A 72,089-nucleotide genomic window follows, 5' to 3' on the forward strand; every position below is an offset into this window, starting at 1 on the left:
TGTTGTGACAAGGTAGGTGTGGTATACAGAAGATAGAGCTATTTGATAAAGTACCAAGCTCATATTATGGCAAGAACAAATAAGGAAAGATAAACAACAGTCCATCATTACTTTAAGACGTGAAGGTCAGTCAATCCGGAAAAATTCAAGAACTTTGAAAGACTCTTCGTGTGCAGTCGCAAAAACCATCAAGCGCTATGATGAAACTGGCTCTCATGAGAACCGCCACAGGAAAGGAAGACCCAGAGTTACCTCTGCTACAGAGGATAAGTTCATTAGAGTTACCAGTCTAATGAACAAATAAATAATTCACAGTGTTCAAATTACAGGTGGAACAGTATAACTTTAAACCGTCCCTTCGCCCATACCCGGGCGCAAACCAGGGACCCTCTGCACACATCAACAACAGTCACCCACGAAGCATCATTACCCATCGCTCCACAAAAGCCGCAGCCCTTGCCTTGCAGAGCAAGGGGAACCACTCCTTCAAGGTCTCAGAGCAAGTGACGTCACCGATTGAAACGCTATTTAGCACGCACCGCTAACTAAGCTAGCCGTTTCACATCAGTTACACAGGCACATCTCAACATTGACTGTTCAAAGGTGACTGCGTGAATCAGGCCTTCGTGGTCGAATTGCTACAAAGAAACCACTACTAAAGGACACCAATGAGAATAAGAGACTTGCTTGGGCCAAGAAACACAAGCAAAGGAACATTACACCATTGGAAATCTGTCCAAATTTGAGATTTTTGGTTCCATCTGTCGTATGTTTGTGGATGGATGATGGATGAATGGGTGATTTTAAATCTCAATGAGCCCTTCCTGGTTAATTAAAGGTTAAATAAATAAAAAAATATAAAAAATATCTCTGCATGTGTGGTTCCCACCGTGAAGCATGGAGGAGGAGGTGTGATGGTGTGGGGATGTTTTGCTGGTGACACTGTCAGTGATTTATTTAGAATTCAAGGCACACTTACTGTAACCAGCATGGCTACCACTGCATTCTGCAGTGATACGCCATCTCATCTGGTTTGCGCTTTGTGGGACTATCATTTGTTTTTCAACTGGACAATGACCCAACACACCTCCAGGCTGTGAAAATGATGTGTTGCATCAGATGACCTTGCCTCCAGAAATCACCCGACCTCAAACCAATTGAGATGGTTGGGATGAGTTGGACCGTAGAGTGAAGGAAAAGCAGCCAACAAGTGCTCAGTATATGTGGGAACTCCTTCAAGACTGTTGGCAAAGCATTCCAGGTGAAGCTGGTTAAGAGAATGACAAGCGTGTGCAAGCTACTTTAAAGAATCTAAAATATATTTTGATTTGTTTAACACTTTTTTTGGTTACTACATTATTCCATATGGGTTATTTCATAGGTTTGATGTCTTCACTATTATTGTACAATGTAGAAAATCGTAAAAATAAAGAAAACCCCTTGAATGAGTAGGTGTGTCCAAAATTTTGACTGATACTATATATATAAAAAATGAAATACCCTAAAATATTCTGTATTGTCACCACGTATGAAACATTTAATCTCAAATCCAAAATGCTGAAGTATAAAACCATTTTTTTTTTAAATTGTAGCATCACTGTCCAAATACAGGGTCCAAATATAGGGTGCAAATATAGGGTGTACCTAGGGTGTTTCACCCAGACAGTTTGAAGTTTGTTAGCTGGTTATTTAGCAACGTTCAACATCTGCTGGCATTTTTGTAGGAGCATGAAGCTAATGGAAATGGACTACATCAGCCAGCGGTGGATTCAGCATTCAGCTCTACATTATAATAAAGTGAACCATCTTTTCCAAACACTACACTATCTGTAGAGTGTGTGGGTATGCCCACTTAGGAAATAAGACACCTTGAACGCACACACAAACACTATGAGCCAGAATCCAATTACATTTGGATGGAACAAGTCTCTACTGCCAACACAAACAGGAGAATAGAGTCAGTCTGAAAGGAGAAGCCAACCATATAAATATCTCTGCCTGAACCTGCCTGTCACGTACCATTCAACTGCCTGCCTCTAAAACATCCTGAAGTGTGATTGGCTAAAAGTGGCTAATTTACATCAGTAGTATGTACCCTACATTACACCATGGGCACCTACATGAGCACACACCCATTTGTGCACAGGTGCGTGTGCACCACCACCATTGGTGCGGTTGAGACGTACTCGCAGCCTACTCGTACATGCTTGTGTGTGTCTGCAGGCACAGCTGGACCCCCCCTGTCCCCGTCCCCCATCGTGTCTTTCTCTCTCTCCCCTGGCATCAGGATGGGTGAGGCGTTTTTTTTTTTAGGAGGGCGCTTCCTGCTGTTTGCCACGCAGCAGCGCCCGCCACCAACCCCAATTAGCCCCTGGGGTGGTGGGGAGCTGAGGCTTATGGGATTATGGGAAGGGAAAAGTGCAGACACTTTACCTCGCCTGTCACTCACGCAGACAGTGTGCGTCCTAAATAGCACCCAATGGTAGTGCACTATATAGGGGTTAGGGTACTATACGGGACACGCAGCCACACAATAAAGTCTGGCTGGCATCTATGGCAACAGGGGCCTTTGATGGGCCGTTAGTGGGTCATAAATAGCTCCCCGGCTCATCTTCCTTCCTGCACCTGGGGATCAAGAGAAAGATGACGATAGCGTGAATAAGACACATGGGTGTTGAAATATTCATGGTGTCGAGGGGACGAGACGGAGCTCCGGTTTTGTATTATTAAGGGATGAGCTATCTGGACAGCGTGTGGCGAATGGTCGAAAAGACTGAAGACGAGAGAGTGAGAAGGTTACGTTCAAGTTTCATGCCAATATGGGGTCCTGTTGTGACGTTAATCAGACATTTTAACTGTGACATCAGGAAAGGCGTTCACACTTTTATTTGGACACATGGGCATACTATGTGTTGATGAGCAACTGCCTACTAAGGTTAGGGTTAAATTTGAAGTTTTAATGTCACATGCACAAGTAAAGTGAAATGTCTTTTTTTGCAAGCTCGAAACCCAACAATACAGTAATCAATAATATTGTAAAACAACAACAAAAAATAACATAAGGTAGAAGAAAAACACACGAGATATAAAAATAAGAAATCAGAAGAACATGAGAAAGTAAGTAAACATACTACATTGTGGCAAAAAAAGTATTTAGTCAGCCACCAATTGTGCAAGTTCTCCCACTTAAAAAGATGAGAGAGGCCTGTAAGTTTCATCATAGGTACACCTCAACTATGACAGATAAAATGAGAAGAAAAAATCCTTAAAATCACATTGTAGGATTTTTAATGAAGTTATTTGCAAATTATGGTGGAAAATAAGTATTTGGTCACCTACAAACAAGCAAGATTTCTGGCTCTCACAGACCTGTAACTTCTTCTTTAAGAGGCTCCTCTGTCCTCCACTCGTCTTCTTTAAGAGGCTCCTCTGTCCTCCACTCGTTACCTGTATTAATGGCACCTGTTTGAACTTGTTATCAGTATAAAAGACACCTGTCCACAACCTCAAACAGTCACACTCCAAACTCCACTATGGCCAAGACCAAAGAGCTGTCAAACGACACCAGAAACAAAATTGTAGACCTGCACCAGGCTGAGAAGACTGAATCTGCAATTGGTAAGCAGCTTGGTTTGAAGAAATGAACTGTGGGAGCAATTATTAGGAAATGGAAGACATACAAGACCACTGATAATCTCCCTCGATCTGGGGCTCCAAGCAAGATCTCAGCCCATGGGGTCAAAATGATCACAAGAACGGTGCAAAAATCCCAGAACCACACGGGAGGACCTAGGGAATGACCTACAGAGAGCTGGGACCAAAGTAACAAAGCCTACCATCAGTACCACACTACACCGCCAGGGACTCAAATCCTGCAGTGCCAGACGTGTCCCCCTGCTTAAGCCAGTACATGTCCAGGCCCGTCTGAAGTTTGCTAAAGAGCATTTGGATGATCCAGAAGAAGATTGGGAGATTGGGAGAATGTCATATGGTCAGATGAAACCAAAATATAACTTTTTGGTAAAAACTCAAATCATCGTGTTTGGAGGACAAAGAATGCTGAGTTGCATCCAAAGAACACCATACCTACTGTGAAGCATGGGGGTGGAAACATCATGCTTTGGGGCTGTTTTTCTGGAAAGGGACCAGGACGACTGATCCGTGTAAAGGAAAGAATGAATAGGGCCATGTATCGTGAAATTTTGAGATTTTGAGTGAAAACCTCCTTCCATCAGCAATGACATTGAAGATGAAACGTGGCTGGGTCTTTCAGCATGACAATGATCCCAAACACACCGCCCGGGCAACGAAGGTGTGGCTTCGTAAGAAGCAACAGCCCCAAAACATCACTGCTCTAGAGGAGATCTGCATGAAGGAATGGGCCAATATACCAGCAACAGTGTGTGAAAACCTTGTGAAGACTTAAAGAAAACATTTGACCTCTATCATTGCCAACAAAGGGTATATAACAAAGTATTGAGATAAACTTTGTTTTTGACCTAATACTTATTTTCCACCATAATTTGCAAATAAATTAGTTAAAAATCCTACAATGTGATATTCTGGATTTTTTTCCCTCATTTTGTCTGTCATAGTTGAAGTGTACCTATGATGAAAATTACAGGCCTCTCTCATCTTTTTAAGTGGGAGAACTTGCACAATTGGTGCCCCACTGTATATGTGTGGTCAGTCAGTTCATGCACCATATTTACAATGGGCAGGGATACTGGAGCTACAGAGGTAGAGACAGTAGGGGTAAGGTGACTGGGCATCAGGATATACGATCAACAGAGTATAACATATGATAGTATGTGAGTGGGTGTGTGTGTAGAGTCAGTATAGTTTGTGTTTTTTCTATTTTTTTTAGTTGATCCTAACTTTTTTATACATAATGTTTCGGCCATCGTTTCTATGACCGAATTCAGCTTCTGGGCATCAAAACAGCGATTACTAACCTCAATTTGGGTGAGGACTTCTATTTCAACTAATCTGATATGAAGGACATAATCTTTATCCCAGACCAGGCCAATCCCCGTCACTCGGAGGAAGCGGAGGCGGCGCTATAGGGATCGACGTGTTGAATATCTAACTTGACTGCGACGGCGAATGGATAAGTTGCCATTACCCTCCAGTCTATTGGCAAATGTGCAATCACTGGAAAATAAAATGAATGAGCTCTGTTCTAGACTATCCTATCAAAGTGATCTGAAGAACTGTAACATCTTATGTTTCACCGAGTCGTGGCTGAACAAGGACATGGAAAATAAAAATCTAGCTGTTTTTTTTCTGTACATCTGCAGGGAAGTGGATCTGAGTCTGGCAAGCTGAAGAGTCCGGAGAGTGTCTCTTTGTCAACAAGTCTTGATATTACGCTCGTCTGAGTTAGAATACCTTGTGATAAACTGCAGACCATACTGTTTATCAAGAGAGTTTTAATTTATATTTTTCATAGACGTCTACTTACCACCACAAACCGATGCTGGCACTAAGACCGCACTCAACGAGCTGTATAAGGCCGGATAAGAGCGTCTGCTAAATGACTTAAATGTAATGTAAATGTAACAAAATGCTCATCCAGAAGCGGTACTCCTAGTGGCCAGAGACTTTAATGCAGGCAAACTGAAATCTATTTTATATCATTTCTACCAGCATGTCACCTGTGCATTTACAGGCAAAGAAACTCTAGGTCACCTTTACGCCACACGCAGAGACACATACAATGCTCTCCCTCGCCCTTAATTTGGCAAATCTGACCATAACTCCATCCTCTTAATTCCTGATTACAAGTGAAAACTCAAACAGGAAGTACCAGTGATGCACTCAATACAGTTGTGGTCCGATGAAGCAAACTCTAAGCTACAGGACTGTTTCGCTAGCACAGATTGTCAGTGTGCATTAGTGTGTAAGGCCCTGTGTGTGCATAAAGTAATACACGAGGGTCAACTCAGATAGTCAGTGTAGCCTATCTGTTAGCTATTTAGTTAGCTATTTAGCAGTCATATGGTTTGGGGATAGAAGCTGTTCAGGAGCCTGTTGGTGTCAGACTTGATGCACTGGTACCGCTTGGTCTTACTGACGTTGATGGAGAGGTTGTAGTTCCGGCACCACTGACCTCCTCCAGGTCACTGACCTCCTCCCTGTCGGGTGTCATCATCGCCGGTGAGCAGGCCTACCACTGTTGTGTCATCAGCAGTGTTGGAGTCATGCGTGGCCACGCAGTCGTGGGTGAACAGGGAGTACCAGAGAGGACTAAGCACACACCCCTGTGTTGAGGGTCAGCGTCGTGGAGGTGATGTTGCCTGCCCTCACCACCTGTCGTCAGCCCGTCAGAAAGTCCAGTATCCAGTTGCAAAGGGAGGTGTTTAGTGCCAGGGTCCTAAGCTTAGTGACGAGCTTGGATGGGACAATGGTGTTGAACACTGAGCTGTAGTCAATGAACAACATTCTCACATAGGTATTCCTCTTGTACCGTGGGTGAGGGTTGTGTGAAGTGGATTTGAGATTGTGTCATCTATTGATCTGTTGGGGCGGTATGCAAATTGGAGTGGGTCTAGGGTGTCTGGGATGATGGAGTTGATGTGTGCCGTAACCAGCCTCTCAAAGCACTTTGTGATTATAGATGTGAGTGCTACAGGGTGGTAGTCATTGCGTCATGAAGCCTTAGAGTTATTGGGAACAAGAATGTTGATGGTCATCTTAAAACATGTGGGGATTACAGACTGGGACAAGGAGAGGTTGAAAATTACTGCTAGGTGTTATGCTCATGCTTTGTGAACGGGCCCTGAAATACTGTCAAGCCACGCGGCCTTGCGGGTGTTGACCTGATTAAAGACCTAACTCAAATTGGCTTTGGAGAGAGATATAACCCAGGTCATCTGCGTCAATGAAGGCCGCCACGCCCCGGCCGCCACGCCCCGGCCGCCACACCCCGGCCGCCACACCCCGGCCGATGTTGTTATTGTATAAAATGTTTCCTGTTCATCTGGTAGAGAGACATCGTTGGGCAGATCACTGCTCTGTTTTTCATCTGTAATCCGTAATGGACTGTAGTCCCCTGCCACATGCGACGTTGGAGCCTGTCTAATATTTTTTATTTTATTTAATCTCTATTTAACTAGGCAAGTCAGTTAAGAACAAATTCTTATTTACAATGACGACCAAAAGGCCTCCTGAGTGGACGGGGGCTGGGATGTATTTTTTTATCTTTTATAAAAAATTATTGGACAAAACACACATCACAACAAGAGAAACAACACAACATTACATAAATAGAGACCTAAGACAACAACATAGCAAGGCAGCAGCACATGACAACACAGCATGGTAACAACGCAACATGACAACAACATGCTAGCAACACAACATGGCAGCAGTCCAACATGGTGGCAGCAACACAACATGGTAGCAGCACAAAACATGGTACAAACATTATTGGACACCAGCACAACGGGCAAGAAAGTAGAGACAACAATACATCATGCAAAGCAGCCACACCTGTCAGTAAGAGTGTCCATGATTGAGTCTTTGAATGAATTAATTTGTTGCAGCTCGTTCCAGTCGCTAGCTGCAGCGAACTGAAAAGACGAGCGACCCAGGGATGTGTGTGCTTTGGGGACCTTGAACAGTATGTGACTGGCAGAATCTCAGTCAGGCGGGAGTTAGGCCTAAGAGGTTTTTATAAATAAACATCAACCAATGGATCTTGCGACGGGTATTCAGAGATGACCAGTTTACAGAGGAGTATAGAGTGCATTGGCATCTGGGGTGAAAGAAGAGCGATTACGATAGAGGAAACCAAGTCTAGATTTAACTTTAGCCTGCAGCTTTGATATGTGCTGAGAGAAAGACACTGTACTGTCTAGCCATCCTCCCAAGTACTTGTATAAGGTGACTACCTCAAGCTCGAAACCCTCAGAGGTCGTAATAACATCTGTGGGTAGAGGGGCATTCTTCTTACCAAACCACATGACCTTTGTTTTGGAGGTGTTCAGATCAAGGATAAGGGTAGAGAAAGCTTGTTAGACACTAAGAAAGATTTGTTGTAGAGCTTTTTAACACAAAATTCAGGGAGGGGCCAGCTGAGTGTAAGACTGTATCATCTACATATAAATGGATGAGAGTGCTTCCTACTGCCTGAGCTATGTTGTTGATGTAAATTGAGAAGAGTGTGGGGCCTAGGACTGAGCCTTGGTATATTCCCTTGGTGACAGGCAGTGGCTGAGACAGCAGATTTTCTGACTTTATACACTGCACTCTTTGAGAGAGAGGTAGTTTGCGAACCAGGCCAAAGACCCCTCAGAGACACCAATATTCCTTAGCCAGCCCACAAGAATGGAATGGTCTACTGTATCAAAAGCTTTGGCCAAGTCAATAAAAATAGCAACACAATATTGCTTAGAATCAAGGGAAATATTGACATCATTGAGGACCTGCTTGTTTATAGCCTCGTATAGTTAATTAAGTGACAGTTTTCCTTGTCCTGAGGTGGAATGTTTACAACAGTGACAAAAACAGGTGAGAACTCCCTCGGGAGGAAGAAGGGTCCGCATTTGACCATCAGGTATTCCATAACAGGTTAGCAATGGGTCGACACATCCACCGCTAGAATCAGCACACCAGTTGTTGTTGATGAAGCGGCAAACCCCTCCCCCTCTCAATATCCCACTGTCCTGTTTGTACGGTGAATGGAGAATTCATCAAGTTGGAAAGCCATGGGGGGGTATCTTGTCTGAGAGCAATGTTTCAGAAAGCAGAGAATATTGCAATTTCGAGTGTCCCGTTGGTTGCAAATCCACGATAAGAGGTCATCCATCTTATTTTTCAGTGATTAGTGAGTAAAATGGAGGGAAGAGGTGGCCAGTTTTCCCTTCACCTTCATCTCGCCAGGATCCCCCTTCTCTTGCCTCTGTAACGCTGTCGTTTCCTCTTGGATGGCCCAAAAATTGGTTGGAATCACAGAAAGAGCCGGGGAGTAGCGAAGCCAGAATTGAGATACTGTAAGTAACTGATGTTCAGAAGTCCTTGTTGGTTGTAAGAAATTATAATGGATACATTTTGTGAAAATGAAGTAAACATAAAGGACAAAAGAATCACAAAATGGCTAAATTGGGTCAGAGCTTGTAAAACAGTGGCCATCCAGTACGGTGCCATCTTTAGGTTTGGTTTAGAATAAAGGTTAGGGTCAAGTTTAGACTAAGTTTAGGTTAAGTCTATGGTTAGGATTAAGGTTAAGGTTAGGGTTAGAGCTAGGGTTAGTTAAAATGTTACTGTAGAATGTGTGTACTGTAGAGAATCCAAATAAAGTGTTACCAGAAAGATTCCAATTAAATCAAATCAAATCAAATCCAATTTCATTTGTCACGTACACATGGTTAGCAGATGTTAATGCGAGTGAAGCGAAATGCTTGTGCTTCTAGTTCCGACAATGCAGTAATAACCAACAAGTAATCTAACTAACAATTCCAAAACTACTGTCTTCTACACAAGTGTAAGGGGATAAAGAATATGTACATAAAGATATATGAATGAGTGATGGTACAGAGCAGCATAGGCAAGATACAGTAGATGGTATTGAGTACAGTATATACATATGAGATGAGTATGTAAACAAAGTGGCATAGTTAAAGTGGCTAGTGCTACATGTATTACATAAAGATGCAGTGGATGATGTAGAGTACAGTATATACATATACATATGAGATGAATAATGTAGGATATGTAAACATTATATTAGGTAGCATTGTTTAAAGTGGCTAGTGATATATTTTACATCATTTCCCATCAATTCCCATTATTAAAGTGGCTGGAGTTGAGTCAGTGTGTTGGCAGCAGCCACTCAATGTTAGTGGTTGCTGTTTAACAGTCTGATGGCCTTGAGATAGAAGCTGTTTTTCAGTCTCTCGGTCCCAGCTTTGATGCACCTGTACTGACCTCGCCTTCTGGATGATAGCGGGGTGAACAGGCAGTGGCTCGGGTGGTTGTTGTCCTTGATGATCTTTATGGCCTTCCTGTGACATCGGGTGGTGTAGGTGTCCTGGAGGGCAGGTAGTTTGCCCCCGGTGATGCGTTGTGCAGACCTCACTACCCTCTGGAGAGCCTTACGGTTGTGGGCGGAGCAGTTGCCGTACCAGGCGGTGATACAGCCCGCCAGGATGCTCTCGATTGTGCATCTGTAGAAGTTTGTGAGTGCTTTTGGTGACAAGCCGAATTTCTTCAGCCTCCTGAGGTTGAAGAGACGTGTCGTTCTCTTCTGGAATGATTGATTGATTCCAATAAATCCTTTGAAATGGATCTAAATGGAATTACTGCAACATTGAGAAGGAGATGTAGGCAGCAGGGTAGCCTAGTGGTTAGAGCGTTAGACTAGTAACCGGAAGGTTGCAAGTTCAAACCCCCGAGCTGACAAGGTACAAATCTGTCGTTCTACCCCTGAACAGGCAGTTAACCCACTGTTCCTAGGCGGTCATTGAAAATAAGAATTTGTTCTTAACTGACTAACTAAAGGTAAAAAAATAAATAAAAAAACACCACACACACAGGGGCACCTTACTAGTCAGGGTTGAGGAAACTCATTTCTGATTTTGTGTGGTGGCTCAGGTTAAATATTGTCTTATGACTGGGAAGGGATATACTTTCAGTGTTTCCCCTGTTTTCATTCAGCTGTGGCGCACCACCATTTCTAAATTGTTTCTGCCACACGCCAAAAAATATGCAACAAGAAAAAAATATTTCTACTGAGGCGCACTTTTAAGATGCTAGAACTGTCCACGTTTACTTTTCCTCGGCCAACAAGAAGAGTGATGAAGAGCAAAATCCGACAACCCCATGGTTTACCCTTTTAGCTTGCCGTTGTGCGACCTATGTGAGAAATAAATATTCCTGTCGAGACTCATTCATGTTGTGAGTGGCACAGGGAGACATGTCGACTGGATGATCGGGGGGACGGAACTAATTATAACCATTTGTACACTGCAACTAAGCCCATAAAGAGATTGTGATTTAAAATAACATGTAATACCTTGATCACATACAGTATATCTTTTCTTTAGTCGTGGAAATACTTGGGAACAGATTTTCAAAAGAAACATTTGGGGGGGGTCTGAATTCCTGGTGATTTTACAGTCAAAAACTACAATCCAAGAAATAGAAAAAACGTTTAGGGGCCCCCAAAAAATCACTTGCGGGCCAGTTTTGGACCGTGGGCTGCCTGCTGCTTTAAAAGGTCACCAGTACTGACCTATATTTGGCCCAATCTCCTGCTATACATGATGGAGAAGTCACACACACAAAACACAAATACTCACATATACCACAGCTCACACACACACACAGTTCTAATTGAAGAACACCTGAACACGCTTGCTGCAGAAGCTATACATAGGCCCCAGCTCCCTCCATAAGCTACAGACAGTGACCCATCTTGGTCTGTGCTCAGCTGGCAGAAACCACTGAGTCTGACATTTCCACTGCAAATATCAGCCGCTACCCCCGTGTGACAGCTGCCAGCCTGGCAGGGGAGCCTGGTGAACTTTGACTCAGTGTGTGTGTTCTCATCCCATGGGTCAGACACACACACATCACGCCAGAGGGGCTTCCGGCACTGGTGCAAAAAATGTACGCCCAGATAGGAGTGAAGAGGTATGAAATGGAGCACCTGTGGGGGTAAGGTTTGTTTCTGTATGTGTGTCTGTATAATTATTTCTGCACTACACTTTGAATGTATTTTAGGAAGGAATGTAAGAATAAAAAGATTACCTTGGTTCATCTATGACACATTATGAATGAATGACTGCAACATGGAAGTCATTTAGCAGTTGCTCTTACCCAGAGCAACTTGGGTTAAGTGCCTTGCTCAACGGCAAATCAATAGATTTTTCACCGAGTCGGCTGGGGCATTTAAACTAGCAACCTTCCATTGCTAGCACAATGCTCTAAACCGCTAGACTACCTGCCATGCTCAGTGCCAACAACATGGCATCCAACTCTGTTGTCCAAGCTCTATGACTCTGCTACAACGCTCTCGCCCCCCACATTCTCACCAAAATGATCCCTCGGCCCTGGCCTTCGCACAGCCTTTGATTTTCTATCTAGACGTTCTATGACAAACCCACACATTGGTCTTTGCTGGAAGGTCTCTTTGATTGTGAAAGGCACCGGCACACTGTTCCCTTGGACTGATGTGGAGCCCGGAGACCCATGTTGTGCTGGAAATAGATCTAGCCTGCTGGCCTTATTGTTTGGTTTGTTTGATCTTTGGTGTTGAATCAACCAGGCAGAATTAAGAAGTTATAATGCAAATGAGAGTGGTAGTAGTGTCATATTCTCTATCCCACATGGGAAAAATAGTCCAGTTTACGATAGAATACTACAATACTTACCATAGAATTCTATTGTAAAATGTAGTACACTGTAGAATACTACACTACACACTGTAGTATCCCTGTAGTATCCCTGGATCATGTGTAGTACTTACTATAGAATGTCATAGTATACCGTAGAATACTACAGTATTATTCTGGAAAAAAATCACTGTCCTAAATTCTACAGCAATGTCCGCAAAAACACAACACTTTTTTAGCTATAGTAAATACTACAGTATTTCATTTGCATATACCCTGCCCATTCCACTCCCCCATAATGACATTTTTGCCACCCATATGAGAAACCTACATGCCAAGTATAGAGCATATATTGTGTTCTCTACAGGTTATAGAAAATAGCAAATGACCTACTGACTGAGCAACCCTCCTACCCACCCAATTATGGAAAAGTAGACAGGCCTCCACTACTATGTCAAAGATAATAAAACAAAACATCAAAGTAAATACTACAGTAATGTCTGCAAAAACACTACAGTATATATAACAGTATACTACAATAAACAAAAACACTACAGTATATATAACAGTATACTACAATACACAAAAACACTACATTAATGAATATAGTATATACTTTAGTTTTTTTCCTACAGTATTTATACTATAGTTAACTGTAAATACTACAGAAAACTACAGTACATACTAAAGTGTTACAACAGTAAATTCTGCAAAAACACTACAGTGAATACTATAGCATTTACAGTGCCTTCATGGCTGTAAGAGGGTTGTAGAACTACCTTGGACAGCTCCTCATCCCGAGCCATAGTCTAAAGCCATGTTAGCACCAACATCCCACATGAAAAAATACTATAGTATACTGTGGTATACAGTGCCTTCAGAAAGTATTCACACCCCTTGACTTTTTCTACATGCTGTTGTGTTACAGCTTCAATTTAAAATGGATTAAATTGAGATGTTTTGGTCTCTGGACAACACACAATACCCCCTAATGTCAAAGTGGAATTATGTTTCTCAAATTTTTTACAAATTAATTCAAGTGAAAAGCTGAAATGACTTGAGTCAATAACTATTCAGCCGCTTTGCTATGGCAAGCCTATAAGTTCAGGAGTAAGAATTTTGACAAGAATGGACAAATGTTGCACAATCCAGGTAAATAAAGCTCTTAGAGACTTATCCAGAAAGCTGTAATCACTGTCAAAGGTGCTTCTACAAAGTATTGACCCAGGGGTGTGAATACATATGTAAATGAGGTATTTCTGTATTTCATTTTCAATAAATGTGCAAACATTTCTAAAAACATATTTTCCACTTTGTCATTATGAGTACTGTGTGTATATGGATGATTTAAAAAAGCAAACTATTTAATACATTTTGATTTCAGATTGTAATGCAACAACATGTGAAGTTAGTCAAGGGGTGTGAATACTTTCTGAAGGCACTGTATACCACATTATACTATAGTATTTTTTCTATGTGGGATGTTGGTCCTAACATGCTTGTAGTCTATGACTTTGGATGAGGAGCTGTCCAAGGGTGTTGCCTTCTTGGGACTTTTTTCTGACATAGACTGACCAGGTGAATCCAGGTGAAGTCTAGGATCCCGTATTGATGTCACCTGTTGAATTCAATCCGTGTAGATGAAGGGTAGGAAATAGGTTAAAGGAGGATTTTAAAGCCTTGAGACATGGATTGTGTATGTGTGCCATTCAGAAGGGTGAATGGGCAAGACAAAAGATTTAAGTGCCTTTGAACGGGTATGATAGTAGGTGTCAAGCACTCTGGTTTAGTGTGTGAAGCACTGCAATGCTGCTGGGTTTTTCCACACTCAACAGTTTCCCGTGTGTATCAAGAATTGTCCGCCACCCAAAGGACATCCAGCCAACAGTGGGAAGCATTGGACCGGTGTTACGGATACAAGTATCCTGCGTGTGTATTTGTTTTCTTTCCTTCTGCCCTAGTCACAGGTGTCACTCATCAGTCGCCAAACAGAAGACACACCTGCTCCTTTTCCCTTACCCAATCACAGCCCCTTTCCCTTGGTTAAAAAGAATCCCCATCAGTTGTCTCTACAGATCTCTCTTTTGTTTTTGCAGCTACATGTCACATTTTTTCGTTAGTGTGTGAGTATGTATTGTTGTGGTGTATTAATGTTTGTTTGTTGGTGGGAAAAGGGGGTACAAAGCCAAGTCGCCCCTGGGAATACACGACCTGTAGGAAAACATTGTCTAAGAACCCTAGTTAGAACTGGGCGGACCACCCACTACATTTTATTGGTTAGTTAGCTAGCGGTTATTGAAGCAAGTAAGGCTAGCTTAGGGTTTTTCGGATATTTATTACTTCTTTCCTTGGGTCCAGCTCAGCCCACCCCCCTCCCCTTTACCGTGTGTTTAACAAATAAACCATTAGTGTTTGACGGTAGATTTAAGTTGTCTGTTATTAGTTCTCTGTCACGACTTCTGCCGAAGTCGTTGCCTCTCATTGTTCGGGCGGTGCTCGGCGTTCGACGTCACCGGTCTTCTAGCCATCATTGATCCATTTTTCATTTTCCATTGGTTTTGTCTTGTCTTCCCACACACCTGTTTTCAATCCCATTCATTACCTGTTGTGTATTTAACCCTCTGTTTCCCCTCATGTCTTTGTCAGAGATTGTTTTATTGTCAGTATAGTGTGATTGTTGCATAGGTGCGCGTCGGGTCCTCGTACCCATGTTTGGTTTGTTTGTTCATTTATTGTTATGGAGCATACTCGTGGAACTTTATTAAAAGACTCCATTTTACACTCAGTTTGACTCTCCTGCGCCTGACTTACCTGCCACCTATTACACCTATGCATGACATTCTCACTGCTTCTTTTCACTGTTATGATTTGCATGAGATATGTTACGGTTCTCGTTTCCATCCCCCCAAGACTGCAGGGATTCGTAACGTCCGGCATCTCTGTGGAACGCTTTTGACAGCTCGTGGAGTCCATGCCCTGACAAATTGAGGCTATTCTGAGGTCGAACAGGGGTGCAACTCAATATTAGGTAAAGGTGTTCCTAATGTTTTGTACACTCACTCCATCTATGGTAATAATATTGTAAATCTCAAACTGAGATGTGAATATTTGGGCTCTACGCATGTCCAACTTGGCAAAGAAGTTGGACAGAAATGTACTGCTATACATAAAAAGCTGATTTCCGTGTGAACATGACCTATTTTCTATCTGTGGCTCTTCTTTTTTGTCTATTTTACTTCCTTAAATCCTCCAACGTTAATTCTGCTTAGCTCCCGGCACTCCCCAACTCATGTTTCACATTGGAAAGGAAATGGGGTAGTTGGTTTGTGGCTGTCCCTGCAGTCTTAACAATTCACAAATATTTTTGCCTTGCTGTTTATTAGAACCAATGTCCTCACAAATACTCATCATTAAACATTTATTAATAATACATGTATTTTATATCGCGCTTTTTAATTACAAACTATCTCAATAGCTTTTATTTTAAGTATCAGGCAGATTGTTGGTCGTTTTGTTTCTGCAGCTTCAGATGAAAGGACGTATAGACCGTTTGGATCTGAGCGGGGGGGGGGGCATAGATAGTACAGCCGGGGATAAATGGCAATAGGGCCACGAGCTCTTCATCAGGCACTTTGACGTCTGTACTATTCAGCTCCTCTCTGTAGGTAGGCTGGATCGTCAACTCCCGAACGTGTAGCACCCACCTGGGTGATGCTCTGGCGTCTGTAAAAGCTCCAGAAAAGGCTACCACACCTTGGTAGCATCCGGAACAGTCCCCTACGAGGCGAACGTGTAGTCTCCCACTGTTTTCAATCTCCCGGGCAGGTGGCATAAAATGCTGGTACTGTGTTAATGCTTCATTCAAACGAGCCTAAACAGACGTGCCGTCACCAGTCTTGCGACTCCGTGGGTTACCACCAGATATTTTAGGTAACCCTCAACAAGTTATCAAAAACAAAAAAATGTTTATGCAATAGGTAATCTGAAAGTAAACACATCTCCAGGAACTGATGTCTTCCTTTCAGAAATGGTCAACGCCTTCAGAGAACAACTAACTCCTGTACTCCCAGGAACTGATGTCTTCCTTTCAGAAATGGTCAACTCCTTCAGAGAACAACTAACTCCTGTACTCCAGGAACTGATGTCTTCCTTTCAGAAATGGTCAACTCCTTCAGAGAACAACTAACTCCTGTACTCCCAGGAACTGATGTCTTCCTTTCAGAAATGGTCAACTCCTTCAGAGAACAACTAACTCCTGTACTCCAGGAACTGATGTCTTCCTTTCAGAAATGGTCAACTCCTTCAGAGAACAACAACTCCCAGGAAACTCCTGTACTCCCAGGAACTGATGTCTTCCTTTCAGAAATGGTCAACTCCTTCAGAGAACAACTAACTCCTGTACTCCAGGAACTGATGTCTTCCTTTCAGAAATGGTCAACTCCTTCAGAGAACAACTAACTCCAGTACTCCCAGGAACTGATGTCTTCCTTTCAGACATGGTCAACTCCTTCAGAGAACAACTAACTCCTGTACTCCCAGGAACTGATGTCTTCCTTTCAGAAATGGTCAACTCCTTCAGAGAACAACTAACTCCTGTACTCCCAGGAACTGATGTCTTCCTTTCAGAAATGGTCAACTCCTTCAGAGAACAGGCCTTTTTTAAACTGGACTCTGCAGGAGGGGAGGAGTGGAGGAGGGAGGGGTATCTAGCACCATCATGGCGAGAAGCCATAATATCTGTAATTCCAAAAGAGGGTAAAGATAAGAATGAAAGCAGTTCCTATAGACCAATTCTTACCATGGATGATTAACTGTGTGCATCAATAATGGCCAAAAGAATGGAGGACATATTCCCATAATTGATTGACGGGGATCAAACTGGTTTCATAGGAAGTAGACAGACACGGGACAACATAAGGAGAACACTACATGGACCATATCATTCTGGAGAAGACAGGCTCTATATTAATCAGTCTAGTTGCAGAAAAAAAGCATTTGATTCAGTGGGATGGGATTATGCATTCCATGTTATGGATGGATTTGGTTTCAACAAAGAAGTGTGATACAATGCATCACAATACTGTGTTCACGTCCGACTGCCAGAATAAAGATGGATGGTCATTTGTCACAAACAATAAGTTTATAACGAGGGGCAAGACAAGGATGTTTTGATGAATGTTTTACCAACATTTGAAAGATATTCAGGGTAGGTGCTTAACGTACACAAGACCTAAGCCCTAGTATAGAATCATAACCAACAGCAAGAGCTGAAGAGTAGTTATAGCTTACAATGGACCTCTTCATCCATTAAATATCTTGTCGTAAATCTATCAAAAGATATGCCCAAACTTTATGACATGAATTACATCAACAAGAAAATATATGATGACCTGGACAGGTGTAATTCACTTCCTTTTGATCTTAGTAGTAGAATTGCTATAATCCAGATGAATATACTGCTGAGGTTACTGTATTTGTTCCAATCACTGCCCATAGAAATCCCACCCAAACAGTACAGGGACAAACAGACATCAAGGTTTATCTGGAAGAGTAAGAGACCAAGAACTAGATATACAACATTACAATTACCAAAGGACAAGAGGGGGTGGTATGGATTCACCAAGCCTAACATATTTTTTTTTTGTCGGCCCAATTGAGACCTCTGCTGTGTTGACACAATTCAGAATCCAAATCTAAATGGAAAGACATTGAGACTACTTTGACAGAGAGACCCCATACAACCAGTTTTGGGTAATAAGGACATGCTAATAGAAATATACAATATAATAAAACAGTGGATTTTTAGGATAGTTAAGCTACTTCATTTAGACAGAGTGGTCAAACTGTTGAATTGTCAGCTTCATCCCTGCAACTCAGTATAACAGATGTAAACAGTGGACGCAGAGAGGCATCACATCATTTTGTACAATTATACGGAATGGGGATCTAGAGAGCTTCCAGGACCTAAGTAAAACATGGCTTGGATGAACAAGATTTTTACAGGTACCTGCAAGTTTGACACTGCTTTTTAAAATAAATAAAAGTGATTGACCCTCGAGGACCTCAGAAATTGATCCAATAATGAACTAACACATACAGCTTGGGGAGTATAATAATAGAAATAAACTTCAAATCTTTACCTGGGTATTCCACCCTCGAAGAAACACTATATTAAACAGAAATGGGAGGAGGAACTTAACATTGAAATAACTGATGAAACATGGTTGAATATATGACTCAAGCACTACTAACTCAAGGTTTTGTTGGAAGAATTTTACACGTTTCTTCATAACACCTAAACTGAAATGAAGACAGACTGGCTCCCAACACCCTTGTTGGGGAGAATGTGGACTATCAATGGCGGATCACTCTTTTGGTACTGCCCTGCAATTGAATCCTACTGGGGATAAATAATATCTTACGTTGGAAATATGTGTTTTGACATAGAACAAACATTTAAGTATCTGTATTTAGGTGAAATACCTGATAACTTACTGATCACGGTGTGGCCCTTTTGGGACTACGATTCTACCAAAGGACAAGTCAGAGAACATCGGGACGGAGTCCCCACGTTGAAATGGTTACAACTCTATAAACTAAAGAAAAATTATTCAGACTGCAGCTATTTAAATACTTTAGTCTGGTAAACGCAGCTGATCTAAGAAGATTTTCGAATGGTACTCTGAAGTATAACAACTACAACAGACAACTACGTATAACAACTACGACAGACTGTGACTTCTGGGGAACGCAACCAGAGACTTTTCTGTCGACTCTCTTCAGCAGATGGACCGGCGACCACAGAAAGGGACAACAAGACATACATCCGTAAATTGCAATTTCTTTTCGAATGACAGGTTGTTCATGTTCACCTAGTGGTTAGAGTTTTGGACTAGTAACCGGGAGGTTGCAAGTTCAAACCCTCGAGCTGACAAGGTACAAATCTGTCATTCTGCCCCTGAACAGGCAGTTTACCCACTGTTCCTAGGCTGTCATTGAAAATAAGAATTTGTTCTTCACTGACTTGCCTAGTAAAATAAAGGTAAAATAAAAATTAAAAATAAAGGATTAGCCATTTCTATGAGTGTAGTAATCCTCTATGAGTTTCCTGCTCTTGAGCGGGCTCCACCCCTTTCCTTTGTCTACCAAGCTGGCATATCGGTTTTGTCCACTAGGGACTTTTCCGTGTGTCATGTAAGTACCCAATGTTTAACTAATTGTGTGTGTGTTTATGTAATTCTGTGATTTGATTAGTTCGTTTTTAAATAAATAATTAAACCAATTTGTATATTGCTGATTTATGATCTAAGCTAGGGTTCGTACAGATATCCAATGTTTTGCGTTCAGTAATGAGACTGTTTTGATAGTTATATTTGGGAAATTGACACACTATAAACAATATATTCCCATGGTGCCCTGAATTCCTAGTTAATTAAAGTTACATGATTAGTTTAGTCACATAATTAAATTACACATAGAGAATTTATTTGATAATATACAGTCTTCACATTTAATGATAGTCAACGACACGACATTCCACAAAGAGACAAGTACCTGTTGGAGGCCAATCTATAGACATTGTTAAGGAAATAAACTATATGGAGCGTATGACCTTTACTTTAGCACATCTCTAAAGAGAGAGGCCAGGAATACTGGGAAAAATAGGTTTCGTACTTAAAAATTATTCAAAGATGATGTTACTGTAACCAATCGGTGGTACGTATGATGTGTGCTGTACCTGCCAGACCGTCTTTTTTTGTGTGTTCTTTAATAAAAATAAAGTGCAAAAAAATTATAATTAAAGATTAATTGATTAAAATGCAAAATTACAAATGTACAGGAGTTCTCTGCCTAGACATCACACCGCTATGGGAACCACAGAATACATTTTTTAATTTTAAATTTTTTTACTTATCAATTTTTTACTCAACACTTATTTTTCTTAAAACTGCATTGTTGGTTAAGTGCTTGGAAGTAAGCATTTCACAGTTTTTTACTGTTGTATTTGGCGCAATTTTTTAAATTTGACCTTTATTTAACTAGGCAAGTCAGTTAAGAACATGTTCTTATTTTCATTGACGGCCTAGGAACAGTGGGTTAACTGCCTTGTTCAGGGGCAGAACAACAGATTTTTTTAAATTACATTGTTTTTTATTTTTAAAAAATGAATGTTTTAACCTTGTCAGCTCAGGGAGTCCAACGCTCTAACCTCGAGGCTACCTGCAGCACCACATATACAAAACATTACACAATACACTTCCGCAAATGTTTGATTCTGACACACGTGTGTTCATCTGTTTACTTCAATTGTGTATAAGTGCATGGTGCGTTTATGATGTACATTATGGGAGGGCATGCATGATGGTGAAACACATTACACTGTGATGCTTGTCATTTATTAAACGCTGCACGTTATCTGGTAGTCGCCTTCAGTTACAATGCATACACTTATTGTAAAGATCTTCTAGGGACTATGGAAAGAGAATAGGTTGAAATGTCTCTCTCAATTTCTCAAACCAGTAATGGTGACACCTGTTGGTGGATATGGCGAGAGTCCTCAACCGGGAGGTGATTGCACAGCTGAGCTGATCAAAAAACCCAACAGGTGATCAAGCTGTCGGACAATGTAGGGCAGGTTGTGTACAGGTAATCATCAAGTGGGTATTTAGTTTCCTTTAGAGGAGTCAGTTTAGTCTGAGAGGAGAGATAGAGGAGACAAGAGAGTTGATTGGAATTAAATGAGGCGTATTGTGATTTCACACCCCAACACCTCCTTTCGAGTGCCGAGATGCAATTTATTTTCAAACTTCTCTCCTAAAAAGCATGTGAATGCAGGACTCTATTTCTCTCTCTCTCTCTCTCTCTCTCTCTCTCTCTCTCTCTCTCTGTCTCTCTCCTTCCAGCTGTCATTATTTCCTCTACATTATCTTCCTCTCTCTCCCTCTCTCCCTCTCTCATCCTCACTTCTCCCCTCTGTGATTTTCAGGTCTTCAAAAAGGACTTTTTCATCACCCAGCCTGTAAATTTATCTGTGAAATTGCCTCAAAGCGGCGCATAGGGGAGTCCCAGACGAATATGGAGGAAGGGGTTTCATTATGGCAACCCGGCGGAACTCAAACAAGTGGAAGGAAGATGTTCCACTCGGTGCACTTGAGACCAATCACAAGGGCCATGTGTTGATATATTCTACCCACTTCACAGCGGGGTTCAGTCTCTCGTCTCTTTTGCCAGTGTATCACATTGCCAGTGTATCACGAGTCCCAAATGGCGGCATAATCCCTTTATAGTGCACTACTTTTAGTCAGGCTCTGGTGAAAGGTCCTGCGCTGCATAGGGAATAGAATGCCATTTGGGATGCGTCCCTCGTCCAGATAAAGCAGGGTCACCAGGTTGGGAAGTGATCTACCACGTAGTAGCCTACTTATCATGTCAGAGTAGCCACTGAGGGGATTTCTTTAATTTATGCATTCATTTCACCTTTATTTATACAGGTTAATCTCGTTGAGATAAAGCACTTTTACAAGGGAGACCTGTACAAGATGGCAGCCTTTATGAATGATTCCCAACATGTAATTACAGTATTTTTGGGCACCTTCTAACCCTATAGCTGGTGGATGTATCTTCTGGCCAATGCCTATTTCTCCAAGCACCAATTCACCCCTGACCCTGCTGTTATTAACATTTCCCATGTAGAACCAGCCTGAACATATTATAATGGACCTGTTGTCATCACATTGTCAGATTCCAGCCACTCATCTACTTCTTAAAAGGGGGTTAATTGAAGCCAAGTATCATCAGACCCATGCCATTGATGTGATGACAACTGACCACTGATATGGTAGGTAGTGTGCTCAATAATCCTTGTATTATGGTCTGAATAGTAATCACTATCGGATTTTTCTGAGTGAGGTCATCGTGTTCCATTGAGGGCGGAATTGGCCTGTAGCGACCACTGTGAACTAGCATGGTAAGCCTTGTTGGATTTGTGTAGGTGAAGGAAGAGGAGGAGAGGAAAGTGCTTTTCTCTCTGGCTCTAAGGCACTCAGCCAAGCTGTAATGGGTCACCACCAAGAGCCACACTCTTACGTAACCAACTTGGTACATACACCACCAAGAGCTACCATCAACAACCTTTGTTTTTGTGGAAAAAGGTGGAATGGGTAGATTTAAGAATAGAAAAATCATAGTCGGTTCTGTTCAGGCTTTGATGTGTTAATTTTGCTAAACGGGTGTAATGATGGAAGCACTGCAGCATTAAGTGCTCCGTGGCGAGAGCAGGAGACGAGACTCGGCTGTGATGCCTGTATTGCAAGTTAATGTTGCCTTGGTGACGTGGGCGATTGACGTCACGGCAAGAGACGAAAACGAGAAGGGCTCTTCAGTGGACAAAAGAGAGGAAGCAAGAAATAGAAAAAGAGAGAGAGTACTGACATAGCAGCAACAACCAATCCTGAAGAGAGAGAAAAAGAACTGACATAGCAGCAACAACCAATCCTGAAGAGAGAGAGACAGAGAACTGACATAGCAGCAACAACCAATCCTGAAGAGAGAGAGACAGAGAACTGACATAGCAGCAACAACCAATCCTGACAAGAGAGAGAGAGAGAGTACTGACATAGCAGCAACAACCAATCAGAGAGAGAGAGAGAGAGAGAGAGAGAGAGAGAGAGAGAGAGAGAGAGAGAGAGAGAGAGAGAGAGAGAGAGCAGCAACAGCCACCATTCCTCAAAGCTCAAGGGTAAGTTTGATGGGCCCAAGTTGCGGGGGAAGTTTGGCCTTAACTATCAGGGGTCCTTGCCAGATGGTCAGCGGGGTCTCTTGGTATATATTATAGGGCACACTCTCAACACTGGTGTCATCATTCACTTATAAGAGGAGGAAGGAAGACTCCTCAGAGGGAAATTAGCTGGATTTAGGCCATTGGTGCATGGCTATCATTCTTCAAACAATGTTCCTTTAGGTATAGTACTCAACAGAGTCTTTGGCAGGGCATACAAGATAAAACTGGGCACTTTGTGTGCGTTGCTTATCTGACTCCCTCTACGCTGCTCTCTCCTGAACAGATCAGGACATGACAGGAGGGCCATATGAAGGATTCGTCTTGCTTACTTCTTGTTGCTTCTTCTCCACAATCTTTGGACAAGAAAGTGTTTTCCTTTTCTTGATTTTCATTATCATGCTTAGTTTTAGCCCGGAGCAAATCTCTTTACAGGCCTGGTCTACAACACACTACTTTTTTAAATCTCAGACAGACTTTCTTAGATACAGAACTTCAGCTTCATCATCATGTCTGTCTTTCTCCAGGACTCTATTCTCATCCACTGAGACGCTCTTGTTTTCCAAGAGACCGGCTCAATCAGTGTGTGCCACAAGTGGTGGTAACAATGGTCTAAGGAGAGTGTCTGCCAGCGTGAGTTACATCACCCAGACAGGAGTTCTCCCTACAGGCGCACTGAAAGTAATTTCCAGGATGAAGAAGGCCACCCTGAGTACGCAGAAGACAACTGTGAACAAGCTTGACCCAGGACATTAGAGCTGATGCTGGGGGAAAACCATAAAGATGGATAGAGGGCTCTTGTGCCACATAGGCACCCCACATGCCGTTACAGAAGAGTCCATTGTATAGATTGGAGATTGGCTCTCTACTATCTCTATGGGAAAAACTCACAACTGATTTCCTCTCACATCCCCAGCAGCAGGTGTACAGGAAGGTGGGCTGCAAAGTGCCCATTTGTCACAACACGGGCAGAACTGGTAATCACGGGATGAAGAAATTAGTATAGTGCCAGCTGCTCTATGGTAAGTCCAAACTTGATCAAATACCCAGTGGCCACTTTCCTCAGCTAAACAACACTCAGCCAACACTCACTCTACACTCCAACAAAGAGAACCAAGTTCAGTTTGAACCACTATGATCAACATCTCAGTGCAATTCTGCCATTTAAAATTTTACATGAACTGGCAAGCTTCAATTCCATTCTCAGAAACACTTAACCAACCAAAATGCAGAATAAAAAAAGCTATCTTCTTCACAAGCATTTATCACAAATAGCCAGGTACAGTATCTTACGACATTAACCACATTGAAGAATGCGGCCATACCCAACGGTCCACCACAATATGTTAAAATTAATATTTTAATCAAAAAAGATCCAAAATAATGTATAACAAATAACAAACATGTATTTTAATAAACAGAAGTATAGCAGTGAATTGTTGTTTTTTCGACAATAAGAAACCAGTCATTACTGTTACCGTAAACCATACAAATAGCACGTAGATGATTGTATTGTACACTTAATCATATATATTCTACAATGTAGTTATTATTTCAACTTGTATAATTTATGGAAAGTGTAATTAGTGTGGTCAATGTGTTGTCAGTTGAGATGTTTGAGATAAGCTCTCTATGCAGAGGGAAAGAAGGTAGATCTTGTCGACAGCCACGACTCCCTTCAATGTGCCATAGCGACACGTAAACATGGAATATAATTCTTTTGATCCTGCAGCACCTACAGTTATAGGTGGCGGGTAGCCTAGTGGTTAGAGTGTTGGGCCAGTACCCAAAAGGTTGCTGGATCAAATCCCTGAGCTGACAAGGTAAAAATGTGTTCTTTACTTAAATGAATAATAGTAGTTGTCTTATTTGTACCGAAATGAATAACACAACATAAAATGTTGAAAAAAAACGAATGTAATAACAGGCTGGGGCGTTCTGGAAGGTTCACATGTCAGTTGTTATAAGTGGGGCATTCTGGAAGGTTCACGTCAGTTGTCATAAGTGGGGCATTCTGGAAGGTTCACATGTCAGTTGTCATATGTGGGGCATTCTGAAGGTTCACATGTCAGTTGTCATAAGTGGGGGATTCTGGAAGGTTCACGTCAGTTGTCATAAGTGGGGCATTCTGGAAGGTTCACATGTCAGTTGTTATAAGTGGGGCATTCTGGAAGGTTCACATGTCAGTTGTTATAAGTGGGGCATTCTGGAAGGTTCACATGTCAGTTGTTATAAGTGGGGCATTCTGGCAGGTTCACATGTCAGTTGTTGTAAGTGGGGCATTCTGGAAGGTTCACATGTCAGTTGTTATAAGTGGGGCATTCTGGAAGGTTCACATGTCAGTTGTCATATGTGGGGCATTCTGAAGGTTCACATGTCAGTTGTCATAAGTGGGGCATTCTGGAAGGTTCACATGTCAGTTGTCATAAGTGGGGCATTCTGGAAGGTTCACATGTCAGTTGTCATAAGTGGGGCATTCTGAAGGTTCACATGTCAGTTGTCATAAGTGGGGCATTCTGGAAGGTTCACATGTCAGTTGTCATAAGTGGGGCATTCTGAAGGTTCACATGTCAGTTGTTATAAGTGGGGCATTCTGGAAGGTTCACATGTCAGTTGTCATATGTGGGGCATTCTGGAAGGTTCACATGTCAGTTGTTATAAGTGGGGCATTCTGGAAGGTTCACGTCAGTTGTCATAAGTGGGGCATTCTGGAAGGTTCACATGTCAGTTGTCATATGTGGGGCATTCTGAAGGTTCACAGTTGTCATAAGTGGGGGATTCTGGAAGGTTAAGTCAGTTGGGGCATTCTGGAAGGTTCACATGTCAGTTGTCATAAGTGGGGCATTCTGGAAGGTTCACATGTCAGTTGTTATAAGTGGGGCATTCTGGAAGGTTCACATGTCAGTTGTTATAAGTGGGGCATTCTGGAAGGTTCACATGTCAGTTGTTATAAGTGGGGCATTCTGGAAGGTTCACATGTCAGTTGTCTGGAATAAGTGGGGCATTCTGGAAGGTTCACATGTCAGTTGTCATAAGTGGGGCATTCTGGAAGGTTCACATGTCAGTTGTCATAAGTGGGGCATTCTGGAAGGTTCACATGTCAGTTGTCATAAGTGGGGCATTCTGGGGCATTCTGAAGGTTCACATGTCAGTTGTCATAAGTCAGTTGTCATAAGTGGGGCATTCTGGAAGGTTCACATGTCAGTTGTCATAAGTGGGACATTCTGGAAGGTTCACATGTCAGTTGTCATAAGTGGGGCATTCTGGAAGGTTCACATGTCAGTTGTCATAAGTGGGGCATTCTGGAAGGTTCACATGTCAGTTGTCATAAGTGGGGCATTCTGGAAGGTTCACATGTCAGTTGTCATAAGTGGGGCATTCTGAAGGTTCACATGTCAGTTGTCATAAGTGGGGCATTCTGGAAGGTTCACATGTCAGTTGTCATAAGTGGGGCATTCTGAAGGTTCACATGTCAGTTGTCATAAGTGGGGCATTCTGGAAGGTACACATGTCAGTTGTCATAAGTGGAGCATTCTGGAAGGTTCACATGTCAGTTGTTATAAGTGGGGCATTCTGGAAGGTTCACATGTCAGTTGTCATAAGTGGAGCATTCTGGAAGGTTCACATGTCAGTTGTCATAAGTGGGGCACTCTGGAAGGTGCACATGTCAGTTGTCATAAGTGGAATCTTGGTTAAAAACCAGCTATGACAAGTCAAAAGACATGAAAAGACTAAGTAGACATGAAAAGACTAAGTAGACATGAAAAGACTAAGTAGACATGAATGTCCAATTCTGGTTTAGTGTACAGTAGCTAGGCTAATGTGTTTTAGCTAATGTGCTGTAATAGGTTAATATCCCATACATTTACATCTGATACAGTGAATAAGTGGGATAATAAACTGTTGCAAAATGTTTAAAAAATAAAGTGCTTTAGTATCTACGTTTGTGCATGTGTTGCAATGCATTTTAAAGGGTGTGAGCGAGATGTTTTTGTTCTTGAAATGTAACCATAATTTCAGACTCCAAACTATACTGAACAAATATATAAACGCAACATGCAACTATTTCAATGATTTTACTGAGTTACAGTTCATATAAGGAAATCTGTCAATTGAAATATTGAAATATGCACCCCATTATTTTTATTTCTACTTTGCACATTCTTCCACTGCAAATCTACCATTCCAGTGTTTTACTTGCTATATTGTATTTACTTTGCCACCATGGCCTTTTTTTGCCTTTACCTCCTTTATCTCACCTCATTTGCTCACATCGTATATAGACTTGTTTATGCTGTATGATTAACTGTATATTTGTTTTACTCCATGTGTAACTCTGTGTTGTTGTATGTGTCGAACTGCTTTGCTTTATCTTGGCCAGGTCGCAATTGTAAATGAGAACTTGTTCTCAACTTGCCTACCTGGTTAAATAAAGGTGAAATAAAATAAAAATAAAATAAAAAATTAATTCATTAGACCGTAATCTATGGATATCACATGACTGGGCAGGGGTGCAGCCATGGGTGGACCTGTGAGGGCATAGGCCCACCGAGGCCAAGGAGCCAGGCCCACCCTCTAGGGAGCGAACACTCCTCAGTTTCATCAGCTGTCTGGGTGGCTGGTCACAGATGATCCCGCAGGACAAGAAGCCGGTTGTGGAGGTCCTGGGCTGGCGTGGTTACACGTGATCTGTGGTAGTGAAGCCGGTTGTGGAGGTCCTGGGCTGGCGTGGTTACACGTGATCTGCGGTCGTCAGGCTTATTGGACGTACTGCCAAATTTTTTAAAACAACGTTGTGCATGTGTAGTTTATGGTATAGAAATGAACATTAAATTCTCTGGCAACAGCTCTGGTGGACATTCCTGCATCTAGCATGCCAATTGCACGCTCCCTCAAAACTTAAGACGTCTGCGGCATTGTGTCGTGTGACAAAACTGAACATTCTAGAGCGGCCTTTTATTTTCCCCAGCACAAGGTGCACCTGTGTAAAGATCATCTGTTTAATGAACTTCTTGATATGCCACACCTGTCAGGTGGATGGATTATCTTGGCAAAGCAGACATGCTCATTAACAGAGATGTAAACAAATTTGTCCACAAAATATGAGAGAAATAAACTTTTTGAGCGTATGGAAAATTTCTGGGATCTTTTATTTCAACTCATGAGACATGGGACCAACACTATCCATGTTGCGTTTATAAGTTTAATGAACAAAAACAATCCCAGACACGCTATGAAATTGGGCAAAATATTAAATAATAAAACCAGTTATGTGAAAATTATGTTTTTTCAAGTACATGTGCTTTGTAATACAATGATGCTTCAAATCCTGTTGTTTGAAAGGAAAACAAAACTGTAATAAGGACTAATAGATAATAACATGCATTTGAGCAGAAGCTGACAGCTATACAATGATGAATTCTCCTCTTCCAAGTTCACTGTGTAAATCTGTATATCTACAGTATACATACAGTTTTCATAAGAATACAGTGTTCTAGACTTTGGTCTAAGATAGCCAGATACATTAACATGTTATATACCGAGGCGTTCCTGTCTTTAATTCCAATATCTCCAGATCACAGATAAACTCTGAAAGGGGTGTACTTAATAAAAATGGCATTGTGAAACATAAAAGTAAAACAAGCAACAATTGATTTACAGTAGCAAGCTACCCACTAAGGTTTGGCACGTAAGAGCTATTTAAGACAATCGTGCAGGACTCGGCCCCACCAAGTGGTGTGGAGGTCTACCAATGTGTTGGCGGTTCTATTAATTAAGGGTTTAGCCTGAAGACCCTCCCTCCTCCTTGCTGCTGTCCATCATAGGGAAACTCACTGTGAATGGCTGGAATGGTGCCAGCACTGCGAGAGTCAGTTTTAAACTCCTCCCATCATTCTGTCAACTTGCTCTTCGTCTTCGGGCTGTTCTCCACCTGCCACCAACACACATATTTAAATACATTCCAATTGGGTAGCTACATTTTGCTTACAGGCTCCCCCCCCCCTGACTACAACCTACAAGCTCCTAGTCTTTTCCAGTATTCCAAATCACAAACCTCAATACTATTGAATAGTTTTAAAATGTTCTAAACTTCATTAGGCACAGCAAGTAAGGGTTCCTCAGTTCCTCTCTTTTGTCTGAAGTTTGCTTCAGAAAAATAAACTGATTATATTCTATTGTCTCCTGGAGAGCCCTCCTGGTTTTCACATCTCTTAGCTGTAAATGGAATTTAGTGGTTCTCACCTACTGCCTGGGCCTCAACCTCTACGGAGTCGTCGTCAGGGGAACTGGGGTCATCAGGGGGCCAGCGGAGCTCGCCACTCTCCACCTCCCCACTCTCGGAGGGCTCCACCACGATGGACGGAAGCCGCTTCGACAGCTTGGGGAACCTCTCGTGGGAGTCCGGAAAGATCTGGGAACACAATCACGTCGGGGTAACCAAAGAATAAGGGGAAAATGTGGGAAACAGGGTAAGGGTTGGGGTGTACTGAACAGAACTGAATTGAACAGTGAATTGCTAGTAAAGCCAATCCTGTTGGTAACATCTGAGACATTGATGGAGTAGGATCAGGATAACCCTAGATTATATGCTCAGTTTAGTGTTTTGTGGCATCCAACAAATGTGTAATTTACCAAGTAGTCTCCGAGGGCTCAAAACACATTCCAGAGAAAAGACAGCATGACTCATCACGCCACAAGATGATGCTCAGTGAGAGAGGTAAGGAGATTTGGCTAGTGACTTGAATGGGAAACTATGTTTTCCACTTCCTCCTCCCCTGATTGACATTTCCCGCTCGTCTAAAACGGTATTTAAAGCTTTGAAATGGATGCCGGAGTACCGAGGCGCTTTGCATTAGCTGCAAGCCGCAAGTGTCACTTCTATCTCAAAATCTCGGGCCTCTGAAGAGCTCGAACCGACGAGAGGATGTATTACACAATTTGTGCAGAACCACTGTGATTACTGCCATAACACCACTGTGATTACTGCCATAACACCACTGTGATTACTGCCATAACACCACTGTGATTACTGCCATAACACCACTGTGATTACTGCCATAACACCACTGTGATTACTTCCATAACACCACTGTGATAACTTCCATAACACCACTGTGATTACTTCCATAACACCACTGTGATTACTGCCATAACACCACTGTGATTACTGCCATAACACCACTGTGATTACTGCCATAACACCACTGTGATTACTGCCATAACACCACTGTGATTACTGCCATAACACCACTGTGATTACTGCCATAACACCACTGTGATTACTTCCATAACACCACTGTGATTACTGCCATAACACCACTGTGTGGGGGGGATTACTGCCATAACACCACTGTGATTACTTCCATAACACCACTGTGATTACTTCCATAACACCACTGTGATTACTGCCATAACACCACTGTGATTACTGCCATAACACCACTGTGATTACTGCCATAACACCACTGTGATTACTTCCATAACACCACTGTGATTACTGCCATAACACCACTGTGTGGGGGGGATTACTGCCATAACACCACTGTGATTACTTCCATAACACCACTGTGGAGGGGGGAGATTACCTCCATAACACCACTGTGTGGGGGGGGGATTACTTCCATAACACCACTGTGATTACTGCCATAACACCACTGTGATTACTGCCATAACACCACTGTGATTACTTCCATAACACCACTGTGATTACTGCCATAACACCACTGTGTGGGGGGGGGGGGGATTACTGCCATAACACCACTGTGATTACTGCCATAACACCACTGTGTGGGGAGGGATTACTGCCATAACACCACTGTGTGGGGGGATTACTTCCATAACACCACTGTGTGGGGGGATTACTTCCATAACACCACTGTGGGGGGGGATTACTTCCATAACACCACTGTGGGGGGGGGATTACTTCCATAACACCACTGTGTGGGGGGGGATTACTTCCATAACACCACTGTGTGTGGGGGGGATTACTTCCATAACACCACTGTGTGGGGGGGATTACTTCCATAACACCACTGTGTGGGGGGGGGGGGGGGGGGGATTACCTCCATAACACCACTGTGGGGGGGGGGGGGGATTACTTCCATAACACCACTGTGGGGGGTGGGGGGATTACCTCCATAACACCACTGTGTGGGGGGGATTACTTCCATAATACCACTGTGGGGGGATTACCTCCATAACACCACTGTGTGGGGGGGATTACTTCCATAACACCACTGTGTGGGGGGGGGATTACTTCCATAACACCACTGTGATTACTGCCATAACACCACTGTGATTACTGCCATAACACCACTGTGGGGGGGGGATTACTTCCATAATACCACTGTGGGGGGGGGATTACCTCCATAACACCACTGTGTGGGGGGATTACTTCCATAACACCACTGTGTGGGGGGATTACCTCCATAACACCACTGTGGGGGGGATTACTTCCATAACACCACTGTGTGTGGGGGGGGATTACTTCCATAACACCACTGTGTGGGGGGATTACCTCCATAACACCACTGTGTGGGGGGGGGGATTACTTCCATAACACCACTGTGTGGGGGGGGATTACTTCCATAACACCACTGTGTGGGGGGATTACTTCCATAACACCACTGTGTGTGGGGGGATTACTTCCATAACACCACTGTGTGTGTGGGGGGATTACTTCCATAACACCACTGTGTGTGTGGGGGATTACTTCCATAAATCCACTGTGTGGGGGGGGGGGGTTACTTCCATAACACCACTGTGTGGGGGGGGATTACTTCCATAACACCACTGTGTGTGGGGGGGGGATTACTTCCATAACACCACTGTGAGGGGGGGGGATTACTTCCATAACACCACTGTGTGGGGGGGATTACCTCCATAACACCACTGTGTGGGGGGGGATTACTTCCATAACACCACTGTGTGGGGGGTTACTTCCATAACACCACTGTGGGGGGGGATTACTTCAATAACACCACTGTGTGGGGGGGGGGTTACTTCCATAACACCACTGTGTGGGGGTGGGATTACTTCCATAACACCACTGTGTGGGGGGGGTTACTTCCATAACACCACTGTGGGGGGGGGGTTACTTCCATAACACTACTGTGTGGGGTGGGATTACTTCCATAACACCACTGCGCTGAAGGAGGAAGAGGGGCGTCAGCGAGGGACACCTGCATCTGCATGGGGGCAAGCTGGTTGGCTGAGAAAGTAACAGTTTGCCCCTGGATTAGCTGCCGTCTCTTACTTGAGAGATTTCACTGGCTTTAGACAAGGCCTCTATTGGGCCAAGTCCATAAAGACCCTACATGCACATGGCCTTCTAAAAGGAATGACACACATTTACTTGACTTTGGAGTCACACGTGAGAAGCCAGTTCTTTGGAGGTACCTTTGAAGTCACTGGGTCTTTGAAGTCAATGGGTCTTTGAAGTCACTGGGTCAAACAAGTCACTGGGTCTTTGAAGTCACTGGGTCATACAAGTCACTGGGTCTTTGAAGTCACTTGGTCTTTGAAGTCACTGGGTCTTTGAAGTCACTTGGTCTTTGAAGTCACTGGGTCTTTGAAGTCACTTGGTCTTTGAAGTCACTGGGTCTTTGAAGTCACTGGGTCTTTGAAGTCACTGGGTCAAACAAGTCACTGGGTCTTTGAAGTCACTGGGTCTTTGAAGTCACTTGGTCTTTGAAGTCACTGGGTATTTGAAGTCACTGGGTCTTTGAAGTCACTGGGTCTTTGAAGTCACTGGGTCTTTGAAGTCACTTGGTCTTTGAAGTCACTGGGTCTTTGAAGTCACTGGGTCTTTGAAGTCACTTGGTCGTACAAGTCACTTGGTCTTTGAAGTCACTGGGTCTTTGAAGTCACGGGGTCTTTGAAGTCAATGGGTCTTTGAAGTCACTGGGTCAAACAAGTCACTGGGTCTTTGAAGTCACTGGGTCAAACAAGTCACTGGGTCTTTGAAGTCACTGGGTCAAACAAGTCACTGGGTCTTTGAAATCACTGGGTCTTTGAAGTCACTTGGTCTTTGAAATCACTGGGTCTTTGAAGTCACCGAGCTTGAAGTCACTTGGTCTTTGAAGTCACTGGGTCTTTGAAGTCACTGGGTCTTCACTGTAAAAAGTTAGCAGAAATCAGATGGAATTTTTTCCAGAGGATGAGAGGGGGATGAAAGGGAAGGCTGTGATGGAGGTGCAGTCAGAAATAGCCTTGCTGTCAGTTTAGAGCAATGGAGGGACATTTGCACTTGTCATGGGTCTACAGGGAAGGAGAGAGGAGAAGAGAGAGATCTGAGAGAGTGACATGGAGTATGTGTGTGTGTGTCTAGTTTCCGTGTGTGTGTGTGTGTGTGTGTGTGTGTGTGTGTGTGTGTGTGTGTGTGTGTGTGTGTGTGTGTGTGTGAGTGTGTGTGCGCGCGTGTGTGTGTGTGTGTGTGTGTGTGTGTGTGTGTGTGTGTGTGTGTGTGAGTGTGTGTGCCCTTGTGTGCGCGCGCGCGTGTGTGTGTGCACGTGTTGCTCATCATTTGTTTGTGCATGTACACGATTCTTATGTTGTGCTGTAGTGTGTGTTGTTGGTTTTAGTTTTTTTTGTGTCTGTTTGAATTAGTCCCACCTGAAAGGATATGCCCTCGTCTGCTGGGGCACCTCCGACGGTGAAGTCTCCCACTGTCGAATCACAGGTGTTCATCACTTCTGTCATCCCGTCAGTAAGCCTCGCCTTCACCCAAACCAAAACAAAAAGAAAGGCGGACATTTTCTCAGTACAGTAACAAAGCCATAAAGTACGGCCCCATTACAAACCAAACATCCCTACAACTAGTCCCAAGGGCTTAACAGGTGTGAACAATATTGGCAGGGATTTTTCTAATAGTTTTTTTTCTTTTCGGGTTGCATACATTTATTTTAGAGATGGAAAAAAACTTTCAGTGTAAACTTAAACCACTAACTAGATACAAATAATGTAGAAAATATAATGCTGCTATATATGATCCTTGAGAACTAACAATCACCTAAATAAAAGCTAGACAGTTTGAGCAAAAGAACACAGCATTAGCCATGGCAAAATGTATGAAATTGCAGGAAATTAGCTTTGAAACTGTAACATTTTATTTCAGCTTCATGGCAAAATGTGTAGAATTACAAGAAATTAGCATTGAAGCTCAAGAAAAAAAATCTCAGCTCCATGGAGAAATGTGTAGAATTGCATGAAAATGGCTTTTAAAAATGCAAAAAAATACAGAGCCAAGATGGAGCTTAATGACAGCCAATCATGCTCATGGGGAGCATGGGGGGGAGGGGCCATGCTCATTGCCACGCCCACCACCTAAGACCCGTTTTGATCTGCCAAAGAATAACTGTAATTGGGAAAGTCTATCTAGTATCTAGTACTGTGTAAACACAGCCAATGTACACCTGCGTATTTTCATTTCTCATTTGCCAATGAATACTCTCAGCAAATTGGCAATGTGTTGCAAGAATGTTTACAAAAGGTTATGGGAAAGCTTTAGTTCAGGTAATGTCTGCTGCATAATATCACAGTATCATTAAAATGTGCTCTTGGTAAGCCGTCATTATGAATAAGAATTTGTTCTTAACTGACTTGAATAGTTAAATAAAGGTTAAATAATTGAATGAGAATGTTACCTAACGTTTACCTAACATTTTGGAAATATCCTCCATTACAGCAGGTGGCGGTATGGGGGTAGCCAGTTCAAAGCCCAACCACACCATTTAGATTTTTGCTGTGTCCTAAAATGAACCTTGCGTGTCTAAATGATGTATACTTTACTTAATCTTTTTCCACTGAGTCTGTGCTACAGTCTTCACTGCTCTACTCGTGGCAAGAAAAATGTTCATTCAAACGAGCATTCTTTTTATAGAGAAGATGAGGGTGTGAGTTGGCAGCATAATGTCTGACATGCTCCGGGGTGAAGTTTCCCCTAAGTACAGATCTAGGATCAGCTTCCTCTCCCCCAATCCTAACCTTAACCATTAGTGGGAGAAATGCTAAACTGACCCATGATCAGTGAACTTCACCCTACTCTGTCTGACACCAGGAACAAGGATGCAACTGCTGCTGGGAATGTAAATAATTCAGGTTTAACATGTTCAACATTAAAATGAAGTTGTTCTGCTTCGGTGACAATAAGGGAACAGTTGTAGCCTTATTCCCTTTTGAGTTCTAGTTTCAATCAGGAACGGAAAATCACTAGCATAGTGTGTGTGTGTGTTTCTTTCAAAACGATGCATTTTATCCAAGATAAAGATATTTCATCAAACTAAGCGGCACTGAGAACAGCTGGGGAAAAAAACATAACTTTTGTTTAGAACTTTCATAAAATAGTACATCCAACAAGTCTCTCCGTATTCACTTCCACATGTTTACTTTGGTTGGAAAACTAATTTTGTTTTGTTTTTGTGAACAATTGTTTTCATTGAATCAATCAATCGGTACAATCAATGAAAAACAATACAATTGACCATTTTTAGAACAACCCCATCTTCCACCTCATCGCTAGGAAAGTTTTATTTGTATGTTTATTTATACATGTTTTATATAGTTTTTTTTATTTTTTACTTTCACTAAAATACATGTGAACATGGTAACAAGTACAGTCTTATTCTTTTAGTCAATTACTAACAATTTCGACATGGGAAAGTGAGTGATTGGCAAATCGATGACAGTAAACTGATCAATTAGGTGCCAGGGAGAAGAGAAAACCCGGAAGACGGGCAGGAATAAACATCACACAAGCCCATCACTAGCCCGCCTGAAATAAAACAATCAGCTAAGTGTTGTCTTCCATTTTACAACATGATTCGTTGAATCGCGTGTGTTAAAGCTGAGCTGGAACAAAAGTGTACACACACTGTTCTCCACACTTGACCTGAATGAAGGCAACAAAAAAAACGGATCCACAGTCCCATTAATAATCAGATGCTTTCGTCCAAAGCAGCTTTCAGTAAACACTTCAACGCGGAACGTGTACTGTAGTTCATGCAGCAATGGGCTATTTATTAACACTGTTACCAGTGCCATGTTCAAACTCATTGCACCACGGGATCCTCACAGCCATCAAACTACACAGAGCCACTCTTTTCCATGCTTCCTCATGCTCTGGGTTATCGTATCTGATCGTTTGGACGTCTGGTAACCATCAGAGCCATCATCAGTCCTAATGCTAGTGTGTGTTTGTGTCTGTGTGTAAACGTGCGTGCACATGTGTGTGTTTGGTGGGGTGACTAATCTACTGCACACATAACCCCCCCTCTCCCCCCCAGCTGTTGCCACGGAGACATGGTGGGCGGTCAATAATCAAGATGTCTTTTATGAAACACTGCCATACTCCAAAGTGCCAGTGGGTGTTGATAGCGTAAGGATGTGTCTATTGTTTTGCCCAGTCCTAATAACAAAGAATAACCTTAGGGAGTCAGTTGTGGATTGGATGGTCTATAGGGGGCTGGAAGGGATCTATGTGAAGGAAAGGGCCAAAAACAGGACATATTTTATGGAAATGACTGCCATACTCAAGAGGGTATGAATGGTGAGTGGGCAATTGGATGTGTGTGTGTGTGTGTGTGTGTGTGTGTTTGTGTTTGTGTGTGTGTGTGTGTGTGTGTGTGTGTGTGTGTGTGTGTGTGTGTGTGTGTGTGTGTGTGTGTGTGTGTGTGTGTGTGTGTGTGTGTGTGTGTGTGTGTGTGTGTGTGTGTGTCTGCGTGTGCAGTACTATAGCCCAAGAGAGCCAGCTGTGACATAAGTGTTTGAGACAGGAGCCGAGCCCACAACAGTGACAGATTCTGAGATCCACATAATCAACGTCTCCACAGGTTTATGTACAGTACCTGTTACACAGCCCCAAGCTCCCAGCCAATGCTCCCCTATCCTAGGATCAACCAGGCCCAGAATTAAGATGCATAACTCATCACACATAACATAGTCTCATCAAGGTTACAGTAAGAAGCTGGCTTGACATTCCAATTCAGTCAGCACATAGATCTCTGCCAAGAATCAACACTTTGTCAATAGGGATGACTAAATATCAACCACATGTCAACGAAGCTCTTATTCGAAAGGGGCGTTAAAAACAAATATCCTGACTGTGGTGACTAAAGAGCCGAATGCACTTCTAGAAAGAATGTTCACCACATGGCCCAACCTGCCCCTTCATGCTATCACTGTCATACTAATCCTGGCTTCTAATAGGCCTATAGACATTCTCATCCTGGCCTCTAATTGGCTCATGACCATGCTAATCCTGGCTTCTAATTGGCCCATAGCCATTCTCACCCTGGCCCCTAATTGGTTTGTTTATGGATATACAGAGCATTCAGAAAGTATTCAGACCCTTTGACTTTTTCCACATTTTGTTACGTTACAGCCTTATTCTAAAACGGATTAAATGACATGTTTTCCTCATCAATCTACACACAATACCCCATAATGACAAAGCGAAACAGATTTTTAGACATTTTTGTACACATACATATATATATATATATATATATATATATATATATATATATATATATATATATATATATATATATATATAAAACGGAAATACCTTATTTACATAAGTATTCAGACACTTTGCTATGAGACTCAAAGTTTCCATTGATCATCCTTGAGTTGTTCCTACAACTTGATTGGAGTCCACCTGTGGTAAATTCAATTGATTGGACATGATTTGGAAAGGAACACACCTGTCTATATTACTGTCCCACAGTATGTCAGTGCAAAAACCAAGCCATGAGGTCATCGGAATTGTCCGTAGAGCTCTGAGACAGGATTGCCTCGAGGCACAGATCTAGGGAAGGGTACTAAAAAAAATGCAGCATTGAAGGTCCCCAAGAACACAGTAGCTTTCATCATTCTTAAATGGAAGAAGTTATGGAACCACCGAGATTGTTTTTAGAGCTGGCCGCCCGGCCAAACTGAGCATTCGAGGGAGAAGGACGACCCTAAGCACACAGCCAAGAAAATGCAGGAGTGGCTTTGGGGCAAGTCTCAGAATGTCCTTGAGTGGCCCTGCCAGAGCCCGGACTTGAAACCAATCGAACATCTCTGGAAAGACCTGAAAATAGATGTGCAGCGACTATCCCCTTCCAACCTGACAGAGCTTGAGAGGATCTGCAGAAAATAATGGGAGAAACTCCCCAAATACAGCTGTGCCAAGCTTGTTGCATCATACCCAAAAATACTTGACGCTGTAATCACTGCCAAAGGTGCTTCAACCAAGTACTGAGTAAAGGGTCTGAATAGTAAATGTGATATTTATTTTTAATACATTTGCAAAATATATATATATTTTTTTGCTTCGTCATTATGGGGTATTGTATGTAGATTGGGGGGGAAACAACATAATACATTTTAGAACAAAATGTGGAACAATTCATACAGTGTCTCCGTGATAGAAGACAATGAATTAAAAGGAGAATTTCTCCAACTAATGTGGGCTGGCAATGGCGCTTATATTGCACACTTTATTATTGTGATTAGACTATAATCCAATTACAAATGCAGCACACCCTGCCGACATCAGAGCCCTTGTTAGCGCGTACCCTTCTCATCCACGAGGTGTGAGTGGGACAAACAAAAAGAACTGGAGTGGGGGATCAAAGGAGCATATACGTGTTTGGTGCCATTTTCTATTGAAATAAAAGACCCCGTCTAAAACTCTCTGTGGGGGTGTCATCATTAGAAAGGCTGTACGGTTGCGTTGATCAAAATATTTGCAGATAGATAACATGAATAAACTCAAATGTTATTATATTACAAAGACTAATTCGCTTCCTGTTCAAGTTAGCTTGCGTGTGTTTATGAGCGTGTGTCTGTGTTTGTGTGTGCATGTATGTGCGCATGTATTTTTTCACACACTGTGTGTGTGTGTGTGTGTGTGTGTGTGTGTGTGTGTGTGTGTGTGTGTGTGTGTGTGTGTGTGTGTGTGTGTGTGTGTGTGTGTGTGTGTGTGTGTGTGTGTGTGGCTCAGCCACACACGCTAGGAACATGATTTTTCTGACTATCCTTGATTGATTTTCCAACCCTTGTCGTCAGAGAGCGACAGGTTAAACGTCTCCAATTTGAGGGAGCCTTTGACGCAGTTCATTTCTCCTTTCCTCCAACAATACAAAGGCAAGTAAGGTGTAAGGTTAGTGGTGCTAGTTTCACCTGCTCCCGACAATATGTAAAACCATATCTATTCAAATCTATGGAAATGACACACGTAGCGTAGTCCACCGCATTGCAAATTAGAGTTATCATTAACCAATGCTGAACAGGTCTTAGGGCCTCAAAACATCAGAGATTCAAAACTGACACTAAACTGATTTATCAAATGCATATGTTATGCATATTCTGCACATGTTATTGTTGCTTATGGGGATAAAAAAAAGTTTAAGGAAGTAGAACATTTTAAATAAAGGTCAAGGGTAATAGTGTACTATTCAGAAAACCACAGGTGCAAAGTTTGCACTTCTGAAATTTGTATCACATGAATACATTTTTACAAAAAAACCTTTCCATATGACAGACAGATGCTTCAATACTTGTGTGTAGCTTGAGATCTGGTTGTGTATGGCCTGCGTTCTGGTTGTGTGTGGTCTGCGATCTGGCTGTGTGTAGCCTGCGAGTCTGGCCTGAAGAGTGCGTGCAAGTGCCCAATTCATTGCCTGGCGAAATTCAAATCCATGCAAATGAGTGAAGTATTTTCATTTCACAGTCAGATGTGAAACTAATGTCAAACTAGAAATAACACTCAAGCTTGTAAACCCTCTTGTCAATATGCGTCTCTACCGACAGAACGTTTTAAGGCATTGCACGGTATATTACATAATCACGCATAACCATTGCCCAAAGGATCATAAGAGTCGGTTCCATTGCCAGCTCGGTTGTGAAAATAGCCATGTTCCAAACAAAATGTCAGTACATTATAATGTGTCATAGATGTGTTTATATGTTTTTCGTCATTTATGATCATCTGCACATGGCTTCAAAAGTTACACAATTTATTTATATTTATAAATCACAGCCCGATCAACTACAGCCTACAATATACTATCAATTAATGATACTTAGATTATTGTCATCTGTGTTCTACGTGCATTTTTTTTATCTCTTAAAAAAAACTATTTTAGCTTCCGTACATGGTTTTTGTGTATAGGGACGCTCTCATGATAATGCTGTGGAATGGACAGTTGGACACAAGCCAAGCAGTGGAGAGCTTAAAAGGGCACGCACTATAAACTTGTGATTCTGCTTATAAGTATTGTTGCTGAAAATACGTATGGTTGAAAATAGCTCTAAGAAGAAACCGACCATCACTTACCTTTATCGAACGTTAATGTTATTCTATGGTCTTTATTTATCCGCGGATGATGTAGGCTACTCAGATATAAAGAGTGGAGCTGTGGTCGCCTGTCTCCGAGTTGGTACAACAATAACGTTTGCTTGATTATGTTTCTCTGTGAGCTTGCGGCTCGCCTCTTTGCTTACGGCGAAGTTCCGATTCCACTTTCAAGCGGAGGTAACAGCTTCAGGTCACTGGAGGACTGGAGCGTCTCCATGAGCGGTGTGAGTGTGTGCGCACACGGTTGGTATTTCTCACTCTCTGCGCGTGTCTCTCTGTCATGAGTAGGGCCGTGCACAGACCTTTTGGGGGGTATGTGCTCAAAAAAAGGGCACACCCCCCCCAAAAAAAACACAGACTTGTTGAGCAATTATTACAAGAAGAGGGGAAAGCGGCACAATCTGTTGAGTAACGCATTTTCCGAAACTATTTTCAACTGTAATAAAGACTGCACTTATTAACAACGACCAAAACAATTTCAGTCAAAATAGATTGTAAGAAATACTGTATCCTACCATGACTATATCCAACCCAACTCCATTTGTTGCCACTATCATGTATAGTGTAAAGTTGCCACTTTTCAAACTGTATTTGCCACATGCGCCAAATACCACAAGTGTAGACTTTACCATGAAATGGGTACTTACAAGCCCTTAACCAACAATGCAGTTCAAGAAGAAGAAAATATTTTCCAAGTAGACTAAAATAAAAAGTAACGCAGCCATAAAAGTAACACAATAAGAATAACAATAAGGAGGCAATACTCCGGTTCTGTTTGCTGTATAACAATCTATAACTTGGGTGACTGGAGTATCTGACATTTTTTGGTGCCTTCCTCTGACACCGCCTAGGGTAGAGGTCCTGGATGGCAGGAAGCTTGGTCCCAGTGATGTACTGGCCTGTTCGCACTACCCTATGTAGAGCCTTACGGTCAGATGCCGAGCAGATGCCATGCCAGGCGGTGATGCAATCGTTCAGGATGCTCTCGATGGTGCAGCTGTAGAACCTTTTAATGATCTGGGGGCCCATGCCAAATCTTTTCAGTCTCCTGAGGGGGAAAAGGTTTTGTCGTGCCCTCTTGATGACTGTCTTGGTATGTTTGGACCATGATAGTTTGTTGGTGATCTGGACACCAAGGAACTTGAAACTCTTGACCCGCTCCACTACATTAATGGGGGCCTGTTCGGCCCTTCTTTTCCTGTAGTCCACGATCAGCTCCATTGTCTTGCTCATATTGAGGGAGAGAAGTTGTCCTGGCACCACACTGCCAGTTCTCTGACCTCCCCCCTATAGGCCGTCTCATTGTTGTCAGTGATCAGGCCTACCACTGTTGTGTTGTCAGAAAACTTAATGATGGTGTTGGAGTCGTGTTTGGCCACGTAGTTGTGGGTGAACAGGGAATACAGGAGGGGACTAAGTACACACGTCCGAGGGGCCCCAGTGTTAAGGATCAGCGTGGCAGACGTGTTGTTTCCTACTCTTACCACCTGGGGGCGGCCCATCAGGAAGTCCAGGATACAGTTGCAGAGGGAGGTGTTTAGTCCCAGAGTCCTTAGTGCTGAGCTTCTTGGGCACTATAGTGTTGAACGCTGAGCTGTAGTCGATGAACAGCATTCTCACGTACGTGTTCCTTTTGTCCTGGTGAGAAAGGGCAGTGTGGAGTGCGATTGAGATTGCATCATTTGTGGATCTGTTGGGGCGGTATGCGAATTGGAGTAGGTCTATGTTGTCCGGGAGGATGCTGTTGATGTGAGCCATGGCCAGCCTTTCAAAGCACTTCATGGCTACCGATGTGAGTACCACAGGGTGGTAATCATTTAGGCAGGTTATTTTCGCTTCCTTGGGCACAGGGACTATGGTGGTCTGCTTGTAACATGTGGGTATTACAGACTCGGTCAGGGAAAGAAAAATGTCAGTGAAGACACTTAACAGTTGGTCTGCGCATGCTTTGAGTACACGTCCTGGTAATCCATCTGGCCCAGCGGCTTTGTGAATGTTGACCTGTTTAATAAAGGTTTTGTTCACATCGGCTACCGAGAGCGTTATTACACAGCCATCCAGAACAGCTGGTGCTCTCGTGCATGCTTCAGTGTTGCTTGCCTCGAAGCGAGCATAAAAGGCATTTAGCTCATCTGGTAGGCTTGCGTCACTGGGCAGCTCGCGTTTGGGTTTCCCTTTGTAGTCCGTAATAGTTTTCAAGCCCTGCCACATCTGATGAGCATCAGAGCCGGTGTAATAAGATTCAATCTTAATCCTGTATTGACGCTTTGCTTGTTTGATGGTTCGTCTGAGGGCATATTGGGATTTCTTATAAGCTTCCGGATTAGTCTCCCGTTCCTTGAAAGCGGCAGCTCTAATCTTTAGCTCAATGCAGATGTTGCCTGTAATCCATGGCTTCTGGTTGGGATATGTACGTACAGTCACTGTGGGGACGACGTCGTCGATACACTTGATGAAGCCGATGACTGAGGTGGTGTACTCCTCAATGCCATTGGATGAATCCTGGAACATATTCCAGTCTGCGCCAGCAAACCAGTCCTGTAGTGTAGCATCTGACCACTTCCGTATTGAGCAAGTCACTGGTACTTCCTGGTAGTGTTTTTCCCCCCACAAATTGTCACACCACCCCAAAAAGGAGGGGTAGCCTACAAACCTCGGACCCTTGCGCACGCACATGCACGTGTGCACTTGCATACATGCACACACAATCACTGAGCAAATGTAGCCTGTCATTACAGGCATAAACGGTGATGCATTTTCAAAACGCAAAATAGGCACAGAAATAATCTGCGTTTTACACCTGCATTTGGAGCTGAAAGTTAGCCAATATCAACTAGGGATATATCATGTCACTTCTCTGGAGTCCAGAGCAAACAGAATCATAAGACCTACTTGTAGCACTAGCAGGATCGGATGTCAAAGCCTGTTCTGCCTGCACTGGGCTAGTTGCCAGACGGGTAGCCCTGTTATTCCTCACAAATATGGTAAAAACTTCACCAGAATACATCTTCATCCCATAATATTGAAGGCAATGCAAAGTTATAGCCGCTTATCTTTAGACATATAGCCAGTAGTAGCCACCCGAACTAGGCTTATCTGAAATATAAGTTATGGAGGAACAAGCTCTGGTGGCCCATGGGGCCATTTTTTAATGTAATAAATAATTTTGACAGTAACCCTCCAAAAAGTCATGAATTAACCTTTTTAATTTCCATATGTACTAGGAAGCTAATTGTTTGTTTCTTGGGCTTTGGGAATGTGACTGCAGAAGTGAAAAGGAAACAAGGAACTGGTTGAATGTATGAGGGGATATCAGTGAACAAATGCAGTGGACATGGAACGGTGGCGCCAATGCAATGAGTGGAGCTTTTACTCAGGTGTTCTGAAGCGCGTATCGTATTAGTTTTTGTTTAGTAAACAATTTATCCTCAGAAGCAATAGAGGAATGGTAAAAACAGCTTGATTTACCGTAGCAACGGCAGGGAAACTGGGCAGAAAGGAGTTGTGCTTAAAATACAGCAGTTCTGTAGCATCTTTAATTGAGCGTATCATTCTCCTCAATTGCCAGGCAACACGCTACGGAGAGAGATGAACTGTATGGGAAGCTCTGGGGACAGATCTTATGGATACTGGACTGCCAATACATTGTCAGATGTAAACAGCTGAGGATCTTTAACAGACAACAGTTGGAGGGCTTCAACAACGTTTATACTGGTGAACCAGCATTTGAGTTGTGTGGTTGCAATATCAACAGTCCCTTATCTCTGGTATATAGTCAGGTTTGGACACACCTACTCATTCAAGAGTTTTTCTTTATTTTTTACAATTTTCTACTAGGTATGTCTTAATTGATCATAGTCCAGACTCGTTATAGATATGTCTTAATTGATCATAGTCCAGACTCGTTATAGATATGTCTTAATTGATCATAGTCCAGACTCTTAATTGATTATAGATATAGGCTTAATTGATTATAGAACAGACTCGTTATAGATATGGCTTAATTCCAGATCGTTATAGATATGTCTTAATTGTCCAGACTCGTTATAGATATGTCTTAATTGATCATAGTCCAGAATTGATATCTTAATAGTCCAGACTCGTTATAGATATGTCTTAATTGATCATAGTCCAGACTCGTTATAGATCATAGTCCAGCTTAATTGATCATAGTCCAGACTGATCATAGTTATAGATATGTCTTAATTGATCATAGTCCAGACTCGTTATAGATATGTCTTAATTGATCATAGTCCAGACTCGTTATAGATATGTCTTAATTGATCATAGTCCAGACTCGTTATAGATATGGCTTAATTGATCATAGTCCAGACTCGTTATAGATATGGCTTAATTGATCATAGTCCAGACTCGTTATAGATATGGCTTAATTGATCATAGTCCAGACTCGTTATAGATATGTCTTAATTGATCATAGTCCAGACTCGTTATAGATATGTCTTAATTGATCATAGTCCAGACTCGTTATAGATATGGCTTAAGATATAGAACAGGCTTAATTGATCATAGTCCAGACTCGTTATAGATATGGCTTAATTGATCATAGTCCAGACTCGTTATAGATATGTCTTAATTGATCATAGTCCAGACTCGTTATAGTTGCACAAACCATGGTTTTAAACAAGGGAATTAAAACCAAACAGATACTTTTTTTGCAGGTCTTCTGTTTCCCCACATTTATTGAGGAATTCATTTCCCATCATGGAAATGTATCCCCATTCCCCCAAAAAATACTTTAATCGCGATTACAAAAGAAAACTGACAAATACTGATTTTTACCCAAGTCTGGCAACACTCGTAAAATCCAACATAACACCAGTATCACAAAGTATTAAACAGAAACAAGCATAGAAAACAATACTGGTATTATTATTATTTTTTTTATTTTTTACCTCAGGCTACTAATGTGTTATAAGTTTTTCGCTTACAACCTAGTTGATTAACAATGTTTGGTTGTTAACATGTTATTATTTATATGTAAATACATGTGGGACACAAGAAAAGGAAATGTAGAACACCATTGCCACAAATGTATTACTCCAATAACTTTCAAATTATTACTCCGAAGATTTCCCCCCGTCTACCGAATAGAACTTCAACAACCCGGTCAACATTCCGCTTCGCTCCACAGGTAATATCACATTTTCATTTCACTTCCTTACAGTACAACGGTTTGATTTGTTTGATCGTAGCTAGCTAGCTACATAGCCATCTTTGTATCTTAGACAATTGTGTAGTCTAGAGCGATTTTCTAGGTTAGCTAGCCAGCTATTGTCGTTCTTTTAACGTAACGTAACGTAATCAACACTGCTAGCTAGCCAGCTAGCCCCCGAATAGCAGCACTGTAGAAACTATTACACTCGACGGAACGACTTGATTAGTGTAGTGTCAACAACGCAGCCACTGCCAGCTAGCCTACAAAGTCAACAACGCAGCCACTACCAGCTAGCCTACTCCAGCAGTACTGTATCATTTCAATCATTTTAGTCAATAAGATTCTTGCTACGTAAGCTTAACTTTCTGAACATTCGAGACATGTAGTCCACTTGTCATTCCAATCTCCTTTGCATTAGCGTAGCCTCTTCTGTAGCCTGTCAACTATGTGTCTATCTATCCCTGTTCTCTCCTCTCTGCACAGACCATACAAACGCTCCACACCGCGTGGCCGCGGCCACCCTAATCTGGTGGTCCCAGCGCGCACGACCCACGTGGAGTTCCAGGTCTCCGGTAGCCTCTGGAACTGCCGATCTGCGGCCAACAAGGCAGAGTTCATCTCAGCCTATGCCTCCCTCCAGTCCCTCGACTTCTTGGCACTGACGGAAACATGGATCACCACAGATAACACTGCTACTCCTACTGCTCTCTCTTCGTCCGCCCACGTGTTCTCGCACACCCCGAGAGCTTCTGGTCAGCGGGGTGGTGGCACCGGGATCCTCATCTCTCCCAAGTGGTCATTCTCTCTTTCTCCCCTTACCCATCTGTCTATCGCCTCCTTTGAATTCCATGCTGTCACAGTTACCAGCCCTTTCAAGCTTAACATCCTTATCATTTATCGCCCTCCAGGTTCCATCGGAGAGTTCATCAATGAGCTTGATGCCTTGATAAGCTCCTTTCCTGAGGACGGCTCACCTCTCACAGTCCTGGGCGACTTTAACCTCCCCACGTCTACCTTTGACTCATTCCTCTCTGCCTCCTTCTTTCCACTCCTCTCCTCTTTTGACCTCACCCTCTCACCTTCCCCCTACTCACAAGGCAGGCAATACGCTCGACCTCATCTTTACTAGATGCTGTTCTTCCACTAACCTCATTGCAACTCCCCTCCAAGTCTCCGACCACTACCTTGTATCCTTTTCCCTCTCGCTCTCATCCAACACTTCCCACACTGCCCCTACTCGGATGGTATCGCGCCGTCCCAACCTTCGCTCTCTCTCCCCCGCTACTCTCTCCTCTTCCATCCTATCATCTCTTCCCTCTGCTCAAACCTTCTCCAACCTATCTCCTGATTCTGCCTCCTCAACCCTCCTCTCTTCCCTTTCTGCATCCTTTGACTCTCTATGTCCCCTATCCTCCAGGCCGGCTCGGTCCTCCCCTCCCGCTCCGTGGCTCGACGACTCATTGCGAGCTCACAGAACAGGGCTCCGGGCAGCCGAGCGGAAATGGAGGAAAACTCGCCTCCCTGCGGACCTGGCATCCTTTCACTCCCTCCTCTCTACATTTTCCTCCTCTGTCTCTGCTGCTAAAGCCACTTTCTACCACTCTAAATTCCAAGCATCTGCCTCTAACCATAGGAAGCTCTTTGCCACCTTCTCCTCCCTCCTGAATCCTTCTCCCCCTCCCCCCCTCCTCCCTCTCTGCAGATGACTTCGTCAACCATTTTGAAAAGAAGGTCGACGACATCCGATCCTCGTTTGCTAAGTCAAACGACACCGCTGGTTCTGCTCAAACTGCCCTACCCTGTGCTCTGACCTCTTTCTCCCCTCTCTCTCCAGATGAAATCTCGCTTCTTGTGACGGCCGGCCGCCCAACAACCTGCCCGCTTGACCCTATCCCCTCCTCTCTTCTCCAGACCATTTCCTGTAGACCTTCTCCCTTACCTCACCTCGCTCATCAACTCATCCCAGACCGCTGGCTACGTCCCTTCCGTCTTCAAGAGAGCGAGAGTTGCACCCCTTCTGAAAAAACCTACACTCGATCCCTCCGATGTCAACAACTACAGACCAGTATCCCTTCTTTCTTTTCTCTCCAAAACTCTTGAACGTGCCGTCCTTGGCCAGCTCTCCCGCTATCTCTCTCAGAATGACCTTCTTGATCCAAATCAGTCAGGTTTCAAGACTAGTCATTCAACTGAGACTGCTCTTCTCTGTATCACGGAGGCGCTCCGCACTGCTAAAGCTAACTCTCTCTCCTCTGCTCTCATCCTTCTAGACCTATCGGCTGCCTTCGATACTGTGAACCATCAGATCCTCCTCTCCACCCTCTCCGAGTTGGGCATCTCCGCGCGGCCCACGCTTGGATTGCGTCCTACCTGACAGGTCGCTCCTACCAGGTGGCGTGGCGAGAATCTGTCTCCTCACCACGCGATCTCACCACTGGTGTCCCCCAGGGCTCTGTTCTAGGCCCTCTCCTATTCTCGCTATACACCAAGTCACTTGGCTCTGTCATAACCTCACATGGTCTCTCCTATCATTGCTATGCAGACGACACACAATTAATCTTCTCCTTTCCCCCTTCTGATGACCAGGTGGCGAATCGCATCTCTGCATGTCTGGCAGACATATCAGTGTGGATGACGGATCACCACCTCAAGCTGAACCTCGGCAAGACGGAGCTGCTCTTCCTCCCGGGGAAGGACTGCCCGTTCCATGATCTCGCCATCACGGTTGACAACTCCATTGTGTCCTCCTCCCAGAGCGCTAAAAACCTTGGCGTGATCCTGGACAACACCCTGTCGTTCTCAACTAACATCAAGGCGGTGGCCCGTTCCTGTAGGTTCATGCTCTACAGCATCCGCAGAGTACGACCCTGCCTCACACAGGAAGCGGCGCAGGTCCTAATCCAGGCACTTGTCATCTCCCGTCTGGATTACTGCAACTCGCTGTTGGCTGGGCTCCCTGCCTGTGCCATTAAACCCTTACAACTCATCCAGAACGCCGCAGCCCGTCTGGTGTTCAACCTTCCCAAGTTCTCTCACGTCACCCCGCTCCTCCACTCTCTCCACTGGCTTCCAGTTGAAGCTCGCATCCGCTACAAGACCATGGTGCTTGCCTACGGAGCTGTGAGGGGAACGGCACCGCAGTACCTCCAGGCTCAGATCAGGCCCTACACCCAAACAAGGGCACTGCGTTCATCCACCTCTGGCCTGCTCGCCTCCCTACCACAGAGGAAGTACAGTTTCCCGCTCAGCCCAGTCAAAACTGTTCGCTGCTCTGGCCCCCCAATGGTGGAACAAACTCCCTCACGACGCCAGGACAGCGGAGTCAATCACCACCTTCCGGAGACACCTGAAACCCCACCTCTTCAAGGAATACCTAGGATAGGATAAAGTAATCCTTCTCACCCCCCCCCTTAAATGATTTAGATGCACTATTGTAAAGTGGCTGTTCCACTGGATGTCATAAGGTGAATTCACCAATTTGTAAGTCGCTCTGGATAAGAGCATCTGCCAAATGACTTAAATGTAAATGTAAATGTAAAATGTTATTTTCCTGTGAAGGAAGTCAAACAAAAATGTTTATTTTCTTACGAATTAAGTCTCATACAAATGTGTGCATTTTCACACAGATTAAGCCACACAAACCGCACAAAAACTCACAAAACTTGTTGAAATACATTTTGGACATATTTGCACAAATTGAGTGTGAGATTGTGTTGCAGCCATTCACCCACCGCCATCACCTAATGTTTCAGCATGATAATGCACGGCCCCATGTTACAAGGCTCTGTACACAATTCCAGGAAGCTGAAAATGTCCCAGTTCTTCCAAGGCCTGCATACTCACCAAACATGTCACCCATTGAGCATGTTTGGGATGCTCTGGAATGACGTGAACAGACAGGTGTCTGTGACCAACATATGCATATGTCTTTCCAGTCATGTGTAATCCATAGATTAGGGCCTGATGAATTGATTTCAATTGACTGATTTCCTTATTAAAAAAACCATTATTCAGTCAAATCTTTGAAATTGTTGCATGATGCATTTATATTTTTTTGTTCAGTGTATTATTTGTTATTAATAGACTGGTTTTACTCACAACTTTCTATCCAAGCTGGGAGAGAGCACGAGGACGGCTCATGTCATGCAGGTTCAAATTGCCTGTACAGGACAGTTGTCTGTATATATTTTTTAATCAATAAGTAGCTGATTAGTATGCTGCTGCATCAAACAGTTATTTTACGATCTGCAATGTTTGAATTTCTAACTTTTATTACTGAACAAGTATTTACATTACTGCCGCCAGCCAGCAGTCTAAAATGGCAGCATTGCAACACTGTGTATAGATGTGTGAAATGTTAGGCTTTTAACATGAGAAAATAACGACCAAATAGACCTACCGATAAATATTTATTCTTTAAAAAAAGCCTATCATCGATTCAATAGCCATGCAATCGCATAGGCATGTCGCAATTTTAACACCATGGACAGTGATCGGTAGTCTATACTCCAGTTATATCTATGTTTTTTTTGGGTCATGAGAGGGTGAGAGAGAGACAGGGTGAGAGGGTGAGAGGGAGGGAGGGTGAGAGGGAGGATGAGAGGGTGAGAGGGAGGGAGGGTGAGAGAGAGGGTGAGAGGGAGGGTGAGAGGGTGAGAGGGAGACAGTGTGAGAGGGTGAGAGGGAGGGAGGGTGAGAGGGAGGATGAGAGGATGAGAGGGTGAGAGGGAGGGAGGGTGAGAGAGAGGGTGAGAGGGAGACATGGTGAGAGGGAGGATGAGAGGGTGAGAGGGTGAGAGGGAGGGAGGGTGAGAGAGAGGGTGAGAGAGAGACAGGGTGAGAGGGTGAGAGAGAGGGAGGGAGGGTGAGTGGGTGAGAGGGAGGGAGAGTGAGTGAGAGGGTGGGTGGGTGGGTGGGTGAGAGGGTGAGAGGAGGGAGAGGGTGAGAGAGAGCGAGGGTGAGAGGGTGAGAGGGAGGTAGAGTGAGTGGGTGAGAGGTTGAGAGGGAGGGAGGGTGAGAGGGAGAGAGGGTGAGAGAGAGGGTGAGAGGGAGGGTGAGATAGGGTGAGTGAGAGGGAGGATGAGAGTGAGAGGGAGGGAGGGTGAGAGAGAGGGAGGGAGGGTGAGAGAGAGTGAGAGGGAGGGAGGGTGAGAGGGTGAGAGAGAGTGAGAGGGAGGATGAGAGTGAGAGGGAGGGAGGGTGAGAGAGAGGGAGGGAGGGTGAAAGAGGGTGAGAGGGAGGGAGGGTGAGAGGGAGAGAGAGAGGGAGGGAGGGTGAAGAGAGTTAGAGGGAGTTAGATAGCAAGATAGAGGAGGATAGAAAAAGAGGAGGTCCTAAGCCTTTGTAGACAAGTGGTTCTCACTTTTTACCAAATCTAGGCTACTTCGGCACAAACCCAAAGCTCATCAATATAATATAAATATTACAGGTCCTTCAGAAAGCATTCACACCTCTTGACTTGTTCCACATTTTTTTGTATTACAGCCTGAATTTAGAATGGATTAAATTTAGATTTTTTTGTCACTGGTCTACACACAATACCCCATAATGTCAAAGTGGAATATCTTTTTAGATATTTGTACTTACCAAGATGACATGGAATGTTCCTGAGTGGCCTAGTTACAGGTTTGACATATTTATGCTTGTAAATCTATTGCAAGACTTGAAAATGTCTGTCTTTCAATGATCAACAACCAACTTTGACAGAGCTTGAAGAATATATATTTTTTTTAAAGTTCAAATATTGTACAATCCAGGTGTGCAAAGCTCTTGGAGACTTACCTAGAAAGACTCACAGCTGTGATCGCTGACAGATGTGATTCATGTATTGACTCAGTGGAGTGACTACTTGTGTAAATTATATATTTCTGTATTACATTTTCAATATACTTGCATTTTCATTTTTATGGGGTACTGTGTGTAGATGGATGAATTCAGTCTTTAACATAGCAAAATGTAGATTAAGTCAATCGTACATTAATATTTTCTGAAAGCACTGTATATACCATTTAGCAGATGCTTTTATCCAAAGCAACTCATAGTCATGCGTGGATACATTTTACATACGAGTGGTCCAGGGAATCGAACCCACTATCCTGCCGTTACAAGCGCCATGTTCTACAAAGGACAATGTAGCCTTATCTGCTAGGCTCCCTATACAAGTGGGTCCCGCTTTTAAAAGCAATGAAAGATTATATTGAATTGGTTTAAACATTACCTTTCGGTTCATTCATATGTAAGATTGAGAAACTTCCGTGAAGAAAGAAGTCATTTATTTCTGCCTATATTCGAAGCCAAACTATTATGTAGTTCTGACTCGGGATAAGATGCAGGCAACTGTTATGTTGGTAATTTGCCAGCAATCACAGAATCGTGATCAGACAATTATTGTGGTTGTTCGTGCTTGACTTGGGATTGAAGGTTGCAGGGACTCCCACATAATTCGTGGCTTAATTATGCAAAAAAGCATGAAGCATGCAGAACTGTCATTCACCTGAACAAACTGAATACAGATTTAATGGGCACAAGCATGTGTGCATTTTATTGATAAGCTAATATGACAATCAAACGGTTTTCATATCCCTTTTACTGGCTTCACACTTCACTCTCAGAAAAAAGGATATGGTTCGGGGGTACGTTTAGGGTACATATGGATTTTATTTGTGTAAATTGTACCAGAGGCTGTACAAAACCCATCCTATTCCCCCCCTACCTGGAGGGGAGCCCTCCCCTCATTGGTCGCCACACACCTCCATCAATGCTCGTTAAAAACAATCACGTCCACTTGAAGGAGGTAAGGCTACCCCTTTAAATGTCACACTGTAACGGCGTTCTTCGTTTGTCGAAAGAGAGTCGGACCGAAATGCAGCGTGTTGGTTACTCATGTTTTTAATATAACAAATGACGATACATGAAATAACAAAAACAACAAACGGAACGAAAAAACCTATACAGCCTGTCTGGTGAACACTAACACAGAGACAGGAACAATCACCCACGAAATACAAAGTGAAAACCAGGCTACCTAAATACGGTTCCCAATCAGAGACAACGAGAATCACCTGACTCTGATTGAGAACCGCCTCAGGCAGCCAAGCCCACACAACACCCCTACTCAGCCGCAATCCCAAATACTACAAACCCCAATACTAAAATACAATACATAAACCCATGTCACACCCTGGCCTAACCAAATATATAACGAAAACACAAAATACAATGACCAAGGCGTGACACACACCTGCAATCATTTGTGCTTTTTGGGGCTTGAGTTGGGAGTGGAGAGAGTACAAGGCTTAGCATGTTTCTCTAGGAGGCTAAAAAGAGATTTTGGCTTGGGGAAGTTAAATATTTTCAGAAGGAGTTGGGTAATTAGTTAAGGGAGGAGGAATGGAGGGAAAAGAGTGGAGGTAGAAAAGACTGAGGGAGGCAGAGGACATGTTTTGAATCTGTTGACGCTAGCAATAACAATGTAGAGGGTATTTCAAGGAATGTTGGCGTCAAAATATAACAGTGAGACGGTTTCCAGTTTGAGTTCTGGAAATGAAAGGGGTCGGTGTTGTGAGATGTTCAGAGCCCGATCCATGCCTTGGTAGACATGCTTATGCAAAAGATACTAGAGTGACCCTGGGTTTATAAGTGCGGATATTGACTCTGGCGCTTGAACATGATTTTGGGGCACAGTCGCTAGAGCGCTGGTCTTCGGGCTAGAAGGTTGAGGGTTCGAGACCTGCTCCTTGCCTGTTTCATTGCAATATGTTTGGTCCAGTAGGTGTGACATTTTTAGAGAAAGTGAATGCTTGCTTTTTGGTAGATCATTTGTTGTTTCACGGTGGGTGGGGAAAGGAGTTGGGTGCAGTTGAATCAGTGAAGTTATAATGTATGTATGTATGTATGTATGTATGTGTATGTGTGTGTGTGTATATATTAAAATATTTATATATATATATATATATATATATCTCAAAATATTTTAATGAACTGTCTCACATTTAAATTATCACACACAAAAAAGCAAAGAACCCTTTTGAGCGCTCTAAGGGTTCTGAGTAATTATGGTTCCACATAGAGCCATCATCCGCCCTGAAGAACCCTTGAGGAACACTAATGTTTTAGTTTGAACGGTATTGTTCGCGGGGTGACAAAAAATATAAAAACTACACATAAAATAGTCCTACCTTCAGAGGTACAGTTATAATCTCACATGGTATTGTACGCTACCTTTTAGGGTACATGTGTGGATAATCTACATGTGTGGTAGCCAACATTTTGAATATAACGGGTATAATCATCCCATTCAAATCAACACCCATTATATTTCCCAGCATGCTTTATTGCAGGTAGATTTTTAGAATAGCTTTTTTCTGTGTTTTTGCCTGCACATTAATTGATTGAATTAAATGTGAAAATAAATAATTAATATACACCTGTTACTAAGATTGTTGTTCTGGTTTAAATGTTGAATACATTTTCTTTGATGGTCACTTCTATATGCAGGTTGCAGGTGATCGAAAGTTCAAATTTTTGGATAGCTTAACTCTAGCTGTATTCTAATCACTTTGCAAGCCAACATAATGTGATTTATCCTATGTGGCCTGCAAACCAGCAGTTTCAGACCACTGAATTGGGGGTTAAAACTAGGCTGTCAAGAGTATGGCCTTATATGTAACGTGTTGTCATAAAGAGTAATTTTAATGATGAAATATAAACTTATTCAGTCACCATTGAATGCACCAAACATGTCTCTGTCACTAGAAAACACAGTCACGGGTGGTACTGGTAACTCTAAAATTAACTTGAAAGGCACCATGGGAAATATGAAATAACGCTCAAATCAAATTGTATTTGTCACATACACATGGTTAGCAGATGTTAATGCGAGTGTAGCAAAATGTTTATGCTTCTAGTTCCGACAATGCAGTAATAACCAACGAGTAATCTAACAATTTCACACCTATCTTATACACACAAGTGTAAAGGGATGAAGAATATGTACATGAAAATATATGAATGAGTGATGGCACAGAACTGCATAGGCAAGATGCAGCAGATGGTATCAAGTACAGTATGTACATATGAGATGAGTAATGTAGGGTATGTAAACATATTAAGTGGCATTGTTTAAAGTGGATAGTGATACAATTTTTACATCAATTTTCCATTATTAAAGTGGCTGGAGTTGAGTCAGTATGTTGGCAGCAGCCACTCAATGTTAGTGGTGGCTGTTTAACATTCTGATGGCCTTGAGATAGAAGCTGTTTTTCAGTCTCTCGGTCCCAGCTTTGATGCACCTGTATTGACCTCGCCTTCTGGATGATAGCAGGGTGAACAGGCAGTGGCTCGGGTGGTTGTTGTCCTTGATGATCTTTATGGCCTTCCTGTGACATCGGGTGGTGTAGGTGTCCTGGAGGGCAGGTAGTTTACCCCTGGTGATGCGTTGTGCAGACCTCACTACCCTCTGGAGAGCCTTACAGTTGTGGGCAGAGCAGTTTCCGTACCAGGCAGTGAACTTAAAACGTACTACCCTCTCCACTACTGTCCAGTCGATGTGGATAGGGGGTGCTCCCTCTGCTGTTTTCTGAAGTCCACAATTATCTCCTTTGTTTTGTTGACGTTGAGTGTGAGGTTATTTTCCTGACACCACACTCTGAGAGCCCTCATCTCCTCCCTGTAGGCCGTCTCGTCATTGTTGGTAATCAAGCCTACCACTGTAGTGTAATCTGCGAACTTGATGATTGAGTTGGAGGCGTGCATGGCCACGCAGTCGTGGGTGATCAGGGAGTACAGGAGAGGGCTCAGAACGCACCCTCGTGGGGCCCCAGAGTGGAGGATCAGTGGGGTGGGGATGTTGTTACCTAACATCACCACCTGGGGGCGGCCCGTCAGGAAGTCCAGTACCCAGTTGCACAGGGCGGGTTCGAGACCTAGGGTCTCGAGCTTGATGACGAGTTTGGAGGGTACTATGGTGTTAAATGCTGAGCTGTAGTCGATGAACAGCATTCTCACATAGGTATTCCTCTTGTCCAGATGGGTTAGGGCAGTGTGGTTGCGATTGCATCGTCTGTGGACCTATTGGGGCCGTAAGCACATTGGAGTGGGTCTAGGGTGTCAGGTAGGGTGGAGGTGATATGGTCCTTGACTAGTCTCTCAAAGCACTTCATGATGACAGAAGTGAGTGCTACGGGGCGGTAGTCATTTTGCGCAGTTACCTTAGCTTTCTTGGGAACAGGAATAATGGTGGCCCTCTTGAAGCATGTGGGAACAGCAGACTGGGATAAGGATTGATTGAATATGTCCGTAAACACACCAGCCAGCTGGTCTGCTCTGAGGACACGGCTGGGGATATTATTATTATTATTATTTTTATTTCACCTTTATTTAACCAGGTAGGCTAGTTGAGAACAAGTTCTCATTTGCAACTGCGACCTGGCCAAGATAAAGCATAGCAGTGTGAACAGACAACACAGAGTTACACATGGAGTAAACAATTAACAAGTCAATAACACAGTAGAAAAAAAGGGGAGTCTATATACAATGTGTGCAAAAGGCATGAGGAGGTAGGCGAATAATTACAAAATTGCAGATTAACACTGGAGTGATAAATGATCAGATGATCATGTACAGGTAGAGATATTGGTGTGCAAAAGAGCAGAAAAGTACATAAATAAAAACTGTGGGAATGAGGTAGGTGAAAATGGGTGGGCTATTTACCAATAGATTATGTACAGCTGCAGCGATCGTTTAGCTGCTCAGATAGCTGATGTTTGAAGTTTGTGGGGGAGATAAAAGTCTCCAACTTCAGCGATTTTTGCAATTCGTTCCAGTCACAGGCAGCAGAGTACTGGAACGAAAGGCGGCCGAATGAGGTGTTGGCTTTAGGAATGATCAGTGAGATACACCTGCTGGAGCGCGTGCTACGGATGGGTGTTGCCATCGTGACCAGTGAACTGAGATAAGGCGGAGCTTTACCTAGCATGGTAGATGACCTGGAGCAAGTGGGTCTTGCGACGAATATGTAGCGAGGGCCAGCCGACTAGAGCATACAAGTCGCAGTGGTGGGTAGTATAAGGTGCTTTAGTGACAAAACGGATGGCACTGTGATAAACTGCATCCAGTTTGCTGAGAAGAGTGTTGGAAGCAATTTTGTAGATGACATCGCCGAAGTCGAGGATCGGTAGGATAGTCAGTTTTACTAGGGTAAGCTTGGCAGCGTGAGTGAAGGAGGCTTTGTTGCGGAATTGAAAGCCGACTCTTGATTTGATTTTCGATTGGAGATGTTTGATATGGGTCTGGAAGGAGAGTTTGCAGTCTAGCCAGACACCTAGGTACTTATAGGTGTCCACATATTCAAGGTCGGAACCATCCAGTGTGGTGATGCTAGTCGGGCATGCGGGTGCAGGCAGCGACCGGTTGAAAAGCATGCATTTGGTTTTACTAGCGTTTAAGAGCAGTTGGAGGCCACGGAAGGAGTGTTGTATGGCATTGAAGCTCGTTTGGAGGTTAGATAGCACAGTGTACAATGACGGGCCGAAAGTATATAGAATGGTGTCGTCTGCGTAGAGGTTGTTGCCTGGGCCTGCAGCCTTGCGAGGGTTAACACGTTTAAATGTTTTACTCACGTCGGCTGCAGTGAAGGAGAGTCTGTAGGTTTTGGTAGCGAGCCGTGTCAGTGGCACTGAATTGTCCTCAAAGCGAGCAAAGAAGTTGTTTAGTCTGTCTGGGAGCAAGACATCCTGGTCCGTGACGGGGCTGGTTTTCTTTTTGTAATCCGTGATTGACTGTAGACCCTGCCACATACCTCTTGTGTCTGAGTCGTTGAATTGCAACTGTACTTTGTCTCTATACTGACGCTTAGCTTGTTTGATTGCCTTGTGGAGGGAATAGCTACACTGTTTGTATTCGGTCATGTTTCCGGTCACCTTGCCCTGATTAAAAGCAGAGGTTCGTGCTTTCAGTTTCACACGAATGCTGCGATCAATCCTCGGTTTCTGGTTTGGGAATGTTTTAATAGTTGCTGTGGGTACATCTCCGATGCACTTGCTAATAAACTCGCTCACCGAATCAGCATATTCATCAATGTTGTTGTTTGACGCAATGCGGAACATATCCCAGTCCACGTGATCGAAGCAATCTTGAAGCGTGGAATCAGATTGGTCGGACCAGCATTGAGCGTGGGAGCTTCCTGTTTTAGTCTCTGTCTATAGGCAGGGAGCAACAAAATGGAGTCGTGGTCAGATTTTCCAAAAGGAGGGCGGGGTAGGGCCTTATATGCATCGCGGAAGTTAGAATAACAATGATCCAGAGTTTTACCAGCCCTGGTAGCACAATTGATATGCTGATAGAATTTGGCGGGTCTTGTTTTCAGATTAGCCTTGTTCAAATCCCCAGCTGCAATTAATGCAGCCTCAGGATATGTGGTTTCCAGTTTACATAGAGTGAAATGAAGTTCGTTCAGGGCCATCAATGTCTGCTTGGGGGGGGGGGGGTATATATGTGGCTGTGATTATAATCAAAGAGAATTCTCTTGGTAGATGATGCGGTCGACATTTGATTGTGAGGAATTCTAAGTCAGGTGAACAGAAGGACTTGAGTTCCACACCACGTCTCGTTAATCATAAGGCATACCCCCCCGCCCCTCTTCTTACCGGAAAGATGATTGTTTCTTTTGGCGCGATGCGTGAAGAAACCAGCTGGCTGTACCGACTCCGATAGTGAGCCATGTTTCCGTGAAGCAAAGAACGTTAGTCTCTTATGTCTCTCTGGAATGCTACCCTTGCTTGGATTTCATCTACCTTGTTGTCAAGAGATTGGACATTGGTGAGTAGTATGCTCGGGAGTGGTGCACAATGTGCCCGTCTCCGGAGCCTGACCAGAAGACCACTTCGTCTGCCCCTTTTACAGCGTCATTGTTTTGGTTCGCCGGCTGGGATCCGATCCATTGTCCTGGGTGGTGGGCAAAACAGAGGATCCGCTTCGGGAAAGTCCCTGGTCGTAATGATGGTGAGTTGATGTTGCTCTTATATCCAATAGTTCCTCCCGACTGTAAGTAATAATATCTAAGATTACCTGGGGTACCAATGTAAGAAATAACATTTTGAGAAAAAACTAAATACGAAGCGAGGCGGCCATCTCTGTCGGCGCCAGAAGCTAAGGGCTTTAAACCCTACAGTGTTAAACAACACCCAAAAACCTTTTTAGAGGAAAATGTTTGACACTAAAAAGGAACGAACAGCTTTGTCACTGTTGTGGTACCCTAAACAGGCAAATGTATACCTTTTTCCAAAGGTATGCTCTTGTACGTGCACTATCTTGTCCCCTATTGGCTCCTTTAAGGTACGAACTGCAAGGGTAGAATTATGTACCTGTAACTTACTGGGTACCACTACAATAACAAACATTTGTACCTCTTTAAGAACAAATCTAATATTTTATTTCTGAGTGCTGGAACTATGGACTCCAGTTTATTTGAAGTACCATGACATTTTTCCCTCGGCAAATGGGAATTGTTATTCTTTATTGACACGAAATGGATAAATTCATTTAAACATTGATTAGTGTAAAAAAATACACACATTTTGAGTCGATTTTGAACACCATTTAGCCACCTAACTGCCCTAGATTCTAGAATATATTTTCCTGACCACAATAACATATGCACTGATTTGATTTGATTTGATGACACGTCTTGTTCTATAGATAGATCTCGCAGCCTTAATTACAAATAGACTACACCCAATAGAATACCGGCGTATCTCATCTTCAAAGTTGAAACTTGTTACCTAATCACCTACCTGCATCCTTCACGTGGTTTGGAGGCCTAGGGAAGTTGCTGATTTATATATGTCAACGCATTATTGAACAATGGAGCCTTTAAGGGATTATTGATCGTGTTAGTAGCATTGGGATTAAATTGACACACACACTGAGGTAGACCACACTGCCCCCTGGTGACGCCCCTGCTTCAATATTCCCATTACCATAATGTGTGTGACAAATGGTATACAAAGCATATGATAGGGAATATGAAATGTATTCTTTGACAGGTTTTCACTCAATACTATACTTACACAAACAACTCATGCTCATGAATGTGTGTGTGCATGGACTCACATTCACAGAAAGCACACTGGCACATGCAGCAAAACCCCACTGCTCATCTTTCACAGCAGCAGCACTCCCAATGGAAACCAAGGACCAGGGGGTCAAAGTTCAGTCCCCAGACGCACACGCCAGGTCACCGCAACGCCTCATTGGCTGATGCCTGGCCGTGATGTCACCAAGTGAAACCAGAGATAAAAGACATTTCCATTCTTCATAAGGCCACTTCAAGGTTACATCTTAAATGGCACCCTATTCTCGATGGGCCCTGGTCAAAAGCAGTGCACTATAAAGGGAATAGGGTGGTTTTTGGGACAGTAACCTCGGTGATTGATCTGCCTCCAGAGCTCCAGCAAAAACGATGAGGCACCCTCCAGCACTTGGCAGGGAGATTTTTCCAGCGTCTCAGTGACTCAAAGGATACCGGTGTCCAGACATACACACCACTCCCCTGTAAATGTTTCAACACCGAGCACAAGAGTCACTTTGAGCAAACATTTTACTTAAAAAACATTCAATTAATTTGGTCTGCGTAGTAATGCTGTAGTTACATTGTATTATCGATGTGTTGTTACGTAGTACTTCAGTTATTGCATTGTTATTGCATAGTAATGGTGTTGAGTTTTTTTGCCATTACACGAATAGTTCCTTATAGTTGTGTAACAAAACACATATCATCATGGAATAACTCCAATACAATGTAACAACAGCATTACTGCTTTTTCTTTCAGAATTTTCCCATTGTTCTAACCATTATGACCTCTTTGATAAATGTTTCCCATTGTTCTAATCATTATGACCTCTGATAGATTTGTCCCATTGTTCTAACCATTATGACCTCATTGTTTTAACCATTTGACCTATTTAATATTTTTCCCATTGTTCTAACCATTATGACCTCTTTGATAGATTTTTCCCATTGTTCTAACCATTATGACCTCTTTGATAAATTTTTCCCATTGTTCTAATCATTATGACCTCTGATAGATTTGTCCCATTGTTCTAACCATTATGACCTCATTGTTCTAACCATTATGACCTATTTGATATATTTTTCCCATTGTTCTAACCATTATGACCTCTTTGATAGATTTTTCCCATTGTTCTAACCATTATGACCTCTTTGATAGATTTTTCCCATTGTTCTAACCATTATAACCTCTTTGATACATTTTTCCCATTGTTCTAAACATTGTGGCCTCTTTGCCATACCGTATGCTTTGTTACAGGGACTCATCCTTGATGTTTTATTTCCTTACTGGTGGACACTAGTCCAAACACGTAATTCTATACTTCTCAAATGAAATGACCTGGAAACAATGCAACCTGACTGTTCTCTTTCTCTAATGCTAAATGCATAGCCACAGGAAGCAGGGGTGCTGAGCGTGCTGCACACCCCCTGAAGAATCGGAATAAATGGACGAGTCCTGTAGTAGCGGACCAATACAGACATCTGTAGCGCAAGCCAAAAGTCACCAGATCTCAACCCAGTTGTACACTTATGGGAGATTCTGGAGCGGCGCCTTAAACAGCGTTTTCAAACACCATGGACGAAACACAACAACAAAATATGATGGAGTTCCAGACACTTGCAGAATCTATGCCAATGCACATTGAAGCTGTTCTGGTGGCTCGTGTTGGCCCTGTTAAGGCACTTCATACTGTACTGTATGTACTATATTAGTCATGGCTATATAACTATTACTGTACACACATTTTCTAATCATACTGTCCACACTGTATACCATGTACAGTTGATGTCAGAAGTTTACATACACTTAGGTTAAAGTCATTAAAACTTGTTTTTCAACCTCTCCACAAATGTCTTTCTTTTCCAACAATTGTTTACAGACAGATTATTTCACTTACAAGTCAATGTATCACAATTCCAGTGGGTCAGAAGATTACATACACTAAGTTGACTGTGCCGTTAAACAGCTTGGAAAATTCCAGAAAATTATGTCATGGCTTTAGAAGCTTCTGATGGGCGATTTGACATCATTTGAGTAATTTGGAGGTGTACCTGTGGATGTATTTCAAGGCCTACCTTCAAACTCAGTGCCTCTTTGCTTGACATCATGGGAAAATCAAAAGAAATCAGCCAAGACCTCAGAAAACAAAATGTAGACCTCCACAAGTCTGGTTCATACTTGGGAGACATTTCCAAAAGCCTGAAGGTACCACCTTCATCTATACAAACAATAGTATGCAAGTACACCATGGGACCATGCAGCCGTCATACCGCTCAGGAAGGAGACGCGTTCTGTCTCCTAGAGATTAATGTACTTTGGTACGAAAAGTGCAAATCAATCCCAGAACAATAGCAAAGGTCCTTGTGAAGATCGTGGAGGAAACAGGTACAAAAGTATCTATATCTGTAACGACGTTCTTCGTTTGTCGAAAGAGAGTCGGACCGAAATGCAGCGTGTTGGTTACTCATGTTTTTAATGAAGAAAAAACGGAACGATACATGAAATAACTAATAAATACAAAACAACAAAACGGAACGTGAAACCTAATTACAGCATATCTGGTGAAACTACACAGAGACAGGAACAATCACCCACGAAATACACAGTGAAACCCAGGCTACCTAAATACGGTTCCCCATCAGAGACAACAAGAATCACCTGACTCTGATTGAGAACCGCCTCAGGCAGCCAAACCTAAACTAAACACACCCCTAATCAACCACAATCCCAATGCCTACAAAAAACCCAATACGACAACACAATAATATAAACCCATGTCACACCCTGGCCTGACCAACTAATTATCTAAAACACAAAATACTAAGACCAAGGTGTGACAATATCCACAGGGAAACGAGTCCTATATCGACATAACCTGAAAGGACGAATCAGCAAGGAAGAAGCCACTGCTCCAAAACCGCCATAAAAAAGCCAGACTATGGTTTGCAACTGCACATGGGGACAAAGATCGTACTTTTTGGAGAAACGTCCTCTGGTCTGATGAAACAAAAATAGAACTGCCATAATGACCATTGTTATGTTTGGAGGAAAAAGGGGGAGGCTTCAAAGCCGAAGATCAACATCCCAACTGTGAAGCACGGGGGTGGCAGCATCATGTTTTACGGGTGCTCTGCTGCAGGAGGGACTTGTGCACTTCACAAAATAGATGGCATCATGAGGAAGGAAAATTGCCTATTTATTGCCTTATCTCCCTTATCTCATTTGCACACACGTATATAGACTTTTTTAGCCTTTTTTTCTATTGTGTTATTGACTGTATGTTGTTTATTCCATGTGTAACTCTGTGTTGTTGTTTGTGTCACACTGCTTTGCTTTATCTTGGCCAGGTCGTAGCTGTAAATGAGAACTTGTTCTCAACTGCCCTACTGGTTAAATAAAGGTGAAATAAAATCAAAATAAAGGAAATGCTACCAAATACTAATTGACAGTATGTAAACTTCTGACCCACTGGGAATGTGATGAAAGGAAGAGAAGATTAAATAAATCATTCTCTCTACTATTATTCTGACATTTCACATTATTAAATTAAAGTGATGATCCTAACTGACCTAAGACAGGGAATTTTTACTAGGATTAAATGTCAGGAATTGTGAAAAACTGAGTTGAAATGTATTTGGCTATGGTGTGTGTAAGCTTCCGACTTCAACTGTACCAGTATATACATATATACTGTATTTACAATCCGGTCTCTCACTGCTCGTTCTGATATTTTGATTGTTTATCTTAATAAAATGTGTTTATTTTTTTACTTTTGTATTATGTGTGTATTGCTAGATATTACTGCACTGTTGGAACTAGAAACTTAAGCATTACGCTGCACCTGCTATAACATCTGTGAATCTGTGTTCGCACCAATAAACTTTGATTTGATTTATGCTGTTGTTTCCTTTATTTTGGCAGTTACCTCCATATATACATATCAATACATATATTATATTAACTTGCTGTAATGCTTCCAATTATATTTTTACTGTTACTTGCTGTAATAGTTCTAGGATATATTTTTACAGTTACTTGTTGTAATGGTTCTAGGTATATTTTTACAGTTACTTGCTGTAATGGTTCTAGGTATATTTTTACAGTTACTTGCTGTAATGGTTTTAGGTATATTTTTACAGTTACTAGCTGTAATGGTTCTAGGATATATCTTTACAGTTACTTGCTGTAATGGTTCTAGGTATATTTTTACAGTTACTAGCTGTAATGGTTCTAGGATATATTTTTGCAGTTACTTGCTGTAATGGTTCTAGGTATATTTTTACAGTCACTTGCTGTAATGGTTCTAGGTATATTTTTACAGTTACTTGCTGTAATGGTTCTAGGTATATTTGTAGTCTTAAATGTCATGAGCAATTATAGGTAAGCACGGTTATGTAACTACGACACTTCACCTTGCAATACTGACATCCTTCCAGCGCAAAGTAAGGTATGTCTCTATCCACAACTTTCCTTTTTTGTTATCTGTTATCTATTGCTCTCTCTCTCTCTCTCTCTCTCTCTCTCTCTCTCTCTCTCTCTCTCTCTCTCTCTCTGAAGGTGTTCATTCAAATTCAATACAAAGGTTTCACTCTTTTGTACATTCTCCAAGAACATACTAAATATAGGTTACTTTCAACTCCCTCGATCTCTCAGGATTTAGAAATGGAAAGATATAATAATTGGCAACTTCACGGACCTCTGACGAACTATTTCACCAATTATAATGTTCCTGAATGGAGTCAGTAAAATGCAGAGACAATGTCAGTTAAATTGTTGTTTCAAATAATAATGTCTGACGGCTCAAAACTACCAAACTCATGGTGTCAAATATATGTCATGAGTCATTGGGAGATTCTCAATTGGGCAAAAGTCTGTCCTCTCGACTCCTCCCTCCTCCACGCCTCCATGACCCAGAAACCGATATGTGGTTGCTGTAGGAGAGTGTAAATTCATTAATAGGTGAATGGAGGACTTTCCTTCTCACCTGGATGGCTTCCACTAGCGGAGGATACTCAGGTTTATCCTACAGCAGAAGAGTTTTGAAGTACGCCAGACAGCTGTTGTTTTCTCGCTAGAGGAGAAACATGCACACATTACAAAACAATACACTACTCATCCTTTTAGCAATAACATGTGAAGCACAGCTCGCTACATATCCTTTTACCACTTTGCACATATATTTTGGGATGCCACCTCTCTTAGCGTCATGATGACGCGCTAGGGAAGAAGAGTCTTTTCATACAACAGCAATTGTTCCCACGTTTCCTCTCCTAGCCTCCTCTCCTTGACTACCTTTGACCTTTTTCAAAAGGAGAGGAGAATGGATGAGAGTACGCAGGGAATTGAGGAAATCCAATTAAGACTCCCCTGGACTTTTCATTGAAGCTCTAAATTTCCCAGCTCTCCAAAAGTATCTACAGTAGTTATGTCCCCCCCCATGCCAACCCTGATCAAAACAATGTTCCTTGTTTTTATTGATACTACATTACCCATGAGGCTTTTCTCTGTCAATGCCACTGCACATTGAAACATGTTTTCTTTATTCTTGGATGGTGTTGCAAAACCAATAACAAGCCTACTGATGTTGCTACCTGGTCTGTAACCTGACTCATTAAGTCTAGGAATCTAAGGCCTAGCTACCTGGTCTGTAACCTGACTCATTATGTCTAGGGGTCTAAGGCCTAGCTACCTGGTCTGTAACCTGACTCATTATGTCTAGGGATCTAAGGCCTAGCTACCTGGTCTATAACCTGACTCATTATGTGTAGAGGTCTAAGGCCTAGCTACCTGGTCTGTAACCTGACTCATTATGTCTTGGGGTCTAAGGCCTAGCTACCTGGTCTGTAACCTGACTCATTATGTCTAGGGGTCTAAGGCCTAGCTACCTGGTCTGGAAACTGATTTGATGTGTGCTGCTGAGGGGAGGACGGCTCATAGTAGTGGCTGTAATGGAGCAAATGGAATGGCATTAATCCATATGTTTGATGTATTTGATACCCTTCCACTGACTCCAAGTCCAGCGATTACCACGAGCCCGTCCTCCCAAATTAAGGTGCCACCAACCTCCTGTGGTGTCTATTAATGTGAGAAATCAGCATTTGAGGACTGTGTTGAATGTACATGTGCCCAGGGAGAAAGCAACCTTACCTTGGTCCAGGGAGACAGCAGCCTTACCTTGGTCCAGGGAGCCAGCAACCTTACCTTGGTCCAGGGAGCCAGCAACCTTACCTTGGTCCAGGGCCAGCGCTGTCTCTTGTGACCTCGTGGTCGGCCAGTCCAGGTGAATTATTGTTGGTTCAGATGGAGACAAAAATAAACACTACGCTACTACACTACTTATTACATAACAGTTGCACCTCCGTCACTCGGTCGTGTCATGTCATTGTTATGAAAGTCATTAAGACACCTCCGCCATATTGGTGCACAACCATTGTGAATCAGGGCTAATGACTGTTTCCTTTAAATTACATTATAGTGGCCTTGACATATGATGACATTGCTAAAGTAGGCTAGTAATTAGTAGGAAACAACTTTGCCTGCATTATGATGTCGTCAAATTGACTTCAGAGAGATGGAAATGTTGTCATTAACTAGCAAAGTTCATCAAAAATAGCTAGCAATGCAAACGTTAGCGAGATAAAATGTGGTTTTCTACCCTCAATCTTAACTGGCTAGCCAAAGTTATACTGCATCGATAGTCAATCTGGTAACATCACAATGATGACAACAGGTTTTCCTAGTAATTATTTGACTACTTTTGAAATGTCTTAGTGATTCCATGCCACTTTAATGCACTTTTAATTAAATGTTCATCAGTGCCCATTGACGATGCATTAAGTAGAATGCTCAGTTGGGCATCAGTCATAAAATGAATGTTCAACACAATATTGTGACAAAACATGCAACTCATGAATACTGTATCTCTGATTTTAAATAGTTCTCAAATGTTTGTTGTGATTTATGTCAGTGCTTGTTTTCCAAATTCAATTCAAAGCGTCTAGGTGTAGCAGGTAAGGCGGAATCAGGCGCAGGACACAGAGATGAGTAATAAACATAACTTTACTCATAGCAACACATTTTCAAATAAGGATAATAATCAAGCTCAGAAATGAGACCAACTTACAATGAACAAACACGCACAAAACCAGGGGTGAAACAGAGGGTTAAATAAGGAACAATTAATTATGGGAATGGAAGCCAGGTGTGTACAATGAAGACAAAACAAATGGAAAATGAAAAGTGGATCGGTGGCGGCTAGAAAGCCGGTGACGTGGACCACCGAACGCCGCCCGAACAAGGAGAGGCACTAACTTCGGCGGAAGTCAAGACATCTACCTGGAACCAAAAAGGTTTCTACTGTGGGGACAGTCGCCTGCACAAGGAGAGGGAAGTCGTGACAGTGACAGGTTTACATCATATTTTTCCATTCACATATTTTCACATAATATTGTTGTTGTACTGTAACTGTGGGCTCAACCCCAAAAGAAAAATCAATGCAAACAAAGATAGAAATGCTCATATTACAGAGTTCAGTAATAATAAAATGTGTATGTAAAGAAAATAACAAAAAGAGGTGAGCTTGGACTGTTAGTGATCTATGTTTTCTCTTGACTTGCCAACATACATTCTACCGCAGGAGAGAGAGCGAGAAAGAGAGAGAAAAATAAAGAGAAAGGGAGGGAGAGAGTGAGTGAGTGCAACAGGCTGTCAAAGCAAATTAGTAGGCTATGCATCCCACTGTGTTTTAAAGTACTAGAGAGAGAGAGTGTAATGACATATGACAGAGGGAAGGGGGGGGGAACTGTTTATGACAGGCAGCGGGAGGAAGAGAGAGTGCATATGAGAGAGAGATTACATTAACCATCAGACATTATGATCCTAAGCAGATTACATGGCTGGGAAAATGACAGGGGCCATCCCATAAGGCTTTTACCATGACGATCACATAAACACTAGCCAAGCACAGGCTTCAACAGCCAAAGCAGGTCAAGAAAAAAAATGTCAGTCGGAAGGCACCATAGCCACACTAGCGTCAATGTCAGTAGGAAGGGACCATAGCAACACTAGCGTCAATGTCAGTAGGAAGGCACCATAGCAACACTAGCGTCAATGTCAGTAGGAAGGGACCATAGCAACACTAGCGTCAATGTCAGTAGGAAGGCACCATAGCAACACTAGCGTCAATGTCAGTAGGAAGGGACCATAGCAACACTAGCGTCAATGTCAGTAGGAAGGGACCATAGCAACACTAGCGTCAATGTCAGTAGGAAGGGACCATAGCAACACTAGCGTCAATGTCAGTAGGAAGGGACCATAGCAACACTAGCGTCAATGTCAGTAGGAAGGGACCATAGCAACACTAGCGTCAATGTCAGTAGGAAGGGACCATAGCAACACTAGCGTCAATGTCAGTCAATGTCAGTAGGAAGGGACCATAGCTAGTGTCAACACTAGCGTCAATGTCAGTAGGAAGGGGGACCAGCGTCAATGTCAGTAGGAAGGGACCATAGCAACTAGCGTCAATGTCAGTAGGAAGGGTAGCAACACTAGTCAATGTCAGTAGGAAGGGACCATAGCAACACTAGCGTCAATGTCAGTAGGAAGGGACCATAGCAACACTAGCGTCAATGTCAGTAGGAAGGGACCATAGCAACAATGTCAATGTCAGTAGGAAGGAAGTCAATGTCACCATAGCAACACTAGCGTCAATGTCAGTAGGAAGGGACCATAGTAGGAAGTAGGAGGGACCATAGCAACACTAGTGTCAATGTCAGTAGGAAGGGAATGTCAGTCAGTAGGAAGGGACCACTAGCGTCAAGCAAGGGACCATAGCAACACTAGTATTAGCGTCAATGTCAGTAGGAAGGGACCATAGCAACACTAGCGTCAATGTCAGTAGGAAGGGACCATAGCAACACTAGCGTCAATGTCAGTAGGAAGGGACCTTAGCCACACTAGCGTCAATGTCAGTAGGAAGGCACCATAGCAACACTAGCGTCAATGTCAGTAGGAAGGGACCATAGAGCGTCAATGTCAGTAGGAAGGGACCTTAGCCACACTAGCGTCAATGTCAGTAGGAAGGGACCATAACAACAGCGTCAATGAAGGGGACCATAGCAACACTAGCGTCAATGTCAGTAGGAAGGGACCATAGCAACACTAGCGTCAATGTCAGTAGGAAGGGACCATAGCAACACTAGCAATGTCAATGTCAGTAGGAAGGACCATAGCAACACTAGCGTCAATGTCAGTAGGAAGGGACCATAGCAACACTAGCGTCAATGTCAGTAGGAAGGGACCATAGCAACACTAGCGTCAATGTCAGTAGGAAGGGACCATAGCAACACTAGCGTCAATGTCAGTAGGAAGGGACAATGTCATAGGAAGGGACCATAGCGCCACTAGCGTCAATGTCAGTAGGAAGGGACCTTAGCGACACTAGCGTCAATGTCAGTAGGAAGGGACCTTAGCGACACTAGCGTCACTGTCAGTAGGAAGGGACCATAGCGACACTAGCGTCAATGTCAGTAGGAAGGGACCTTAGCGACACTAGCGTCAATGTCAGTAGGAAGGGACCATAGCGACACTAGTGTCAATGTCAGTAGGAAGGGACCTTAGCGACACTAGCGTCAATGTCAGTAGGAAGGGACCATGTCAGTATAGTATAGTGTAGCATAGCATAGAATAGTATAGCGTATCCCATAGGGAAATGAAAGTGTACCATTCTATAGCAGAATATTACATTGATGCTAGTATGGTTGTACTTCATTATAAGCCTTCCTCACCATCTTAAAAAAGCATGCCCCATTCAAGAAATTTAGATCCAGGAACAGATATAGCCCTTGGTTCTCTCCAGACCTGACTGCCCTTAACTAACACAAAGTCATCCTATGGCGTTCTGCATTAGCATCGAACAGCCCCGTGATATGCAACTTTTCAGGGAAGCTCGAAACCAATATACACAGGCAGATAGAAAAGACAAGGCTAGCTTTTTCAAGCAGAAATTTGCTTCCTGCAACACAAACTCAAGAAAGTTCTAGGGCACTGTAAAGTCCATGGAGAATAAGAACACCTCCTCCCAGCTGCCCACTGCACTGAAGATAGGAGACACTGTCACCACTGATAAATCCACTATAATTGAGAATTTCAATTAACATTTTTCTACGACTGACCATGCTTTCCACCTGGCTACCCCAACCCCAGTCAACAGCACTGCACCCCCCACAGCAACTCGCCCAAGACTTCCCCATTTCTCCTTCTCCCAAATCCAGTCAGCTGATGTTCTGAAAGAGCTGCAAAATCTGGACCCCTACAAATCAGCCGGGCTAGACAATCTGGACCCTTTCTTTCTAAAATTATCTGCCGAAATTGTTGCCACCCCTATTACTAGCCTGTTCAACCTCTCTTTCGTGTCGTCTGAGAATCCAAAAGATTGGAAAGCAGCTGCGGTCATCCCCCTCTTCAAAGGGGGGACACTCTTGACCCAAACTGCTACAGACCTATCTATCCTACCCTGCCTTTCTATGGTCTTTGAAAGTCAAGTCAACAAACAGATTACCGACCATTTCGAATCCCACCATACCTTCTCTGCTTTGCAATGTGTTTTCAGAGCTGGTCATGGGTGCACCTCAGCCACGCTCAAGGTCCTAAACGATATCTTAACAGCCATCGATAAGAAACAATACTGTGCAGCTGTATTCATTGACCTGGCCAAGGCTTTCGACTCTGTCAATTACCACACCCTCAACGGCAGACTCGACAGCCCTGGTTTCTCAAATGATTGCTTCGCCTGGTTCACCAACTACTTCTCTGATAGAGTTCAGTGTGTCAAATCGGAGGGTCTCTTGTCCTGGCCTCTGGCAGTTTCTATGGGGGTGCCACAGGGTTCAATTCTTGGACCGACTCTCTTCTCTGTATACATCAATGATGTCGCTCTTGCTGCTGGTGAGTCTCTGATCCACCTCTATGCGGTCGACACCATTCTGTATACTTCTGGCCCTTCTTTGGACACTGTGTTAACAACCCTACAGGCGAGCTTCAATGCCATACAACTCTCCTTCCGTGGCCTCGAATTGCTTTTAAATTCAAGTAAAACTAAATGCATGCTCTTCAACCGATCGCTGCCTGCACTTGCCCGCCTGTCCAACATCACTACTCTGGACGGCTCTGACTTAGAATATGTGGACAACTACAAATACCTAGGTGTCTGGTTAGACTGTAAACTCTCCTTCCAGACTCACATCAAACATATCCAATCCAAAGTTAAATCTAGAATTGGCTTCCTATTCTCAACAAAGCATCCTTCACTCATGCTGCCAAACATACCCTTGTAAAACCGACCATCCTACCAATCCTCGACTTCGGCGATGTCATTTACAAAATAGCCTCCAATACCCTTCTCAATAAATTGGATGCAGTCTATCACAGTGCCATCCGTTTTGTCACCAAAGCCCCATATACTGCGACCTGTACGCTCTCGTTGGCTGGCCCTCGCTTCATACTCGTCGCCAAACCTGGTCATCTACAAGACCCTGCTAGGTAAAGTCCCCCCTTATCTCAGCTCGCTGGTCACCATAGCAGCACCCACCTGTAGCACGCACTCCAGCAGGTATATCTCTCTGGTCACCCCCAAAACCAATTCTTCCTTTGGCCGCCTTTCCTTCCAGTTCTCTGCTGACTGGAACGAACTACAAAAATCTCTGAAACTGGAAACACTTATCTCTCTCACTAGCTTTAAGCACCAGCTGTCAGAGCAGCTCACAGATTACTGCACCTGTACATAGCCCAACTAACTATTTAGCCCAAACAACTACAACTACCTCTTTCCCTACTGTATTTATTTATTTTGCTCCTTTGCACCCCATTATTTCTATTTCTACTTTGCACATTCTTCCACTGCAAATCTACCATTCCAGTGTTTTACTTGCTATATTGTATTTACTTTGCCACCATGGCCTTTTTTTGCCTTTACCTCCCTTATCTCTTCTCATTTGCTCACATTGTATAAAGACTTATTTTTCTACTGTGTTATTGACTGTATGTTTGTTTTACTCCATGTGTAACTCTGTGTCGTTGTATGTGTTCTCAACTTGCCTACCTGGTTAAATAGAGGTGAAATAAATAAAAATAAAAATAAATAAATAAATAAGGGTACTTACTATATTATGCTGCTGGTGCTAGTGTTTAATATTCTGGACATTAATAAAGTACGTATAGTATACAATCTGTGTTGTTCAGTGCTATTGACAACCATGTAGAAGTTTTGTCAAGCACACGGAAAAGCTGTCTCAACCGAACAAATTAAGGATGTGTGATCCCTCAACTTCTCTCTCAGTTTACACCTCAGGAGGTTAATGCCGTTGGCTAATTGAGCTCAGTGGAT

The 72,089-nt window shown here is 43.0% G+C and overlaps 1 protein-coding gene across 2 annotated transcripts; it reads right to left on the reverse strand.

The window, feature by feature from the left end:
- Positions 1–28,246: 28,246 nt before the first annotated feature.
- On the reverse strand, positions 28,247–40,731 carry LOC135506214 (protein LBH-like). 2 transcript variants are annotated; one of them, XM_064925731.1, is made up of 4 exons: positions 40,442–40,731; positions 33,730–33,834; positions 29,363–29,527; positions 28,247–29,047 (listed from the first exon to the last, which is right to left on the reverse strand). In XM_064925731.1, exons 2-4 carry the CDS (start codon positions 33,814–33,816, stop codon positions 29,006–29,008), a joined length of 294 nt encoding a protein of 97 aa, XP_064781803.1. In that variant the 5' UTR covers positions 33,817–33,834; positions 40,442–40,731; the 3' UTR covers positions 28,247–29,005. The 2 variants fall into 2 exon arrangements, with proteins under 2 accessions (XP_064781803.1, XP_064781802.1); XM_064925730.1 differs by having other exon boundaries at positions 29,359–29,527.
- Between the last annotated feature and the right edge of the window lie 31,358 nt (positions 40,732–72,089).

The sequence above is a fragment of the Oncorhynchus masou genome, chromosome 19, assembly GCF_036934945.1.
Source record: "Oncorhynchus masou masou isolate Uvic2021 chromosome 19, UVic_Omas_1.1, whole genome shotgun sequence".
NCBI lineage: Eukaryota > Metazoa > Chordata > Actinopteri > Salmoniformes > Salmonidae > Oncorhynchus > Oncorhynchus masou.

What these genes read in the sequence shown, in the direction of transcription:
- LOC135506214 (XM_064925730.1), bottom strand. Translation starts at nt 33,816, where the DNA reads ATGACAGAAGTGATGAACACCTGTGATTCGACAGTGGGAGACTTCACC. An exon ending in ACGAGGGCATATCCTTTCAG is followed by an intron (nt 29,528 to 33,729) that starts GTGGGACTAATT and finishes TTGTGTTCCCAG; the next exon opens with ATCTTTCCGGACTCCCACGA. An exon ending in GGTTGAGGCCCAGGCAGTAG is followed by an intron (nt 29,048 to 29,358) that starts GTGAGAACCACT and finishes TGTTGGTGGCAG; the next exon opens with GTGGAGAACAGCCCGAAGAC.